Source organism: Helianthus annuus, chromosome 17, assembly GCF_002127325.2.
Source record: "Helianthus annuus cultivar XRQ/B chromosome 17, HanXRQr2.0-SUNRISE, whole genome shotgun sequence".
In the NCBI taxonomy this organism is placed as follows: domain Eukaryota; kingdom Viridiplantae; phylum Streptophyta; class Magnoliopsida; order Asterales; family Asteraceae; genus Helianthus; species Helianthus annuus.
In genome coordinates this window covers 23,641,807-23,713,895 of record NC_035449.2, presented here as the reverse complement: position 1 = coordinate 23,713,895, position 72,089 = coordinate 23,641,807, and the positions used below count along the sequence as shown (strand labels likewise).

The 72,089-nt window shown below is 38.6% G+C and overlaps 8 protein-coding genes and 1 pseudogene across 8 annotated transcripts; 1 reads left to right on the top strand and 8 right to left on the bottom strand.

The window, feature by feature from the left end:
• Positions 1–27,864: 27,864 nt before the first annotated feature.
• LOC110923130 lies at positions 27,865–28,377 on the bottom strand. Its single transcript, XM_022167307.2, has one exon. It carries the CDS (start codon positions 28,223–28,225, stop codon positions 27,974–27,976), a length of 252 nt encoding a protein of 83 aa, XP_022022999.1. The 5' UTR covers positions 28,226–28,377; the 3' UTR covers positions 27,865–27,973.
• Positions 28,378–29,024: 647 nt separating this feature from the next.
• On the top strand, positions 29,025–29,510 carry LOC110923853 (annotated as a pseudogene).
• Positions 29,511–41,266: 11,756 nt separating this feature from the next.
• Positions 41,267–41,839, bottom strand: LOC110921213. Its single transcript, XM_022165502.2, has one exon. It carries the CDS (start codon positions 41,639–41,641, stop codon positions 41,390–41,392), a length of 252 nt encoding a protein of 83 aa, XP_022021194.1. The 5' UTR covers positions 41,642–41,839; the 3' UTR covers positions 41,267–41,389.
• Positions 41,840–43,493: 1,654 nt separating this feature from the next.
• LOC110921012 lies at positions 43,494–43,873 on the bottom strand. Its single transcript, XM_022165274.2, has one exon. The coding sequence runs from the start codon at positions 43,854–43,856 to the stop codon at positions 43,593–43,595; it is 264 nt and encodes an 87-aa protein (XP_022020966.1). The 5' UTR covers positions 43,857–43,873; the 3' UTR covers positions 43,494–43,592.
• Positions 43,874–49,303: 5,430 nt separating this feature from the next.
• On the bottom strand, positions 49,304–49,782 carry LOC110921014. The gene has a single exon (XM_022165276.2). The coding sequence runs from the start codon at positions 49,661–49,663 to the stop codon at positions 49,412–49,414; it is 252 nt and encodes an 83-aa protein (XP_022020968.1). The 5' UTR covers positions 49,664–49,782; the 3' UTR covers positions 49,304–49,411.
• Positions 49,783–53,812: 4,030 nt separating this feature from the next.
• Positions 53,813–54,348, bottom strand: LOC110921013. Its single transcript, XM_022165275.2, has one exon. The coding sequence runs from the start codon at positions 54,197–54,199 to the stop codon at positions 53,945–53,947; it is 255 nt and encodes an 84-aa protein (XP_022020967.1). The 5' UTR covers positions 54,200–54,348; the 3' UTR covers positions 53,813–53,944.
• Positions 54,349–55,637: 1,289 nt separating this feature from the next.
• On the bottom strand, positions 55,638–56,178 carry LOC110921011. Its single transcript, XM_022165273.2, has one exon. The coding sequence runs from the start codon at positions 56,089–56,091 to the stop codon at positions 55,747–55,749; it is 345 nt and encodes a 114-aa protein (XP_022020965.1). The 5' UTR covers positions 56,092–56,178; the 3' UTR covers positions 55,638–55,746.
• Positions 56,179–61,357: 5,179 nt separating this feature from the next.
• Positions 61,358–61,926, bottom strand: LOC110921492. Its single transcript, XM_022165821.2, has one exon. It carries the CDS (start codon positions 61,716–61,718, stop codon positions 61,467–61,469), a length of 252 nt encoding a protein of 83 aa, XP_022021513.1. The 5' UTR covers positions 61,719–61,926; the 3' UTR covers positions 61,358–61,466.
• Positions 61,927–70,948: 9,022 nt separating this feature from the next.
• LOC110921211 lies at positions 70,949–71,357 on the bottom strand. Its single transcript, XM_022165499.2, has one exon. The coding sequence runs from the start codon at positions 71,347–71,349 to the stop codon at positions 71,020–71,022; it is 330 nt and encodes a 109-aa protein (XP_022021191.1). The 5' UTR covers positions 71,350–71,357; the 3' UTR covers positions 70,949–71,019.
• Positions 71,358–72,089: the final 732 nt, after the last annotated feature.

Below are 72,089 nucleotides of genomic sequence, written 5' to 3'. Positions count from 1 at the left end.
GACAGATTGGATTCAACCCTTGTGTCGATGCGTTCTCGCATGGGCACAAGTAGGTTGTTGGCTAGTGGGGGTTTTGATAAGGGTAATGGTCACTCGCGGTCGATGCTGACGCGAGATCTGGGATCATACCCCTTCAACGTGCCTCAACCAAAATCGTCAACGTTTTAGTGTGCTCTTTGTTGCAGTCAAGGAGTATTTTTCAAGACTCAAGATGATGAATACTTGAGTCTAGGATGCTATCAAGTGCGCGTGAAGGACCCACCAGAGATGCGGCTTGAATCAAGATTGGTATATATAATTATATTTATATTCTTTTATTTAGTTATTGCAACCGGTATTGTACAATGATATTTCTTACGAATAACGAGAGTCTCCTTATGATATATTTTGTAATTATATTTTACAAAAGGTGAACCTATTTTCTACAAACTTAAAACAGATTTTATGAGATTGTTGCTACAATCTTAAAACCTTATTTATAAGGATTTTAGGTTCACAAAAGGATTTAATATATATACATATATATATTGTAAATATTTTCTTTTGAGAAATATATATGTGGTACAACTTGTTGTGTTTGGATTTCTTGAGATTGAGATACAATCTTAAATCCTATACCGTGGTACAAAACGAATGGTTTTGGTTCAACCGTTTGGTTTTTAAACGATTTTGGGAATCGTTAATTTTTCTAACTTTTGTGTTAGATCGGGTTTATTAGTGTAAACCATACATTTTTTGTAAACGTTAAATTCTCTAACATGTGTGTTAGACCGGAATTATTGGTGTCAACCATACGTTTTTTGTAAACGTTAAATTCTCTAACATGTGTGTTAGACCGGAATTATTGGTGTAAACCATATGTTTTTGTAAACGTTAAACTCTCCTAAGTAGAGTTTTTTATTACTTTAAATAAGAGTTTTATGTTACTTGATTAGAGTTTTATGTCTCTAATTAAGTCTCTATTTAAAGTAGACTATTCATCCACCCATGGATTGATATGAACAAATAAGTCTTATAATGATTTTTGTAATCATTTGTCTTCTAACATGTGTGTTAGAAACGTTCATGAAACGCGTTAGTTTGAAGCAATTTTTTAATTATTTGGTTTCTAATGGTGTATTAGAAATGACTTATTTATTTGAACCATATATGTGTTTTAGTAAGTCGAATTAACATTTTGTGGAAATGTTAATATTTCTAACGTGCGCGTTAGAATTTCTTTCATTTTAACATGATTGTTAAAAATGGTTAAAATACAAATGCTTTGACATGTTTTATGTTGACATTTTATATAAGCAATTTGTTATAGCATTGTTTTAATGCTTTGTATGATTTAGAAATAAAATGTCATACATTGAAGTTAATGGTTGATTGGCTTCAAGGAATTAAATCACCACAAAGTGATGGTGTGGTAGTTATATGAATTTAATGAAATTAAAATCATTTACTAGACTCTTCATATGGAAGATAAACTCTTAAGGAGAGTTTCAAGTCAATTTATTAGTTTTTATTAGAGTTTATTTCTCTAATAAAATCTCTAATAAAGTGAGACTTTTACTAGAGTTTTAATGATGACATTTGATGAGTTTTATTAGAGTTTAAATTTATAATTATTGAGACTCTTAACTCTTCATATGGTGAAACTCTTGAGTAGAGTTTTAATGATGATATTTGATGAGTTTTATTAGAGTTTAAGTCTATAATTATTAAAACTCTTAACTCTTCGTATGGTGAAACTCTTTACTAGAGTTTTAATGATTACATTTGATGAGTTTTATTAGAGTTTAAGTATATAATTATTGAGACTCTTAACTCTTCATTTGGTGAAACTCTTGAGTAGAGTTTTAATGATGACATTTGATGAGTTTTAATGATGACATTTAATGCTCTAATTTGGTCATGTTTGGTATATATATAATGACTTAAATTTTCTAACACGTGTGTTAGAAAATGTGTATCACGAATACGAGGTTAGAGATTGTTCATAAGGAACAGAAATGTTTTATGTAAACATTTAATTGCCTATGTGAACATTAAAGATGATGAGAAACGGTTTATTTTATAAACTATATCTTTGGAAAACGTTTTATGTAAACGTTCGATTCTATAATGTGCTTGTTATAACGTTTTTTTTAAACATGCGTGTTAGAAAATGTTATTTGGTGAAAAACAACTTGGTGTTGTTGTGAACAAATTTAATTGTTCAAGTTTACTACTTAAATGTAGTATTTGTAACAACTTGGTGTTGTTTTGAGCATAATTGTCTAAGTTTAAAGTTTAAACACGAAATGGGGAACTTGTACTTACAAGTGCATGGAGTCTTATTGAGGGAGTACCTCAAGACATGCCATGGGACGATATTGTTGAGAAGATTTCGGTCAGATTATAAAGTGTTGAAGATAAAAGCACTTTGCTATTTGATGTCTACATATTGTCTATGCTTCCGTTTAAATTTCAAAAGTGATTGCCACTTATGATTTAGTTTCCAATGTATTTTATTGTTTTGTGTTCAATATCTTCGGATAACACATGCAATTTTTTACAAAGAAATAAATCACTAATGGTTGTGACGTATAAATTATTTTTGTGGAAAATAATTATAACGTCGGTTATACATTGTTTAAAAGAATATGATTTTAAACGGATAGCACATGAAAATACTTGGACATAAACAACTTGAGAGTTGTTACATTGACTAAAAGTCAAAGACGAAACATCAAATGTATAACCATATCATGAATGAGTAATGAAAGAACGTAGTGAGTGTATTGAGATGAAATACATTAACGACATTCATGTCGCATACTTCATTAGAAGTCATTGAAAAATTCACAAGTGTGAATTCTAATATATGATAGTAAAAGTACTATATGTTATTGTATACCTTTAATAAATCTTGCGAGATTTATAAGTAGATGCATCTACCACTTGATTATTGTTAGATCTATATGGAGATTTTACCTTCATTTGGGAGAGCATCCTAAATATACATATCTCCTAGTTAATAACAATAGATGTGTGCAAATCACTTATGGCAAAATTATGAATGCCATGTTGTTGAGTGTCGATCTAGTTGATTCTATCTCACACATAATAGTGAGTGTAGACAAGGAACATTCATCTTGTTGGTGATGAATGTGTTCACCAAGTGACTTGGATTAAGACTTATGTTTAAGTACTTATGAGTCAATGGTAGATTGTTGGAGATCAAAGGTAATCAAGTTATGTTCCTTAAATGAATGATGAAATTTAGCTATGTGTTATATATAATAATTTGTGAGACCTTCCTAAATATGATGTTTTAGGATTATGAATAAGTCTCATTATTTTGTCTTAACAAGGGATGAATGTTGCAAAGTGATATTATGATATCCTTAGGGCTGTGAAGAATCAGAATGATGCATCTTCTGTTCACATGCTAAAGTATTGTAGTCTAAAGCATGCTAGACTAGTACTTGGTTAATTATGGGTCTTGACGGAGACTAATTAACTCTAAACCAGGGGCGGATGGATGTTTGTTCCAGGAGGTGGTAAGGCACATCCTCAAAAGGTATATGATAAGTGTTAATTTTAAAAAATTATTATAGAATTTAAATTAAAACATATCTGGGACCCCATCATTTGTTTTAAAAGGGACCCTTTGACTTTGAAATTTTACAACACAGAAAGCCCAAACCCCAAAATCCAATTAACATTTTAATATTGAAGCCCCAAATTAGTAAATGGATAGATATGAAGCCCAATCAAATAACTACTTCAACAAGAATTGTGGAAAAGTTGAAAACACAAAGACGCAACCTAACGGCAATTGGCACGGCGGCAGGTTTTTTTCAAGTTCATCACAATTCACATCTCAAAATCAAAGGTTTGATTTTTTTATATAGTTAATTGAATGATTATTGGATAGTTATTAAAAAAATATCATATTTGCAGATTGAAACTTCCAAGAATAAGGAACAATGCAAAGGTTTGATTGTTTGAACTTTTATTCTTTGAAGTTTATTGATTACTGAATACATATTTATAAGACTATAAACCACTAAACTGGGATTTATTATTGACTGTTGCATTTAATTTACATTGTCTAATTGTTCTCTACTAGGTCTATGGAAGGGTTTCTTAAACGCAAAGAATCATCTTCAGGGCCTAATATGGTTGATTTAGATAAGCTTCCTTGGGATCCTGCCGATAGGATAAGAATTTTGGATTATCACCCTGATCAAAGAGATGAGATACGCAGAAAGTATTGGCTTAATGGACCTTGTCAACCGCGTGGTCATAACTTCCCAACAAAATTGATAGGGAAAAAAAAAGACGTTTTGTCAAGACTTGGTTTGATGATTATGGTAAATGGTTAGAGTACAGTGTAAAAGCTGATAGAGCATATTGTTTGTGTTGTTACTTATTCGCAGATTATGTTGGGAACCAAGGTGGGCGTGATGTATTTTCACAACAAGGGTGTCATTCTTGGAATAAGGCGATAGATACATTTGAGACACATGTTGGTGATGTCAATAGTGCTCATAATAAAGCACTTAAAAATGTGAGGATTTAATAAATCAGAATCAGTCTATTGCCACTAATTTTCATAAGCAAGATGATATTACGAAGAAAGCGAACCGAATTAGATTGAATGCTACAATTAATGATTGTAGACTTCTTTTGAAAAATGCATTATCATTTCGTGGGCATGATGAGAGCAAAAAGTCTCTTTGCAAAGGAAATTTCTTGGAGATAATGGACTTAATTATGCTTCATGACAAGGAACTCCGTGAATTACCAAAAGCGGCAGGTAATAATCAGTATTTATCTCCAAGTATTCAAAAAGATATTGCTAATTGTTTTGAAGAAGAAGTTGTAAGCTCCATTTTAAAAGAAATTCGTGATGATGTTTTTTCTTTATTGGTTGATGAATCTAGTGACGTGTCAAAAAAGGAACAAATGGCAATTGTTTTGCGATATGTAGATGCTCACGGACTTGTTAAAGAGAGATTTGTTGGTCTTGTTCATGTTATGGAGACATCCTCTTTAGCCCTTAAGTCTGCAATTGACACTTTTTTTTTGTTAAATATGGATTGAGTTTGAAAAGGCTAAGAGGTCAAGGATATGATGGAGCAAACAATATGCGTGGTGAGTTCAATGGTTTAAAAGCAAAGATCTTAGAAGAAAATAGCTCGGCATATTACGTACATTGTTTTGCTCACCAACTTCAATTGGTGGTTGTGACTGTTGCAAGAAAACATTTGGGCGTAGTGAATTTCTTTGACAACTTAAGCATTTTGATGAATATTGTATGCTCTTCTTGTAAACGAACAGACATTCTTCGCTATAACGAGAAAGAGAGAGTGGAAAAGGAAATTGGTAGTGGTATACTAGAAACAGGAAGTGGGTTAAACCAAGAGCTTTCTTTTATCCGACCGGGAGATACAAGATGGAATTCCCATTATAAAGCACTTATACGTTTGGTAGACATGTTTCCCTCTATCATTAGAGTGCTTGAATATGTTAAAAAGGAATGCAATAACTCTTCTACCCAAAATCAAGCATTCAAAATGATAGGGTTTTTAAGCTCATTTGAATTTGCTTTTTATCTGCATTTGATGTTACACATTTTAGGCCTTACAGATATATTATCACGAGCTCTTCAAAGAAAAGATCAAGACATTTTGGAAGCCGTTTTATTGGTGGAAACGACTAAAGGAAAGTTGCAAGAGTTTAGAGAAAGTGGATTTGATCCCCTTTTAGAGAAAATCCATTTGTTTTGTGAAAAACATAACATTGAAATCATGGACATGACAGAAAACTATATCAGTGGTGGAGGTCCTAGAGTCAAAAGACAAAGGTACGATATGACCAATCAACATTATTATAAGTTTGATTGTTTTAACACTGTTGTGGATATGGAAATTCAAGAGTTTGGTGATCGCTTTACTGAGGTTAACACAAAATTACTTCAAAACATGACGGCTTTCAACCCGTTTGACTCATTTTCCAAGTTTGATGCATCAATGTTAATGAGATTGTGTGAGTTTTATCCAGATGATTTTGATAATGGGGAGAAAGTTCTTCTTGCACATCAACTTGACTTGTACATTGATAGCGTGCGAAAAGATGAACAGTTTTCTAACTTGAGTGGGATTGCCGATCTTGCTAGAGTTATGGTGGAAACGAGAAAACATATATCATTTCCTTTAGTGTATCGGTTATTAAAACTAACATTGGTTTTACCTGTTGCAACCGCAACAGTTGAGAGATGTTTTTCAGCAGTGAAGATTGTAAAGACAAATTTGCGTAATCGAATAGGTGAAGATTTTCTGAATGCTTGTGTAGTTTGTGCAGTAGAAAAAGAAGCACTTGAAAGTGTTACAAAAGAAGTTGTAATTGATCGTTTCCAAAAGATGAAATCACGTAGAGGACAACTGTAAGAAAATTTTATTGACATTTATTGTTTAGAGTTTTATTGAAGTTTGTTTTACATGTGTTTTTTGTAAGAAAATTTTAACGACATTTGATGTTTGGAGTTTTATTGAAGCTTATTTTACATATTTTTTTTGCACCCCCTGAGGGAAAATCCTGGATCCGCCACTGCTCTAAACATTCAAATGTGTATGAACACAAAAAGAATTTGTGTATGGACAAAGTTGAGAGAGAATTTTCATTCATTATAAGGAAATGACATGTAACTTTTAAGAGTTTATTCGAAAAGCTAATGAGGAGAACTCATTGTCTAAGCTTATTCTAGATGCTAAATTAGAATTATTCTAAGTTGGTGACAAACTTATGACAATGGCATGTGTTGCTTTGGTCAGCTCGGTAGCTTGTGTAAGCTAATGCAATATGAGTTGAATTCACTGATACAATAAGGTTGGTCTTGTTCAATCATATGTGTATAAATGTCGCCATAAGTGGTGTTACGGAAATGTTGATCAAATGGCAAGAAATGTGGGGGAGGAACCATTTAAGAAACAACCCTATAAGGGTATGTAGAAATGGTTCTCATTAACACATCTAAATGTTATCCAGTAACACTTAAATGTGGGGGGTGTCTTGCATTTGTTTTTAGCAATAAGGATTTTGTAATCCAATCTAACATTGCAAATAGACGACTAAGTGGAGGACACAAAGGTCGTAGTGTATAATGGAGATGTGTTTGCCTTAAATGATACACATATCTTACGAAGACTTATGTTATAACCAGATTCAGATGGCCACTGAGGTTATAGTCTTAGAAGTTGACAATAGGCAAAATTAACTTACGAGTTAAGAACACATCATGACAACTGATCTCAAATACGCAAAGTTATTTGCTAATGTTATGGATCCAACAACCTGAGGGTTTATTAGAGATCAAGTTGTGGAATGGGACTGAAGCCCTTGAAAAATGAAGTTCATATGATGGAAACCTAACTCAGTAGACTGGAGATCCCAAGAATTGAGTTCAATAGGTAAACCTAATTGTATGAATAAGCGAGGTCACTGTGGGGGAATAACCCTACGCATTTAATAAGGTAGTTTATTATAAAGATTAATAAACTTCCTAGTCCATTCCTAAAAGTGACAAGTGTGAGGCTAAGCATAATATGTGGTAAATGATTTGGATAGATCATGATAACCACAATGCTTTTAATGATCTAAGGAGAATCACCTATGTTAGAGAGAAGTGGGGTCGCTTCGAATGGAATTGAGGGCACAATTCCTAGAGCTCTCGCAGAACCAGGAAAGTGTCCCACGACCATTATTGGACACGACTATGAGGAGATGACCCGGCTAGGGAGAGTCTTGTGTGAAGTGTATTGTCGTCTACACAAACGACAGACGAGTTCAAAGACATCGAGATCTACTCAGATCTAGTGGGCTAAGTGCATTTCATGAGCGAAGGTTCAAAGGGTAACACCTACCTATCGTATGCAAAACTCAACTGTCGAGGTTACATTGGAAATTTTAAGTGTTTTGAATGATCTCCATTCATGTGGGGGATTGTTGGAAATTTGGTGAATGGATATTAAATATATTTATAATTTAATGAAATTGTAAATATTAATTAGAGTATTCATGTGGTATATAAAATAGTAACTCTTGAGTATTTAATTAGTTTTATTAGAGTTTTAAGTCTCTAATTAAGTGACTAATTAAGTGAATAATTAAGTGAATCCTTTCACTAGTCTTGTTCAAATAGTAGGCTATGTGCCTTTCTTTTTGTTACAACATAAATAGGGTATTGCTTGATACATGAAGAATACTAGAAGTAGTATGAACACTTGAACACCAACTAGAGAGGTGAGTACTTTCTACTTGTTTCCACCACATGAGTTCAAACACTACAATTACCGGATGTAACCTTGAGCCGGTGAGCCATCTCCGGCAGTACAGACTGCTTCGGCTGTTGTACCCTGGGAGACAGACGCGTCATCTTTAGTAGAGGCGCGAAATCTGTTTTAAGGGAAGCGTGTTGAACACGTGCCTCAACCAAAATCGTCAACGTTTTAGTGTGCTCTTTGTTGCAGTCAAGGAGTATTTTTCAAGACTCAAGATGATGAATACTCGAGTCTAGGATGCTATCAAGTGCGCGTGAAAGACCCACCAGGGATGCGGCTTGAATCAAGATTGGTATATATAATTATATTTATATTCTTTTATTTAGTTATTGCAACCGGTATTGTACAATGATATTTCCTACGAATAACGAGAGTCTCCTTATGATATATTTTGTAATTATATTTTACAAAAGGTGAACCTATTTCCTACAGTTAATCCAAATATTAGTTTACGGTTTATTTCCCGTCTAAATAAGGTTAATTTTCTTCTGAACTCGATAAACAGCCACGTCAATCCTGCAAAACAATCAACACACCGTGATGTTCGTTATAAGGTGGAATATGGGGTTCTTCTTGTAACCACCTTCCGGCGTGAGAATACGAACTTGTTTTGAGGAATAAAGTGTGTGTATTAAGTGAGAGAGCAAAAGAGTGATTCTTAAACCTGGATGTGAAGTTCTCTGTTTATAGGCGAGGTGATTAATGAAGGAGATGGGCTGATGGGCCTTGGGCCTGAGGTCGACAACAAGGAATATCCATTCTGTCTCTTTTGTCACGATCGTTAGTGATTCCAGACGAGAGGGTAGTTGGTGCATGTTGAATGGATCCACGTGTCCTGACGATTGTCCTTGTTGTTTGGTCTGGCATCCGCAGTTATGTGGAGCTCATGGAGCAGTGGTCGGCGCACGCTGATTGGTGTCACGTATGTGTCCTTGTGTACTTCTTGTCCCGTGCACGATTGTTCATCGTGCAACATGATCTGACACAGCCCGTTGAACGCCTATTGGCCATTGCTCTGCCACTTATACCTTCTGTACTTGTCCGATGTTACTCTACGCTTCTTGGATATATCCCTTGCAGCTGGCGCAAGGTCAAGGGAGCCATGTCTTTTGTCAAAAGAACTAAGTGCCAGAAATGGTCTTATCCTGGTCATGACCTCGTGCGCGATTTGAGACACACCCTTGTAGTCGGCGCAGGGTCGGGAAAGTCAACATTTTAGGTTATGGTCTCATGCGCGACCCGAGGCTATCTCGTGTGGTCAGTGTAGGATTTGGGACTATACCCTTCAATGTATCAAAAAATAACATAGGAATAATATATGTTTTCTTGTCTTTTGTGTGTCTTTTTATCTTGGCATTATGATTTTTCATTTTGTAACAAAACTTTCGTTTTTATATTTTGTGTCACAAAGGTTAAATAATTTTAGTTTTTTTTTAAGTTTTTGTTTTATGTTTTTTTCTCGGATTTGTTCGTCGTTTGGTTGCTATTTGGTCCCTTGTTTTTTTTTCATTCGTATTTGGTGGTTACATTTGGTCTCTTAAGTTTTTTTACCCCCTCCGCTTTCTAATACGTATCGGTATAATTCGACTCCGTCTACATTTTACGTCACGTAAGTCACTTTGTGTTGAAAATTTGTGTTTTTTACGCTTTTCCCGGTTTTGTTCATATTTTCGGTTGTTACTTAGTATGGTTTTACGTTCCCATCTCCTCAACGTTGGTAGCTTGGTTTTATGCCCACTAGCCCACGATGCGTGTGGCTTAACACTAGTATGTATTAATCCATAACATATGAGGAATAGTGTCTATTTTGTCTTTTGTGGGTTTGTTGCCTTTTTTTGTGAATATTAATGTTTTTCATTTTTATTATAAAACTTTGGATTTTTATAACTTTCCACAAAAGTTAAAATGAGTTAAGTCTTTTTTATTAGTTTTTGTTTTAGGCTTTTTCTCCGATATGATCGACGTTCGTTGGCTACTTAGTACGGTGTTTAGTGATCACATTTGATCCGTCAGGTTTTTTACCCCATTCTAATATGTGTCGTATAAATTCGACTCCGTCTATGTGTCACACTACGTGAGTCACTTGGTGTTAGAATTCGTATTTTTATATTATGTTGATCGTCATTCGATTACTACTTAGCATTGTTTTATGCCCATCTCTCCGCAATACATATAGCATGGTTTTACACCATCTCCCCGCAACAACAGACTAGTTAAAAATAAATGATCAGTCATATATACAACTTAAAAAAGTGCTAACATGAACTCTAGAAATTTCTAGCAATTTATGGCCGAAGATCGTTACATGCGACAAGAACATAACTTTAAAATAATATTTAATTGTCTTGGAAAGTTTGGAAGAATGCTTAATATAATACATGCATCATGTATATCTGTATATTGAAGATTCAACTCTCCTTTCTTCTTGTAACTTATCTCATACGTTGTTGTAGAAAATGACTTTAATAAGAAAACAATGAAAACAATAAGCAACATATTAATCGTTGAAGTAGTAGTCTTGACTCATATGTGCAAGTGGATGATTGTGAAATGCAATATAAAATTGCATCCGTCTCTTTCAATAAACTACACCCATACTTTTATTTATTTATTTTTTTTTCTGATAACAAAAAATAGATAAAACCCTTATTCGTAAATTTCACCCATGGGCCATGATAACGTTGTTTGTGCTCTTTCACAGAAGCTTCATGAACCTTATCTTATATTTTTAATGCTTGAATAAGACTTTCGTATTATCCACAAAAAAGTAGATCAAATTAGTTAAGATAACGTTATTTACTCTTTTCTTTATTACGTGAACACAGTTGACTATACACAGTGTTTTTTAAAATGTTTTATGTTCTACAAACTAATATGAACATGTATAGCTTTTGCACATACAACATTTTAACTAGAATCATTGTTTTGGTGTTAAATAGAAACATATTGTTGAATTAAAAAAAATGTACATTGATTTAAATGTCCCTATTTTCGAATTTATTCTCTTGGTTACTGAAGAGGTATGGTCCCAATTCTCTGCCTACATGGCAGCGACCACACCACTTTTCAGCATAAATGGCGACCACATCAGCAAAGCAACCCAGAAGCTTCTAGAAACTTCTGGAAGATACGCAGGTGGCACCAAAGATGCCCTATCAGACAAAAAGGACAACACGTGTCACCACTCGCAGAACGCCACATAGGCCTGCGGCAAATCAGGGGGCAGAGCTGACAACACAGGTACGAGGTCTCCAGCATGGGCAAATGTAAGAGCGCCACGTGTATCACTACACCTGCCGTGACAGAGCAGACCAAGAGGATATTCCCCTTGGTCGGACAGCTGGCACGCGCCCACAGCTGGCACAGCTGCTCCTTCCTTCTTCACCCTCCGGCTATAAATAGGACCCTTCATCATTCAGGTTCGGGATCTTGGCTCTCTTCACTCACTCTATACACACACTGTTTTATTCTCTTAGAACAGTACTGATTCTCACGCCGGAGCCTGGTTAAGAGAGAAAACCCCCATCTCCCCCTCTTAACGAGACTAACGGTGTTACTGTTTTGCAGGATTCAGGCTGTTACCACGAGTAAGGAAAGAGGTTGAACCCACAGAAGAAATAACCCCACAGATTAACCTCAGTGTTAACCTGTGTTTCATCATTGGCGCCATCCGTGGGACTCGAACCCACGACCACGTGGTTAAAAGGCAGAGGCCAGTCATGGAAGACTTCCAGTCACAGAGAAAGAAGCCCACCAAGAGAAGATGCGCGACACACAATCAATCAGATAGCCCACCGAAAAGAAGTAAAAAGAGAAAACAGAGAGAAACAGTGGACGCCATTGACAAAGACCCCTTCAGAGGTCTTGGCCACTGAAAATCACCAATTCAAACCACCCCTGCAGATGCGCAACAAAAGGGGTCAAGATCCCAATCTCTACTGTGAATTCCACAAAGACACGGGTCACCTAACCGATGACTGTTTTAGTCTGAAGCAGGAAATTGAAAGAGCCCTGATAGATGGAAAGCTCACTCACCTAGTCAAAGGCGGAAAGCGCGACTACCGCCAAATCCAAAGACGAGAAGAAGGGCCAGATAACAAAAAACTCAGGAAGTTGGAAACCCACATGGTTCAGGGAGGTCCACGAAGACCAAGGAAAAACTACAACAAGCGCGCACAAGATAATTCATGGCGCGAGAAGCAAGTTATTTTCCCAGTTGTTAGAGGAGGCCCGAGGGAAAAGCGACCAATAGTTATTCCAGGCGTGATTGGTCACTATCAGACAGACTACATCTTCATCGATCCGGGGAGCACCGCAGACATCATATATGAACAATGCTTCAACCAATTTGATCAGGAGGACAAGGCGCGCTTGGAACCAGTTGACTACCCACTAACTGGTTTCTGCAACGAAGCCGTCTTTCCCCTGGGACAGATATCATTCCCGGTGTTACTTTCGGATGGAAGAAATTCAAGAACAGAAGAGGTCACATTCATGGTGTTACCCGCACACTCAAGACATGACATCCTCCTAGGAAGAGAATCCCAAAGAGACTTCAGTATGATATGCTCTGCACCACATTCAGCTGTTGGATTCCTAACAGAAACAGGCATTGCACTGATATACGCAAGCAAAGAAGTTTTAGCAACAGATGAGGTAAGGCCTACAAAAGCAAGTAAACCAGCGCCACGCGCAGAGGCAGAAAAATGGGTGTTGAACAGTGCATACCCAGAGCAAACAGTTACCCTAGGACCTGCGATGTCCGATCTAACGCGCGCAGCGCTCAAGAAGTTATTACACGAAAACATGGACGTGTTTGCCTGGACACCAGCTGATATGGTTGGTGTCCCACGAGACATAGCAGAACACCGTTTAAACGTCTCAGACGATGCAAAGCCAGTGGTACACGCCAAACGCCACCTGGGCGATATAAAGCATGACGCCATGAAAGAGCAAGTACTGGAGTTGCTAAATGCAGACATCATTAGAGAAGTCAGATACTAAACATGGGTGGCAAGCCCAGTAATGGTGAAAAAACCAAATGGCAGCTGGAGAATGTGTGTCGACTACAAAGATCTGAACAAGGCATGTCCGCGCGACTGCTACGCCTTACCGGACATAGATGAAAAAATCGATTCTCTGGCAACATTCAGGTGGAAATGCTTCCTCGACTGCTACAAGGGATACCACCAGGCCCAAATGGCCGTCCAAGACGAGGACAAAACCGCATTCCGCACGCCGACAGGGCTGTACTGTTACACCAAAATGCCTTTCGGCTTAAAGAATACGGGCGCGACCTACCAAAGATTGATGAACGAAACGTTCAGCGATGCCATCGGCAAGTACATAGAAGTGTATATGGACGATTTGGTGATTATGAGCAAGGAAGAAGGCACGATGCTAGCTAACATCCAAAAGACTTTCAACACGCTGCGCAGCGTAAGTATCAAATTGAATCCAGCAAAGTGCTCATTCGGTATGGAAGAAGGGAAATTCTTAGGCTTCATCGTCATAAAAGATGGTTTCAAGGTGAATCCAGAAAAAGTCCAAGCAATTGAAAGGATGCCTTCCCCATCAAATATAAAAGAATGCAAAAATTAGCAGGACGTTTAGCCGCGCTCAATCGTTTCCTAGCTAATCACGCTGCAAAATCCTTTTCGTTCATTAAGACATTGCGCAACTGCATGAAGAAAAGCCAGTTTCAATGGACTCCAGAAGCAGAGAGTGCATTCCGCGAGATGAAGGATTGCCTCATCAAGCTGCCAACATTAACCGCACCAAACAAAGGAGAACCCTTGGTACTATATCTATCCGCTTCTGATAGGGCAGTTGGAGCAGTGTTACTTGTCGATCGTCAAGGTACTCAAACACCAGTCTACTATGTGTCACGAACATTGACCGACCCAGAAACTCGATATGCCATCATGGAGAAACTAGTCCTCGCGCTGATTAATGCTTCAAGACGGCTGCGCAGGTACTTCGCCAATCACGTTATCCATGTGCTAACAAATTACAACATTGGCAACATCCTCGCAAGGCCAGAAATATCAGGAAGACTAGCCAAATGGGCGATAGAACTGGGAGGTCACAATGTGGTTTTCAGACCACGACCATCAATCAAAGGCCAAGTCTTGGCAGACTTTATGACGGAAGTTCCAGATGACAAAGATCGAGAATGTAAAGCAATGGAAAAAGCTAAGAAAAAGCAAGTAGAAGAGCCATGGTTGTTATACACAGACGGCGCGTCTAACGAAGACGGAGCAGGAGCAGGGCTTAGGCTGGTAAGCCCCGACAAACATGAATTCACGTATGCTATACGCCTGGATTTTAAAAGCACGAACAACGAGGCCGAGTATGAAGCTTTCCTGGCTGGCTTACGGTTGGCGATCAAAATGGGGGTCCGACACATCGAAGCACATGTGGACTCCATGCTAGTAGCGGGGCAAATCAACGACCAATACGAAGCCAAGGGTGATGTAATGGCACTCTACCTCAGCCAAGCAAAAACGTTGCTACAAACCTTCCACTCCTACAAGGTGCACCACATAAACAGAAGCGAGAACAAGCCAGCAGACGCGCTGAGTAAACTCGCATCAACAAGTTTTCAACACCTAGCAAAGGATGTGCGCATAGAAGTTTTGAGCAACCCATCCGTTCCACTCAGAGAAGTAAGCGTCATCCAGACAGGAACAACTTCTTGGATGACCCCAATAATCATGTACCTTCAGTCTGGGATCCTCCCGGAAAACAAAGTAGAGGAAAGAAAAATCCAATACAAGGCCGAGCACTATCAGATGGCCGACGGAATTTTATACATGAGGTCATACCAAGGCCCGTTGCTAAGATGCGTAGACGCCGAAGACGCAGACTACTTAATCCGGGAAGTTCACGAAGTAATTTGTGGTATTCATGTCGGGCCTCGAATGGTGGTGGCAAAAGTGATGAACGCCGAGTACTACTGGCCCGGGATGCATTTAGACGCTGTAAAAGAGTTGAGGAAGTGCAGTGGATGCCAGAGACACACGCCTAAGACCATGCGCCCAAAAAATGAACTAGTACCCGTCACAACCGCATGGCCCTTTCAACAATGGGGCATAGACATGGTAGGTCCTTTCCCGGAAGCACCAGGGGCGGTCAAATTCATAATAGTCGCAATCGACTATTTCACCAAGTGGGTAGAGGCGAAAGCACTTGCATCAACTACATCAACAGTCGTCAAGCGATTCATATGGGAACAAATCATATGCCGTTTTGGCCTACCTCTCAGAATCATCACCGATAACGGAACTAACTTCGCAGCAGACGACCTCGAACGATGGTTCAAAGAACTACACGTCGAACACACCTTCTCTTCGGTTGCACACCCGCAAGGGAACGGTCAAGTAGAGGCAGTCAACAAAAGTATCGTCGATGGTATCAAAGCAAGGCTAGGCGAGAAAAGAAGAGGGTGGGTAGATGAACTGCCCAGCATATTGTGGGCCCATAGGACTATGCCAAAGACAAGCAACGGTGAGACACCGTTCAGCTTATTCTATGGGTCTGAGGCAGTCATTCCAGCAGAAATCGGGCTGCCATCTCCACGAATGCTCTCCATGAACTTAATCAACAATGAAGAAGAAAGGAGGATGGATCTGGACCTCCTAGAAGACGGAGAGAGATGGCAGCAATCAATGAGGCTAAGTACAAAACGAAGCTGGAAAAATATTACAACTCCAGAGTCCGAGTCTGCACTTTCAATCCGGGAGACTACGTCCTAAGAGACAATGAAGCTTCCAACGCAGAAAAGCCCGGAAAACTGGCCCCCAAATGGGAAGGCCCGTATGTCATCGATGCAGTACTCGGCAAGGGAGCTTACAAATTGCGCACCATCAACGACAAAGAGGTTCCACGAACCTGGAACGCTCAGCAACTTAGAAAGTGCTACATGTAAAACAACTATGTAATCGCAAAGGCCGAATCGCCAACACATTTACTAAAATACAAGAAGTGTTTGGCTACTTTTATTTCATGCAAATTTCTTGTCACAACTGCATTTATTACTTTGGGCGTACACGAAAACATCAATGGCTCGACCATAGGAAACTTTGTAGACCTCCAAGGCTCGTCACAACCAAGTGCACAGCCGGGTCGGAAACACAACCAAAGCCTACAAAACGCCAAAACAAAACTTCGTGCCCACATAAACACGAAAATATCGATAGCAAGTTAATTAAACATTGTAATGCTCCCAAGGCTGACCACAGCTGAGCTCACACAATAACCTGCAACTCGATCACTTCGTAGTCACAAATCAACGTGCGCATAAAAACGACAGAATAAAACGTTGTAGTTAACACAACATCACCTGTCAGCGCCATCATTCATTCGTGACACCTAATCAAAGTAATTCCACATGCACATATTATGACGATAACAAAATTCGCATAAGCATAAAGACAACGCTAAAATATCCATCAACAAATGTGATCAAGTACCCACATGCATAACAGGTAAAACAAAACAAAATTGTCCAAAACAAACCATCAACATTACAGGGCCACTCAAAGCCATACGCGGCTCATAGGCCGGACCCCACCAGTCAAGTATGGCTGGTACCAGCACCTCCTGCCGCACCCGCGTCATCTCCAAGAGCTTTTTTAAGCAGAGCAACTCCATCCGGTTTCCGAGACAACTTCTGTGCAGCCCGAACGACAGCAAAGTCAAGGGTCGAAAACTCCTTGCGCTTGGCAGCATATGTGCCGTCACAATCTTCTTTATGCAACTCGAAATGGTAATCTTTCTCTTTGTTGATAACCGTAGCTTTGCCCTCAGCATAACCAAACTTCCGACCACTATTGTAACCCGCTCGACCCAACTCGAACATATACGTTGCACGTTCAATTGAGTTTAAATTACGGTCGGCAAGCTGCGTAAAGCAAGGCAATTAAGAAAAATCACAAAAATAAAAGAAGACGAAAGAGAGAGACAAAACACAAAGGAAATTACCAAGGGTACACCACGAGAAAGCAACCATTTACTATCAGCAGACGCCTCCTCAGATAGGAGTTCAGAAGCTCGACACTCGGCAGTCTTCTCATCAAGAAGGTGCTGTGCAGCCTCACACTCAGACACCTTCTGCTGCACAAGAACCTCCAACTTATCAATCCGGTCAACATATTCTTTCTCTTTCTTCTCGGCCGCAACGCCCGCCTGATGAGCCTCCTCAGCAAGTTCTGACTTTTCACCGGACAACCGAACAATCGCATCACACTGAGATTGCATCTCAGCATTGGTACGCTCACATGCGGCTTCCCAATCTTTTTGTTTTTGAACATTAACTTGTTTTTGTTCCTCAAGTTTCTGTTCAGCATCGGACACCCTCCACTGCAAACCTTTCTTCTCTGCATTAAACTTCTCCCTCTCTTCAGTAAACAACCTCTTTGCACCCTCAAACTCGGCAGTCTCTTCTCCTATCAGCCGCCATTCACGAAGAATTTCTTGAGAAGTGGCAAAGTAATTAACTCCGGCACGCACATGGTCGTCCAATAAAGCAAATCGATTACGGTTCTTCTGGAACATCCTCTCAGCGGGAGGCAGAGACATAGAAAAAAATTCATGACAGTTGTTCACATCATACATCCTAGAACCCTGAGTAAGGTTCCAGCGAGGAGCGTGTGGTAAGTCGTCACAAGCAGGATTCTGGGTTCCCCAAGAATCAGCAGGGATATTTCCAAATTGCAGGCTACGAACTGCACCAGAAGTAGCCCCACCAATATCTCGATACCCTTGCCCTTATCACCAACACCCTCCCTACCAGCACCTCCAGCATCACCACCACCTTCACCCACGTTTTCAGTAACCCCTTCACCCCCTTTCTTCTTCGCTTCAAGATCATCGCGGGGAGGGGTCAAGCCAACCGTCATCGACGGAGGGGAAGCAGGGGGCGTGATCTGAGAAATATCCAGCATCCGAGGTTTCTTGCCAGTTTTGACCACTGTCACAAAACAACAATTAAAAACAACTCGAAGAAACACGAAAGAAGTATACAACTAAAAGCCAATTACCAGCAGGAGGAGCAGACGCAGCATATATCTCCTCCAGAAGATTCCCACGACCCCCGCTAAAGACACCCAGATCAATCTCAGATTCGGAAGGCGCTGGAGGAGCCTCCTTACGAAGTTTCGCTTTTTTGGAAGCAAGAAGAGCTGCGGATTACTCATCAAGTTTGCGTTTATGATCCTCGAGGGCTTTCTTCCTCATATGCTCAGTTATGGTAGCACTGTCATCCGGATCCGACTCTCGAACTCTCTCACCAACTCCAAGACCAGACAACGTGTCAGAAACAACCACATAATCTAGACAAGGAAGAGTAGAGGGTCGCTTACGAGAAGTACCAGCAGCCTTGCCCTCCGCCTTTTCCTCTTTCCTCCCAGACTTATCAGTTTTCGCCTTTTTCCTTGTTTCCAACTGTGCAGAAGGATCAACAGACACCTCTGCATCATCACCAACGACCTCTTGAACGGGCTCGTCAACAGCAGCATGCGCAGCACCTGCACGCGCGGAATGGGACGTTAGACCCTCAAGGGAATTACCAGAACTACTACTCGACAAGACAACAACTTCCTCTCGGGTAAGACCAACAAAATCATCCTCATCATCTTCACCTAGGGCAACTGCAGCATACTTAGCAAAACTTTCGTCAGAGGGGTGCAAGAAACGACCACGAATTTGATCCAACCACGTTGGTTTTCCTTCTTCTTAAATCGCCTCAACCATGGCACCGGCAGCCTTCGGATCCAAAACATTTATCAAGCTATATCCAACTGCAAATGATAAAACTATAAGGAAACGCACAAATAAAAACATCAAGTTAATACAAAATCCTTTAAAAGGGTCACATACATTTGCCCTGGTGGCTATAAACAGGTACACCCAAAGGATTGTTGGGTACCCACAACAAACTCATTCCCGCACCAACTAGAGCCATTTCCTCCAACTGAGCAATAGCAGTCGCTTTGTGTGTTATCTTCTTGTACCAATCTTGAGAAGCATAATCCACCAGTACATCCACCCTCGGAATCCCCTCACTCACCGACCGGTAGTGCATATCTATAGGAATCACACCACGACGAATATAGAAAAATTTCTGTTTCCAGTCGTGCAGGCTCTTTAGGGGAACAGAACAAACCAGAGATACACCTGACCGGGCACTAAAAGAGTAGAAGCCACTCGTGTAAGTAACACTATAAAAAACGTTGAAGATCTCGAACGTCGGCTCAACCCGGCAAGCTCTGCAAACATACTCAAAGTGAGTAATGCGAGGGAGCCCAATCACACTAATCTGAGAGATATGCAGCCCATTGTTCCTCAAGACGGTGGCAGTGAACTTGGTAATAGGCAACCTAAAGTTACATTCCCGAAAGAAGGCAGCATACAGAGGCATGTAACCGGGAGGAGCGTCCACGGCGGTGGAACCAGCAGTAGGGTACTGAGCCCCCCACTCAGGGCGGAAACCCATACCTCGAACAAGGTTCTGAAACTCCTCTTCCTTCCATCCAATAACGGCTTGGTCAGGACCAGGAGGAACCCTCCCCTTGTGTTTCTTCTTCTTTTGGGATGGATTTGTACCAGACATGATATAGATAAAGAGAAGTCGGAAGTAAGAACTCAAGCAAAATATTCGAACAAAGGAAAGTGAACGGAGAAGATAGAAGAAAGGCACACTTCAAATTTGAAAAAGTGGAGAGAAAGAAGTAACCGCCTCCTATTTATACCCATCACATTTAATGCGATGGGTAGTGGACCGTCAGAATACAGGAAAAGCAAGCAATAAGGGAGTAACACGTCAGAAGAGAGAGAAGACGCCACCTCTTTTTTCGGGAAGCATGGGTAACAGGGCCTGACGACATGACAGAAAGTAACTGAAAAGGCGCCTGTTCACCTCCGATAAGACAGGGACATCAGACAGTCACATCAAAGCCTTCCCCAAGTCCACAAACTTCCACCAGAAGGAAACAATAAGGGCCAAAATCCATGCGCCATGCATCCATTTGGCTCACTTTTTCACAAGGGCCAAAACCCATGCGCCATGCGTCCATTTGGCTCACTTTTTCACAAGGGCCAAAACCCATGCGCCATGCGTCCATTTGGCTCATTTTTTCACAAAAGGCCAGAACCCATGCGCCATGCGTCCATTTGGCTCACTTTTCACAAAGGCCAGAACCCATGCGCCATGCGTCCATTTGGCTCACTTTTTACAAAAGGTCAAAACCCATGCGCCATGCGTTCATTTGGCTCACTTTTCACAAAGGGCCAAAACCCATGCGCCATGCGTCCATTTAGCTCACTTTTTATAAAAATCACCAAACTCCACGCGACATAAAAACCACCACTCTCATAAGTCCAGAATCCCTCCTAGACGATCAACTCAACTAGAAGGCACACTGGACTAGGGGGACTTGAAGAGGTATGGTCCCAATTCCCTGCCTACATGGCAGGGACCACACCACTTTTCAGCATAAATGGTGACCACATCAGCAAAGCAACCCAGAAGCTTCTAGAAACTTCTGGAAGATATGCAGGTGGCACCAAAGATGCTCTATCAGACAAAAAGGACAACACGTGTCACCACTCGCAGAACGCCACATAGGCCTGCGGCAAATCAGAGGCAGAGCTGACAACACCGGTACGAGGTCTTCAGCATGGGCAAATGTAAGAGCGCCACGTGTATCACTACACCTGCCGTGACAGAGCAAACCAAGAGGATATTCCCCTTGGTCGGACAGCTGGCACAGCTGCTCCTTCCTTCTTCACCCTCCGGCTATAAATAGGACCCTTCATCATTCAGGTTCGGGATCTTGGCTCTCTTCACTCACTCTATACACACACTGTTTTATTCTCTCAGAACAGTACTGATTCTCACGCCGGAGCCTGGTTAAGAGGGAAAACCCCCATCTCCCCCTCTTAACGAGACTAACGGTGTTACTGTTTTGCAGGATTCAGGCTGTTACCACGAGTAAGGAAAGAGGTTGAACCCACAGAAGAAATAACCCCACAGATTAACCTCAGTGTTAACCTGTGTTTCATCAGTTACATGTTCCGGTTCATACAAATTACACAACAAAATGACATATTTGTTCTCGCTCTCAAGTATGAGTTGTATCCGATTAGATTTTTCGAAAGAATCACCGAAATAAATCGATCTGAAAGTGATCACACACGCCGCTCAGAAAATCCTTTGCAAATCTCTATTTTCCCCAACATGAGAGTGCAACCATATGTTTTATTTAAGATGATTCATTATGTGCAAAGTACACAACGTTATTCGTTACCTCACTACTAGAGCAATCATAATCAAAGATGGGAACACCGTTCATTGTCTAGATGCATTCACTGAATAGTTTTGTTTTAAAGTTGTAAGATGCTGGAGTAAGTAAAGTGATAGATTTTGGAATGTGAATATGTATGTATACGAATACGACTTTTGCTAAAACAATCTACATGTGGTCAGATATAAATATTCCCATCTCTTGTTGGTATTAAAGATTATGCTCTTATCATCATCATTATCATTATCAATACTAATATACGCATATAATTGACTAATCGCGTAACATGTAAAAGCAAAGCAAAGTAAAACGATTAGCGAACGATGATAAGATTATAAACATGTGGTATGTGGATAATACCATAATATAAACACGTACAAGATACTTTCATATAACTTATCAAAATTTAAAAGCAATATAAATGTAAAGTATTACATATAAAAACATTTTGAAAAGAGAAAAATGCCCGGATAGTTTATGTGGTTTTGCCTTTTTTCACCTATAGTCCCTAACTTTCTAAAACTACCTGAATAGTCCCCAAGTTTTTATTTTTTGTTTCCGGATAGTCCCTGGGTCTAACTTCAGTTACTTTTCTATGTTAAAATGATGTGAAATGACAAAAATACCCTTTCCTTAAAAGGCCAAACCATAGGGACTATCCGGGCATCTTCTTCATTTTTATTTATAAAACTCTACCACCACACTCCATCTTCAACCTCCACCCACCATCACTCTCTTCCACCCTCCACCATCACCGCGCCACAGTCAATCTACTCAAAGTCCTGCATCTCATTTTGAAAACCCTAGAACTAAAACACATACACAGTGCCCTATCTACTCTCCTTCTATCTTTATCACTCCCTTTTGTTTTTAGAACACTAATTCTCATATGTACAGACATAATTCAGCCAACACCCTCATCATCTCTCCCTCACCCTCACTTACTGGCGACGGTCGGCAATCCGACGACCCCTCCGGTCACCGTCAAACATACCACGACCCAACCTCCTGCTCGTCTTAAACCACCACGCAACACCCCTATATTTCACGATTTGTGCGACCAGCCACCACTCTAGTGGTGGTGCACAGTGGAGAAAAGGAGAGCGAGAGAAGAGAGAGGCACCGGCGGTGCGACCACGTGAACAGAGACGGAGAACGACAGTGCACGACGGCGTGGGATCTTTTCGGCAGTGACGAAATCAGAAATAAAGAGAGGGAACTGGAGAGAGGAGAGAACCGGCGGAGCCGACGCCGTCTCCGACGACGGTGGAGCCGTTCCATTTTGACATTTCCTCGACATAACATCGTGGTGGTGCTCGACGGAGCTCCGGCACAGGTGCAGGTAAGATTGGTTCAGTCGGTTCAGGTTTCACCTAGGTTCGATTCACTCTCGATTCAGATCAGTTATGAGATCGGTTCAACAAATCAAAACAACAGGCAACAGGTTTTGTTTGGATTGAATTCAGTTTGCGGGTTGGGTCGGGTCAACTTTGAGTTCACTTCAGATTCAGATTCGGTTCAGTCAACACGGGTCAACCAAAGGGAGTGATAAAGATAGAAGGAGTTGCAGAGTGACTGTGGCGGTGATGGTGGAGGGTGGAGGAGAGTGATGGTGGGTGAGGTTGAAGATGAAGTGTGGTGGTGGAGTTTTATAAAATAAAAATGAAGAAGATGCCCGGATAGTCCCTATGGTTTGGCCTTTTAAAGAAAGGGTATTTTTGTCATTTCACATCATTTTAACAGAGAAAAGTAACTGAAGTTAGACCCAGGGACTATCCGGGAACAAAAAAAGAAAACTTGGGGACTATTCAGGTAGTTTTAGAAAGTTGGGGACTATAGGTGAAAAAAGACGAAACCACAAGGACTATCCGGGCATTTTTCTCTTTTGAAAATAATGGCTCAAGTATTGATTCTTACCTTTAAAATTTAAATTAAGAATTGGGGTTGTAGGATGATGGCGAAATGCTATATGAAAGCGTGTCCATCTTTCTTGTAAAAGTTTTGAAGATATTGTTCTTTGTGTTTTTTTTTTAATTGGCATCTTATGTACTTTTTGTGTCACTAAATACCTGTAATTCTAAGGTTACTTAAGTTCTCTTTGCATGGTAGTGTTGTGTTTAAAAATATAACGAAAGAAAAGAAATTAAAGAGGGTCAAAGTGGAAGATAAAAGTAGCCGAGGACCTTTCCTGTCATAATTACAAAAGTCCTTAGGTGCAAATGTAAACCTCTTTACACATTTCATTTTCTTTTTGTCTTTTCCAATACAGACAAGCATGAGGTTAATTATAATAAAGCAATATGCCAAACCAATAAATTAAAAAAATTGAGAGGTAAACTAGCAACAATCTGTGTCTTAACCTTTCTTTTGAATTGAAAAACCGATCCTATACAAATTATTTTTCAAGTGTCGTCGTCATGTAAATCCCACCAATAGCAAAGCTAAAGTAGGGCCTAAGGAGGGTAAAATATAGACAACCTTCCCTCTATCCCGTAAGAATAGAGAGACTGTTTCCAGTGATACCCCCGGCTCGATAGTAGTTTTGCATCAAGCCTTGGACATAAGACACATAACACTTAACAAAAGGTCGATTAGTGCATGTATCCCCTTTCCTTTCAGTTATCAACGCTACCACATGATGCATGATTAATTGTCCCTCACATTTTTACATTATTTTCACGAAATTAATAAAATAACGTTAAAATTATTTATCAAGTGTAATCAATATCATCATACTCAGTAAATCCCACCAATAGCAAAGCTTAGGTAAGGTTTGAGTAGGGTAAGATGTAGACAACCTTACCTCTACCCCGTAGGAATAGAGATGCTACTTCTGGTGAGAGTGAGACCCCCCGACTCGATAGTATTTTTGCATCAAACTTGACATAAGACACATAACACTCAACAATCGGGACAAAAGCCGATTAGTGCATGTACCCTTTTGTCTTTTGGCTATCAATGTCACCACATGATACATGATTAACCGTCTGCCGCTTTTAACGTTACACGGAATTAGTAAAATAACGTTAAAATTAGTGCAATTTCACTTTTGCCCCCATGGGATTATATGTGCACACCGAAAGCAGAGCGTAAAATTATTTATCAAGTGTAATCAATATAAAGGTAAACTTAATAACTCACTAAATTACCCTACGTGTATCACGCATGAACTGCTATTCTAGACAATGACACGTTGTGTCAATCCAATGATCATTTATATAACAGGTTTCATAATTTATAAATAGGAACAAATGAACAATCCGTGCAAATGTTTTCTTGTATTAAAGGTGTATGGGCACCATATGTTGAATTTTAAATAACTTATGTTAATTTTTAGACCTCTAAATCGTTTTTAAGAACAAATTAACCGTTACAAGTAGTGTAGGAAACTTTGTAATCATACACCATTTAGTTAGAACTTAAAACATTAGACCACATCTACATGACAACATGAATCTGGTTTATTTGGAAAGTATATAGTAATCACTTGAAATTTGTAACTTTAGTTATTGATCAAAGCAAATAGTTCACGAAAAATGGGATAATTTTATGGATACACTTGATAATGTGGAACAAATTTTCAGCACCAGTCTTGTGTAACTTTAGTTGGGTCCCCAGCAGCTTAGGTACATAACTTGCCGGAAAGAATCATCGGATTGCGTCTTCAACTCGCCAGCGTGCACATTGGATCCCCGGAATCCAGAAAAAGGGCGGAGACCGGAGGGATCAGCACCGGTCGAAGAAGTAAACGCCTTTTTGTTCTGACGGAAGGATTTGACAAGTGATTTAAGTTTACAAACGTGATCAGTGTGTCCATTGACAACGGCCACACCGGCAGCTATGCAAACACGGGTTAAAGAACTCATGTTGTGATCAGTTATGTCGTAGATAAACAGAAGGGGTATTTATAGAGGACAGTGGGGAGGTATGTAACAAGGAAAGTCTCCATGCATGAATGGTTTTGCTTTTAAGATGTTGGATACCAACTAATGTGTGTATAGGAAGAAAATTACGATTTTCGCCTCTGTGGTTATATCACTTTTACCCTAATTTTTTTTTAACATCTAAGTCCCCAACGTCTTTTTTTCTAACCCTTTTGGCCCCTAACACTAACCCCATCCATTAAATGTTAGGGGTCAAAAGGGTTAGAAAAAAAGACGTTAGGATCCAAAATGGTTAGAAAAAAAGATGTTGGGGCTCAGATGTTAAAAAAAAAAATTAGGCTAAAAAGTTAAAAGTGATATAACTACAGGGGCCAAAATTGTAATTTACTCTAAATTAAAATATCATTTGTTAGGAGTGTTTTGGTTTGCTTTGAGCTAAAAACCAACTCAGACAGACCCAAACTATTAAGAGTAGGGTGTAATTAATATTTTTTTGGTGTAGAACTTTATAATAAAACGTGTTTCATTGAAAACAATTTCAGGATTTGTGATCTCTTTTGACATCCCCGGCGTGACAAACAAATTTGTTAGTCTTTTTTAGTAACAATCAAAGAAAAAAAAAGGGTCCTAAAATTTCATTTCACTTTGGGCCTTCAAAAATCTTGTAACGGCCCTGGTTAATATGAAGATCACATGTACGTATCCATCATCGATGTTTAGAACATTATTAACATGTAAGATCACATGTACGTATTCATCTTGACATCATCGATACTTATAACATTATTAACATGTAACTTGACTAATCGGCAAAGATCTATAAGAAAAACAAAACGATTAAGGATGATAATTGATAAGAGCAGTTATACGTGGATAATATAAAAAAATAGATATACTTTCATATAACTTATCAAAATTCAAAAAGAAATCTAAATAAAACATCTAAATTTAAAAGTTAAGAAAAGTAATCTACTAATTGATTGCCCACGTAAAGTGCAAGTATTGATTCTTACCTTTAAAATTGAAGTGGCCGTGTAGGATGATGGTGAAATGCAATATGAAAGGGGATCCATCTTTCATCTTTGATATTTCGCAAAAAAGTTTCAAAATAATGCATTTTGTATTTCATTCAAAAATTAATATCCAACACCTTTATTCTTTGGTTAAATATTCTAATTCTAAAAGTTATATATTTTTAAATAATGAAAATATAAAAAAAAACAACACCTGTAATCTTGGCTTTGATGGATATACTCCCAAAATGTTTTAATATCTTATCACAAATTACTTGGTATCTAACATTTTATCACTATATATTATTGTGTGTTCATCAGTTCTGATTTAGACATAATAAAAAAAACATGAAACATACCTTTGATTGCAGCAGACAGGTCAGCAGAGAATCCAGATAAAGCTGTAACAATAGAGTTTGACATGATTGTCAGAGTGATATGGTTCCTCCTTAGGGTGTAATCTAATGATGATGATGAGAAAACCGATAAAGGGTAATCGGTTATGGAGATGAGGCGATTTGATGTTATGAGTAATTAGGTTGTCTTGAAGTCTAACCTTGTAACCTCTATATATTAGTCTCCTTATATATGCACCCAATAAAAAACCATAATTAGTTAATAAAGGTAATATGACCATCAACAATTACCAACTAATTATTTAATAGGTTATTATGTATTTTAATCTATATAATATACATGATTATAATGACTACTAGATTAAATACAACATAATATATATTTAATCTTAGGGAAAATGTCATAGAAATGTAACCAAGTTTGTCACCTGTTTCAATTAAGTCACTGAAACCTTTTTTGTTTCTCTAAAATAACTAAACTTAAATTTGGTGTTTTTTAATGTAACCTGACACGTTATCACTAATGACCTGGTAACCTGATAATTACATAGTATTATAATAACAAATAAAACTTCAATCACTAGTGACCTGGTAACCTGATAATTACATAGTATTATAATAACAAATAAAACTTCAATGACTTTAGAGAGACAAAATTTCAGTGACTTAATTAAAACAGTTTGCAAACTTGATTACATTTCTATAAAGTTACCCCTTAATCTTACAGTATGCCCTACGTGTACAAAGATCGACTAAACATTTTAAAGCGGGATGAAAGTGGAAGAAAGAAGTAATCGAGGACCTTTCCTGCCACATTGACAAAAGTCATGAAAAATGGATTTTGGTAAAGGAGATAGATACGCGATCTTAACTGAAAATGAGATGTTAGTCCTTGTAAAAAAGTGGTCAAAAGAAATTTGATCGGAAAAACGAAAGATCCGACCACTCAATGCCACGATGGTGGTCCAACCAATCGTTCATAAATCTTGTTGATAATCAAAATTATTGCTTTTGATTAATAAGAAGGTTGTACATCATGTGTATCAATAGTATAATTTACATATACACCTAACCTCATATAAAACAAAAGCAAAATAATCAATTGGGACCCCAACAACTTAAGTACATGACTTTTCTTAACGACTCTTCTGATTGTTCAATGCCTTTGCTTGAAGCCATGGCAGCCGGCGAAGACAACTTCTTTGTTTGGGTGACTGACCGGAGATTGGACTTAGCGTGGTGGTGTAGGGCTCTGATGGTGTAGTTCCACCGTGCGAACCCTTGATCTTTTAGTGCCTCCACCAATCCAACGGTACCGGCTACTAACCATGCTTTTGATGTTGAACTCATGATAAGATATCCTTAAAATAAAGCGGTGTGTGTTTTTTTTGTTGAAATCAGGTAAAATGTGTTTGATGAAGCAGAACAAGATAGAGATCGGATATATATAGACGCAAAGGGTAGAGATTGGTATCACAGAACCAAGTTTTTTGGGGAAAAACGGTAGGCTGGTAGTTGAAATGCCAGTGGTTTTATGGTAGTAAATTGTCAAGAATGCCCTTGGGTTTCACTATATTTTCTTTTTTATTTGTTTTTAGTAGATTTATATTATTATTAACACCACAGTATGAGTCATCAATTTTATCTTATATGGCTGGCACGCAGCTCCATGTATGTTAGTTTTGTAAAGGGGAAATGGACTGTATCACCCTCAACTAAGCAAAATTGGCCAATACCACGCCCAATTTTCAAGTTGGCTCCCACCACCCCCAACTGGACAGTTGGGTTGCTATGTCACCCCGTCGTTAACTAAGCACTAACTCAGTTAGTGTTTTTGCTGACGTGGCCAATTTATCCAATGTGGCATGGTGACGTGGATCTGGAACATATTTTATAAATAAAAAAACTTTAAAAATTTATATGGTTTATAGATATATATTACATACAAAATTCAATTTATAAAAATTTCACCTCTCTCTCTCTTAACACCACCACCATCCACCACACACACCCCACACCACAATCCTGCCATCCGCCCCACCACCATCCTCTGCAGCCATCCACCCCACCCACCACCAGAGATTTGTTAGGACAAGTTTCCGAAACAATCACCCTCACTCCTACCTTTGAATCTGAGACATGATTGAACCACACGCTTCTAGTAGTCCGCGAAGTCTCCGTCTTCAAAATACCACCGCGATCCACCAGCGGCGGTTACAAGTGCGGCGGTTACAAGTAGTGTCTCCAATCGGACAAGATCTGGTCCGGCAGGCTCCGCGTCATTTCCTGCAACAACCGTTGCGAGATCCGGTTAGAAGATCCGAATTCCGGCGATCTGTTCGCCGCTTGTTTCGTTAATCCTGGGCAGAGAGAGACCGCGGTCGAACCGGTGCTTGATTCGTCCAGGTATTTCGTGTTGAAGATCGAAGATGGAACCGGAAAACACGCGTTCGTAGGGCTAGGGTTTACGGAACGGAATGAGGCGTTTGATTTCAATGTTGCCTTGTCGGATCATGAGAAGTATGTGAAACGAGAGAGTAAGAAGGATGACAGTGGAGCTAGTGATGAGAGTTGCATTAATACTCATCCTGCTGTTAATCATAGATTGAAGGTAATGTTGCTTACAATACATTAGACTATCTAGCTCAGATTTTAAGTTAGTGATTTTAATTTGCTGAAGTTATGGTGGTTGGTGGTGATTGTGGGAATGGTTAGTGGTGGTGACGAAGGTGATTGTGGGAATGGTTTGTGTTTGGGTTGAACTGATAAGTGATTTAGGGTTTTTATTTATGTTTGCAGAGATAGATGATGATGAGTCCACGTAGCCTGTCCACCTCACAAGTTCCTTGCCACATAGGATTAAAACACTAACTGAGTTAGTGCCTAGTTAACGACGGGGTGACATAGCAACCCAACTGTCCAGTTGGGGGTGGTGGGAGCCAACTTGAAAGTTGGGCGTGATATTGGCCAATTTTGCTTAGTTGAGGGTGATACAGTCCATTTCCCCTTTGTAAAAAGGGGGGTGCACCCATAATGTACCCACACGTGCATTGCTATATACATACAAAACGACATACAAGAACACGTAATTAAAACCGACCTACGGTTATGGTACTTCTTTTTTACAGCAGAATCAATTTCATTTCACCAAAAGGTTACGGTACAATTTCAACATCTCTTTTCTCCGTCTATGTCACTTAAAATAATATTTAACATATAATCAATATAATAATAACACATCTAACAATACACAACAAAAGTTGTATATTAAAATAAAATTACTTTTCTTTAAAACATGCTATTTTTAATCACTATTTGGTCGGCTAATCCAAACCCTATGGATACACCATTGAACCAAACACAAAGTAGATGACAGTATATTAACTGAATGTAAATTGTTATGTAAAATAGTAACTGTTATGATATACCTGGTCTACAAAATGTTTGGTACAATTTCATCTAAAGAATGTCGAATCATGTGGCAAACTATAGAGTTGATGTACCTCCTTCCTAACACTAAATCTCGCAATTGTATGTTGCTTTCCAAGTGGCAACATTGGGTTAAAGAAACATGACGACGGGCCAGCGGGGAAGCCTACTTTACCCGCTTTGGGCCTTTTTCTTTGGGAGCCCAACTACTTAAAAGCCCACCAGACAGAATAACCTTGTTCACTAAGGTTTCTCCTTCGTTTGCAATGAGCGGGAAACAGCTAAGAGAAGCAGGCTCATTAAATGCTTGATAAGAAGAGTATCCGGTCTAAATCACTGTACTTATCCGGCAGAACATTAATGGAGAAGGATATCCACCGTTGGGGGTCAGACACGTGTCTGACCTTCCCGAGAATCTCCAGAAACCGTCGGATAACATGTGGGGAAGTCCTCGATAAGATAATGGTTTGCTATTATATAAGAAAGGGGAAGAAAGGGCTAATGCAGGTATGATCTCCGGCACTCTCACATTTACTATCCCTCATTAACTCTTCCCTCATTAAATCCAGACCAACATTCCTCACATTTACTACACACATTCATTAAATAGATTTACACCAAAGAATGATCCTTCCGGTGAATATTCTCATCGGAAGATACTCTTTCTACTTCCCGGCAAGTTTACTTACTCTCACGCCGGAGCTTGGTCACGGATCCCCTTCCCGGGGTCCCCCGTGGCGAGGCTAACGGTTTATTCTTTTGTAGCAAACAAGGACAGAAGCTCTTGACGTCACCGAAGATCCAGCTAACGTCAGCCGGAGGTTGGGTATTCGACATTGGCGCCATCCGTGGGACATCAGCTTGCCCGGTGTTCACACACCAACACTCGACGTCCAGAGAGCAACCTATCCTGCCAGAAACAGCATGACAACTCCACATAACTCACGTGTCACTCAGACGGCACAGAACGATTTGGATAAGGTCACCGTAGAGGATATTACTCATGAAGAAGGTAACGAGAACCAAGTGGAAAATCCAGGAGAAACGGGGCACATCACTCCTGACTTCGTGGCCATGCACAGGGAAAAGTTAACTAAGTATCTTGAAGATCTAAAGAGACAAGAAAAGCTCGACAGCCTCAGGGCCAGGCTTTCTTTTGACACACCCTCCAACCAGGAAGGAACAAACCTTCAGAATAAGAACAACAGTGGTGACCAACTGGAAACGTTCATGTCTGCCCTGAGGCAGATGTCCTCTGAAGAAAGGGAAGATCTAATCACAGGCCAGAAACCTAAGGAGAAAGAGAAAGAGAAGGACAACTTTGGTGACGGTGGTTTGGACCAACCATACCTACCAAGGGACTTAGCCGAGGTCTCAAAGTTTACAAGGAGAATCTCAGAGGCACCTATGCCTCCCAAGACAAAGCTGCCCCCTGAGGATGAAGAAAGGGAGCTACTAAAATGGGAGGCCTTGGAGGAGGAAGAGAGAAAAAGGGAAGACGAGGCTGTGTGGAAGTTGTTCACTGATAGAGCATCCAGCGAGGAAGGAAGCGGTGCAGGTATCACGCTGGTGAGCCCCGAGGGGGTCGAGCTGACATATGCTATAAGACTGGATTTCGAGAACACCAACAATACCGCGGAATATGAGGCCCTCTTAGCAGGGATGAGGCTGGCACATAAGATGAAAGCGAAACACGTGGAGGCTAGCACCAACTCACAGTTGGTAGTAAAACAGTACCAAGGAGAATATGAAGCCAAGGATAGCACCATGGCTCGATACGTGGAGAGAGTTAAAGAGACGGCTAAGGCATTCAAAACTTTCAAACTGGAGTACATCCCTCGCGGAAGGAACAGGAAATCCGATGCACTTAGCAAATTAGCCTCGGTGGCATTCGACCATCTCGCGAAAGAAGTCAAAGTGGAGGTCCTGACATCATTCTCCCTTAACACAGCCGAAGTTGCCACGGTCGAAGGCCCTCAAGAAACATGGATGACCCCAATCATCAGATTCCTACGGGATGGAATTCTACCCGAGGGGGAATGGGCGGCCCGAAAGATAAGAGTCAGGGCCCTACAGTATGAACTGATCGAAGGGGAGCTGTACCGAAGGTCATATCTGGGCCCGTCCCTGAAATGCATTGACATGGAAGAATCCGAATATGTGGTTAAGGAGATGCACGAGGGGATTTGCGGAATGCACTCGGGACCAAGAACAATAGTAAGGAAGGCAATGAATGCAGGGTTTTATTGGCCACGAATGTACGAAACGGCATCTGAAGAAATCAAGAAGTGTGACAACTGCCAAGTGCATGCACCGATGACCCATCGACACAAACACCCCATGGTACCAGTCTCAACATCGTGGCCATTCCAGAAATGGGCCATCGACATAATCGGGCCTTTCCCGGAGGGTCCGGGAGGAGTCAAATACGTGGTGGTAGCCATTGATTACTTCACTAAGTGGACTGAAGCGAAGCCCCTGGCAAATATTACTGGAGACCAAATGAGAAGGTTCGTGCTGGATAACATTGTATGTAGATATGGGGTTCCGAAAGAGTTGGTGAGTGACAACGGGGTCCAATTTGCTGGAAGACCCTTCAAACCATGGTGCGAACAGATGCGGATTCACCAAGTGTTTACTTCCGTTACCCACGCCCAGAGTAACGGGTTGGTGGAGAGAGCCAACCAAAGCGTTATTAAATGAATGAAGGGTAGGCTTGGAAGGAAACAGAAGGGCTGGCTGGAAGAACTTCCATTCGTGTTGTTGGCATACAGAACCACCCCCAAAAGTTGCAACGGGGAGACCCCGTTCAGCCTTACCTATGGGACGGTGGCTGTCATCCCTGCTGAAATCGTATCCTCAACTGCCCGGATGAAGCTTCGGGATGAGGAGAACGAGCAGGATCTCAGAATGAACCTAAACTTGTTGGAGGAAAGAAGGGAGATAGCAGCAGTTATGGAAGCCCAATACAAAAAGCTCCTGGAAAATTACTACAACACCAGGATGAAGAAACTCAACGTTGTCCCAGGGGATCTGGTTCTTAGAGCCAACGAGGCCAGTCTGTAAGAAAACACCGGGAAGTTAGGCCCCAACTGGAAGGGACCCTACAGAGTCACGTGGGCGAATGGCAAAGGGACTTGCAAGTTGGAGACGCTGGAAGGCAAGGAGGTCCTCAGGACCTGGAACCTCATGCAGCTCAGGAAGTATTACATGTAAGGGGTGTACCCCCAAGGAAAACGGCCAAGGGCCACTTTTGTAATAGGTAACTATATGTACGGGGACTTTCCCCCAAGAAAGTGAACCTTTTTGTAAACAATCTATGACGGGAAGTATAAACCCCCCGAAGATTAAATGAAAGACGGACGAAAACGTCCCATTTTGAAAAAAACAATGGGCAACCACACCTGGGCAGACGTGCCTAAGAACACCATTAAATCTAAACTAGAACAAACAAACACACGTGTACGAGGCATTCAAAGCATGCCAAAAGCCCGGCCGTGGGGCTAATAAAGGTCTAGCTAACCTAAAACGGACAAAGCAAGTTAAAAAACATAACACCGCATTATAAACTTGTCCACGATTGGCCTCGAACAGACAATCACAGTTTAATGAAACAAACAAAGAACAAATAATGCAAACACACCCGTGTATACAAAACTACGAAAGGGAATCTGCTTTATATAATGCAAAATACATATACAAAGAAAAGCCCCAATAACTTGGGCAAGAATTAGCAGTGTACAAGATTACAAACACAGCAAAGTAAAACGAAAACATAGCTCCTCGCTAAAACAGTCTGAAAATCCCCAGGAAATCACCAAGCTAGCCTCCGGTAAGAACCCCTGCAAAACAAAACAGACAAGACAAGAAACATGCAACAAAGCAAAGGGGCTATACATAACCATAGGCCATACGATTAAAGGTCAAAGTGGTCCCCAACACAAAGGACCACCCAAGACAGTCAAGCAAAACGCAGAAGTATCCTAAAGTAAGTCAGAGTTATTACAACCATATCGAACTGTATTAAATGTTTGGAATTCACTAGGGATCACCCCCGGAAAGAGACGGTGGAGACGAAGGACCGGCAGAGGAGAACAGGGTTTTCAGTTCATCAATAGAGATCAGGGGATGCTCCAGGATTTTGGCAAGAATGGCCGGGGTTTTACGCCCAAACTCCTCGTTCAGTTTGGACAACCTCTTTTTTGCCTTAGAGTTATAAAGAGGAGTCTCTTTTCTGCCCAAGCCTTGGGCAGAATAAGCATAGCCATCCTTCAATCCCGCCTGATAGCTAACATCCCTATACGCCCTGTAAACCTCCTCCAAGCCACTTTTAAAGTCCTCCGATTGAGCGACAGCAGCGAGGAAAGCCCCAAAACCCTCAGTAATGAACTAGTGCTTCTCCCTCGCCAATCGTTGATTATCATCGGAAGTTATCCCATAGTCTGCGTACATGGTATTGAGCTGCTCCTGGGAAACGGAGCCAACTTCCTTCACATGCTTCAGCTCAGCAGCAAGCCCCTCCTTCTCTTCAACCAACGATGCCATCTCCCGCTCCCAAGCTTGTTCCTTCCTCTCAAGCATAGCGTCGGCCCCCTAGACAAAGGATCAGTAAGTATGTATGTATACATATCAAAAAAAGGGGGGAGAAGACTATGCACCTTCTCCTCCTGCAATCTCCTCTCGGCATCAACCACCTGGCCTCTAAGCCCAGCAGCAACCGACTGGGAAGCTTTAAGCTCAGCCTTGAGTCCTTCGTTTGCCTTCCTCAGATCATCAATCCTTTGCAGCATCCCAACACCCCTAAAAAAGCTCTCACACAGAGACATGCTATATTGATCTTCAAAGAGATCACCCCTCAGAGCAGAGTTTACAAATTTATGTGAGGGAGGGACAACATGGTACAGAAAGTCCCTAGCAGCTTCAGGAGTCCCTATCACGGAAGAACTAGTCACCTTCCATTTAGGGACATAAGTAGGGGGGATGGCATCGGCAAACAAAGGGGCAAGAGGGGATCGATGTGCAAGGCCCTCGAGGAAAGTGAGTTTGCTGGTCCCAGTGGCACGTGAAGGAGAAAGCTCAAAAGCTGAGGAAAAACGAGCCACTCCTACTTCAGAGGCCTTATCCCGGACACGGGAAGGAGAGGGACCAGTTGGAATTTCTATAGGCTCCCTGGAACTCCCCTAAGAAACAAAAAAAAAAGAACAATCAGAAACAACACAGAAAGACAAAGAAAAAACAGGAGAAAAGGAAGCTTACCAACAAAGGAGCGCTCACTAAGCTTGAGGACCTCAAATGTTTAGACAGGGAACCTTTGACCCCAGCAGGAGGAAGGTCAGAAGCAGCTTAGAGGAAGGGGGAAGCTTCTGACCACTGGCACTACGAAGCCTCTGACGGATGTTACGGGGTGCAGGAGCCGGTTGGGGACTGGCAGATCTCCTCTTACGAACTAACTGTATCTCCACGTCTTCGTCATCACTTTGGCCGGAGGGATGAACGGGGGGAAAGTCGGGGGAACTCTCTTCCTCACCAGAAGAATCCTCCTCACCACCACCCAGGGCAGTAGAACCTCCTGCCTGGACGGACCCCCCTGTAACCTGTGCTTCTGTGTTCAACCTAGGATCAACCTCATTATCAATCACATATTTTACATCCTTGGAGTCACCCTGGAGAAGCCTCCACAAAGTTATCTCTACACAAAAAGAAGACACTAAAGATGACTACGGGGTCCCCAAAAGACATAAAAAAGAGAATGGCTATAAGAAGCAAGCCAGGAACAAAGAGATACCTTTCTTGCCGAAAAAAGCTCTTGGACGGATTGGATAAGAGGGACTCAGCCCCCCCATAGCAAGCATCCCTTCAGAAAAAGTAAATGCCCTCGTTGGGTTGTCACACATCCTTTTCCACTGAATGGTCTCGGCCGCAGAAAGGGTAGGGATAGTGTCTTCAATAGCAGCGTCAAGATCCTTTGGCAAAGGGGACTCCGGCAGCATAGCGGCAGAAACAAAAATGAATCTACACTTCCAGTCTTTCGGATAGGTAGAGGTGGGCATGAAACTGTAGCAAGGCCTCGAAACATTATTCTGTCATTTAGCAAAGGTGAACCAATCTCCGTCGGAGATAAGCCGGTAAAACATGCAGAACAGAGGAACAGAGGGCTCCCCTGAGATCGCCGCACAGGACAGTTCAAAATGAACCACCCTCATGAACCCCAAAAGGTGAATTTGTGAGAAATGGACGCCAAAATGACGAAGCAGAGAAACCTTGAAAGCAGACAGGGGGAATCGGACCCCACAGGAAGAAAAGGCAAGAGTGTAAATGGGTATCTTGTCCGGCGTACATTCTGCCGACTCACAAGGGCCGGGCAAGGAAGGAGAAAACCGATCCGGGATGTTGTATGCCTCAACGAAGGATTCCAGGTCTTTCGCCGTCAGTATAGACCTTATCGAAGACCGGCCACCACGACTCATGGTTAAAGAAAACTGTGATTTAGGGAGACGGTTGCAAGGAAGAAAAGAGAGTTGGAAAATTTGAATGAGAAATCGGAGAGGCCAAAAAGGGTATTTAAAGAGATGTTGCTGACATGCAAGTAACCGTCACATCAGCAGTCTCTTCAAAATTCAAAAATGGGCACGTGCTACTAGGGGATTAACTCTCGCTACAGTCGATTCGGCGATGCCATGATTAATGGGAACGACAGGCAGTAACTGACCCGGAGTGGGCCCACCAAAAGAAAAACCACCTCTCTTAAGCGGTTGTGACTCAGCCCCGGATCATGAGCCTCGGGCCTCAGAACCAGGGACTAAAGATGACTTGACGGGCCAGTGGGGAAGCCCACTTTACCCGCTTTGGGCCTTTTTCTTTGGGAGCCCAACTACTTAAGGTTTCTCCTTCATTTGCAATGAGCGGGAAACAGCTAAGAGAAGCAGGCTCATTAAATGCTTGATAAGAAGAGTATCCGGTCAAAATCACTGTACTTATCCGGCAGAACATTAATGGAGAAGGATATCCACCGTTGGGGGTCAGACACGTGTCTGACCTTCCCGAGAATCTCCAGAAACCGTCGGATAACATGTGGGGAAGTCCTCGATAAGATAAGGGTTTGCTATTATATAAGAAAGGGGAAGAAAGGGCTAAGGCAGGTATGATCTCCGGCACTCTCACATTTACTATCCCTCATTAACTCTTCCCTCATTAAATCCAGACCAACATTCCTCACATTTACTACACACATTCATTAAATAGATTCACACCAAAGAAGGATCCTTCCGGTGAATATTCTCATCGGAAGATACTCTTTCTACTTCCCGGCAAGTTTACTTACTCTCACGCCGGAGCTTGGTCACGGATCCCCCTCCCGGGGTCCCCCGTGGCGAGGCTAACGGTTTATTCTTTTGTAGCAAACAAGGACAGAAGCTCTTGACGTCACCGAAGATCCAGCTAACGTCAGCCGGAGGTTGGGTATTCGACAAAACACATAATAGACAATAGTAGATAGGTGATCATTAGTGGACGTCCCAGCCCAATATGCATCGGCATAAACATGAATAACAAAACTAGAACGTCTGTGAATAATCAACCCATGAGTGACATTACATTTTAGGTACTAAAGAATATGTTTGATAACAATCTAGTGGAGGTCAACAGATTAATGAAAAAATTGACAACCCATAACCACATAAACAATGCGTGGACGAGTCAAAGTGTACTAAAGTTCACAAATAGTGTTGTGATCTAAGTATAACAAAGGATGAGCATGTATAGGCACTCTAAATTACTATGATAGCTAACGTTCACTAGCTACCATAGTATACGCTGCCATAGTATACAAAGGCCTAGAGTAATAAGGCGCGCGCTAGTATGATATAAGAGATCTAGTGAATATCGTAACTGTGAGAGGTGAACTCATTATTGGTAAATATGACATTAATCCTCAAAAAATAGCTTAGCTAGAGAAGAAAGGTTAATAGAAGGCATTAGAACCCCGAACATCACTCATGTGGCAAAGGCTAGCGAAGAAGGGTTAATACAAGGCGTTAGAACCCCGAATAATGGCCCGAACATCATTAAGCTTCTCTACGCGGATGACGCCATTATTCTAGATGATTGGTATTTTGATAATATTATGAACATGATGAGGATCCTCCGGGTTTTCTACATGTGTTACGGGCTAAAACTCAATTTATCAAAGTCTAATCTTTTTGGCATTAGCGTGAATAACCTGGAAGTGGAATCAAAGGTTGTTTTAGTGGGATGTAAAGCGAAGAATCTTTTGTTTACGTATTTGGGGATCACGATCGAGGAAAATATGAACTACATCAATAATTGGAAGCCGGTTTATGACGTGTTTGAAGCTCGTCTTTCCAAGTGGAATGTCACTTGTCTTTCAACTAGTGGTGGTATGACGCTGATCAAAGTCGTTCTTGAGAGTCTCCCAACATATTATTTCTCCATTTATAAAGCTCCAAGCAAAGTTACTAAAGATTTAGGGGGTGTTTGGGAGTGCTTATTTTAGTGACTTATTAGCTTATTGACTTTTTGAAAAGTTAAAAAGTGTTTGGGTGAAACTATTTTGTGAGGGGAAAAGTTAATACGTTACTCCATTGTAACTTATTAACTTTTCCAAAAAGTTATAAGTTGTGTTTGAAAAGCTAAACCAAACATGGCCTTAGAAAAGATGATAAAACGTTTCTTGTGGGGTGGGACAATTGAAGCCCAAAACATACATTGGGTTGCTTGGGACGTGTTGCTATAGCTAAAAGTGACAGGGGGCTTGGTATTAGTAGACTCAAAAACATCAATGTTGCGCTCTTAGTTAAATGGGAGTGGCGTACAAGGTGGAAACAAATAATTTGTGGAGAAAGGTGGTTGAGGCTTTCCAAACGAACAGTAGGAATTGGGATTTTATTCCAGCTTGTAACACTTTATGAGGGGCTTAGCATTATATTCTGAAAGTAATATCGAAGATTAGCCAATCCGAAGTTTTTTCAAAGGTGTTCCAAGTGACGAGGAAGATATTTCTTTGTAGTTAGACCCTTGGGTCACACAAGAACCGCTGAAGGATGTTTTACAACTTCTTTTTCAGCTTGATAATGAAAAAAGATGAAGAGTTAAAAATAGATGTTGGGCTAAAGGTGGGGGCACGTTTCAGAATTGGAGCTGGAAACGGGCTTTGTTGATGTACCGGAAATGGAACAACTGGGCCAGCTAAGTCAATTGATGGATTCGGTTGAGTAGGGCAAGGGTAAGGATAAATAGGTATGGATTGGAGGCGAGTAAAAAAAATTCAGTGTTGGAGTGGTCAAGCAACTTCTAGCAAAAGGCATCGATCACAATAACAATTAGTAAAAATTTTGTCCTCAACTGGTGCAAATGGATTCTTGCCAAATGCAATGTTTTTGCATGGCGGGCAGAGATGGATCGGATTCCAATGGCTATTGCTTTGAGGACCAGGAATATAAATGTCAAAAATGTAGAGTGTCCATTTTGTAATGACGATGAAGAAACAATTTATCATCACTTCACCGCCTATAGAACGACTTCTATTGTTTGGCAGTTTATGAGTAAATGGTACCGCCTGCCAAATATCTGCGTTTTCTTTCAGAGATTTGCTTGATCTTTACAACCACACGAGTTTAAAGGAGCTGGAAAAAATGATTTTCCATGGCATTGTGATAATAGGCTGCTGGAGTATGTGGAGGGCTAAGAACGAGTTGAGGTTCGCAAACAAGCCGGTCCGGATTGAGAACATTATTCGCAAGATGAAGACTGTTGGGTGCTTATGGGTTAGAAGTAGATCGAAGTTTAAAACTAATTCTTGAGAGAAGTGATGTAAATTTGTAATTATGTAAGTTTTTTTGTTGTTTTGGCCACCTGGTTTTCGGGTTGGTTGGTTTTATTGAAGTTGGTGTTTAAAAGAAAAGAGACTTAAGTCCTTGAGTGCAAACTAAGATGTTGTTCCTACAATTTTGAGGGCCCAAAGCGTATTAAAAATTCGAGGCCCTTTTTAATTTTTTAGGCTCGTAATTTTGGTTCGTATCTGACATGAAATATATTAGGAAGAAACTTATAAAGTACTTGAGTATTATATAAACTAGATGATTTCCCTAATCAAATAATGTTGGGATCCAATACATAATTCAAATCTAAGTTGGTTAAAAGAGTTTAACCTAACGAATAACAACTTACATTATGTGTGAAAGGAATTAAAACATGCTACTTATTTTAAGTATGCTATTGTTACTAGTTAGAAACGATTTTTTTTAAATAAAACTTTACATTGATGTATCATGTTAAAAATTGTGTGAACAAAATATTTGAGTTTATTAAATTAAGAGAAGTGATTAAAAAAGATACATTTATAACCCTTTATTAAAAGAGTGAGTGAGGTGATTAATAATTTTAAAAATGGGTAGCAGGTGGGACTCGAACCCAGCCCTCTACAAAAAACAAATTTTGTTTTTACCACCAAACTACACTTGTATTAATGTTAATAAATATCATCATAAATATAATATTCTTTTTTTATTAATATAGATTTATTTTTTTTTTAATTTTGGAGGCCCTATTTTTTCGAAGGCCCTAAGCCGTCGCCTAGCCCAACTACACTAACGGACCGGCCCTAAGAATGTAAATATTCTATCATAATTACCAAAGACCTCTGGGTGATGATGGTCATCAACATAAACAAAGATGTAGCAAATTGCTACTTTAATACCATGACACTTAAAAATAAATTAAAGGCAGGCGGTAATTGTTTGCAACAGGTATGTTTTGCATGTGACTACTAACAAGTTTTTCTATGTTTTGCATACTAACAAGTTTTTCTCAATATGTAAAGTAACAACATACAAAGTAACCTACATAGTATATATATAGTACCACGATGATGGTCAAATGCCGCAATGTATTGGTCCAATCGATAAAACAAAGAAACGAGACTGATTTACTTCGTTGGACTAGTCATCAATAATAAGACGATATTGTTTTGTTCAGATCGTCCCAAAATCTTTTAGATGATAATCAAAATTGGATTTGATTAATAAAAAGATGTACATCGATATAGATAACCTAAAAACTACTAATCAATTAATTGGGACCCCAACAACTCAAGTACATGACTTTTCTCAACGACTCTTCTGATTGGTCAATGGCTTTGCTTGAAGCCATGGGAGCCGGCGAGCACAACTTCTTTGTTTGGGTGACCGACCGGAGATTAGACTTGGCGTGATGGTGGATGGCTCTGATGGTGTAGTTCCATCGTGCAAACCCTTGATCTTTTAGTGCCTCCACCAGTCCAACGGTACCGGCCACCAACCATGCTCTTGATGTCGAACTCATCGTATCTTGAAAATTGTTACTCTTGAAAGTGCTTAAAACGAAGGGAGTTGTGTTGTGTTGTGTTGTTAGTCAAACGTGTGTAAGATTTGTTTGATGAAGCAGCAGAAAATGGGAATAAGGTATATATAGATACTTTTTGGGGGCAAAACCGGTAGGCTGGCTGTTGGAAACGCATATGGTTTTCTGGGGACAAAAATGGTTTTTAAGATGAGATATTAAATTTTATCAATGTATTGGCTGGCACACACCTCCATCTCCTACTTTTTAGTAAACAGGGGGTGCACTACACAAAACGACATACAAGCCCGTACTCTTTTGGCTTTTCTCCTTTATCCTCTTGTCGAATATAATTATGAATTTCAGGAATACTTTGTTTTCTAGTATTGGTCTCCCATCATGCATTTAAAATTTACAAAATTAGTCCGACGTAGTGGGGCGGCATAATTGGGCGGTATGCCCTCATAGCGCCGGTATAGCGCCGGCACACCGCCACAAGGGGCGCCATCAATCGAATTTTTGGGGGTGGCGCGATAATTTTCGCGACGCCATGCATTTGGTTTGTGTTCTCTCCACTCTCACAGAGATATATACATACATATATATGTATAATTTAAGGGTTTATTAAATAATTGGGTAATGATGAGGTAGGGGCGTTATAACTACGGGCTTAAATGCATAAGGCCCCATAACGCCCACACGCTGACGTGGCGTGCCACATGTCGCATAACGCCCCTTTGAGGGCTTTATGACTACACATGCCCTTAAGAATCATCATTGGAAATTAGTCTACAACTAGTTGGATTTTCTGGGCTAAATATCATTAATGGGGTGGTGGTTAATTGATAAAAGCAAAATCTTTATATATTTTGGGTGAAAAGGAGAGGTTTTGGGTTCAAGTCCGACAGAAATAAAAGAAACTTGCCGTTCAAAAAAAAAAAAAAAAACTAGTTGGATTTTCTGGGTGTGCTTGCAGAATTTTGCTCGGCATTAGTTCGTTACGGAACTAGTATAATACCAGCACTTCGTATAGCAATTGATATTGTTTTATATCAATTAAGAACCATAAATATAAATAATGGTATCGGTAATGATGTTATTAGGTTTGTATCGGTTCGGTTTGTCAAGGTACCAATACAGTGCCGACACTCGATATAACTTACATTACAAAAAAAAAAAAAAATACTCAATTTCAATATGTTTATTAGTTTTGTTCGTCACGATATATATAATTTTTTTTTTGTTTTAACCACGTTGGTTAATTACCTTTTAATTTTTCATGCCATTTGACAATATAATATTAACATATCGCAATACATGTTAATAACAACTACCAAAGAATGAAAGCATAATATCTTATTCAATAATTGAAGACATCAATTGTTATGAATCTATTTTCTGTATGATTTTTTTTTTCTTTTCCTTTTATGATAAGTACTTGAAAAGTTCTATATTATAATCATGATGGGGATATAAACAATTAATCGAGTGAACAAATTTAAATACATTAAATAATTTCACTTTATATTTGAACTAAATATTACTTCTTTTAAAACGACCTCCCAACCACTGGAAGATAATTTTTCTTGAGTGTAACTTCAAATATGAAGTTTAGGATATGGAGATGGAGATGCGCTTAAAATTATATATTGCATTTAAAAGGCATGGCTCACTAATTGTTAAGATTTTGTTATAAGGGATGTACACATCTCATGGTAGAGATCTAATTCCAATGGTGTATATCTTCAAACTGACCTTGTTAGTAGCTGGATTTTTAAGCACAACATGTCACTTAAGAGCCCAATCTGATTCACATTTTCTTTTTAATTATGGACTTCTCAAGATTATTAAACTGAAAACATAACAAAGTCTTTGCAGAATTCTGATATGAGAAAATCTTTTATAACATCATGTACAATCAAATTATCCTATAATTAAACAAAAGGTTATTTATTTAATTAGGACCCCAACAACTCAAGTACACGACTTTTCTCAACGACCCTTCTGATTGTTTAGCCTTTTCTTCTTTCCAACCCGTTGAAGCCATGGCTGCCGGAGAAGAAAGGTGCTTGGTGTGGGTGACTGACCGGAGATTGGACTTAGCGTGGTGGTGGATGGTCCTGATGGTGTAGTTCCACCGTGCAAAACCTTGATCTTTGAGTGCTTCAACCAACCCAACTGTTCCGGCTACCATCCATGCCCTGCTTGTTGAACTCATGCTATATACTATAGGGTTGAGATCCTGTACAAACAGTGCTAATTATAAGAACCGTAAGAACAGATCTGAACCATTGTTAATTTAAATCAAGGGTTGATATTGATTATAAATAAAACTCTTATAATTAAAAATTACTACTAACAAATTAGAGGTAATTTTGTAAAATTGCTAGTCATTTGACCATTTTCTATTAAATACAAATTCCACCAAGGTTTTTTAAACTAAAATAACTTTTATATACTTCATTATTTTTTTTAAAAATATATACCATAAAATCAAGTATTTTTTTATCTTTAATATGAGTACCATATTGCTATACCTTTTTGTATTTATAAAAGTGTTTTTTAAAAAAAGTTAACAAAAGGTGTTTTATATTTGTGCTAATAAGGTGCTGATTATGTGTTAATTACAAAATAATACAAACAAACACCAAAAGTAGATATAATCAGCACATCTGGTGTGCTAATAATGGAGAACGATTGAAGATGTTGTGCTAATGTCGTTTATGTTGATAATGGAGAACGATTCGAGGACGATGTGCTGATAATGAAGAACGATTAATGATGTTGTGCTAATTATATAGTGTTGTGCTGATTATATTTTTTGTAATTATTTTTAATTAGTTATAAATAAATATGGTCAAAAAGTCTAAATTACCCCTAAACTAATTTTTTATTGATGGACACTTGTCAATTATGTATTGGTTCTTATGGTTCTTACAAACTTAAGTGTTTGTATTTGATCCCATTCCATATACTATATGTTTGAGATGCCTGAATGAATGATGAGATGTTTGTGTTTGCAAAGTTTTTGATGAAAGCATCTAGAGTGGAGTGTGGGTATAAATAGATGGACACTTGACATTGCACACAACCAAATTATTGAAAGAACAAAACAACAGGAAATGCCAATGGTTTTAGAGAATCTAGTTTCTCAATAATACCCCTGCACTTTTATAGCCACATGGCTATATTATTGTAATGTAACACACTGTTACATTTTTAAATGAATACGTTTTTAAGAAGCAATATATGCTAGTTTTTAAGCAAAAGTATAAAACCACCCGTAGTCGTTCAGATTTGGGCGTTTTTACAGTGGCGGACATACAGTGTAAGTAGGGGCAACCTCCGCTATGGCTTGGCGCTCCGGCGGTAGTATAAAATCAGTGTAAATTTTGGAAAAATCTGACGTTTTTTCGATTTCGTTACCGCTTATTTATAAAACGTTACGGCTTGGCGGATTTTCTAGATCCGCCACTGGTTTTTATGCCCAACCACGCCTAAGCCCGCCCCCCCTGGGCGTTTTTTGGCGAAAACAAAGCATGGGGCGTCCAATATTCCACGCCCTTGCTCTCATTTGTTTATCCAATCACCCATCATCTTCCTATTCTTTGTCCAATCAATTTTTTTCATGTTTTTTTATTTATTTAATTCTTTACACTCCTATTAACATAATACCCACATCCTCACTACACCCATTTTAGAAAAAACGCACCTTTTCTGACTCGGACGATACGTGACGGACAACGCCCAAGGGTGGAGCATTATTCACCCCAACCACTACGCATGGTCTAATCGGGTTTTATTACATTAAAGTTATGTTCAATGAATTTTAAAAACTTGTAGAGTTGTAGTTAACCTGTTTTCAATTCAACTCTTAACGTTTTGAAATGGTAACTAGAAGAATTCTCTCGCGCATTGCCGCGAGAATTTAGTCAGTATCAGTTTGGTTCATTATATATCAATGCAGTATCGACACTCAATATAACAATAAAAAAAGAGAAAAACGAATCCTAGTGCCGGTACCAAGATAACTCAAAATATCGCTTATGATACAAAAAAAGATACCCTATTACGGATACAACTCCGTCTTAAAAGGAATTTATACTGGAAACCATATAGAAATGTACTGGTGTTGGAACCAAAGTTGTTCTGACTGATTTGACCAGTCCTATTTTGAAAAGAAAAAACTTTTTATCGAAACAAAGATAAACATAAACATATCGCAACGGTATATTCAATATTTTATAAAATATTACATTATATTATTAGAATAACGAAAGATGGTTAATGGCGTCATTTTATAAAAAAATACAAAACTTTATGTAGCTATGATAACATTTATGCTTATGCTTCGATACTTGTACATTACGACTAACAACTTGATTTCGAATAAAAGTTTATATCGGGATATAGACATTGAATAGACACGTCACAACATAACAAAAAATAATAGATGACGTCATTTTACAAAAAAAAAAAAAGGTAGCTTTGATAGAATTTACGTTTGTGCTTAGATTACTTGTACACTACTACTCACAACTCGGTTCTCAAAAAGTTTATATTGAGACGTAGATAAAAATAAGTATGTCTTAATGATATACTTGGAGTTCTATAAAATATTCTATCTTAAAATTTATAAAAGAAAAACAAAATATTATCTAAGTTAATTATATTAATGCAATAATAAAAAAAATTAACTTATGAAATTGGATACATGTTTCTATTGGTGAAATTAAAAAGAAATACTAACTATTGTGATCAACGCATTTTTATATGTTTATCTTCTAATATTGATGTATTATTCTTAATACTTATATTATAATCTTTTTGTTAATAATGTACATTCTATTTCTATAAGCGGACATCTATAAAAGGCTCATGGTGGTTGTTATCACACTCCTATACCCCATATGAACATGACTCATGACATTAATTTTTCTTTGCAACATGGAATCTTATTAATAAATATACCACGGTCATGGAAATGGGGAAAATAGTCAGTGACTAAACTCATTTGTTTTTGGATCAATGGGATTTATACATTGTTGGGAGGAAAAAGTTACATATAAATGAAACTAGAAGTGAACTCGCATCATCGATTCCTCATTCATCGAGACAACTCCTAGCTAGCCAAACCAGACCATTATTCGATCAGCTCTGACCCCAGCAGTTGAAGTACATGACTTGACGTAGAGAATCATCAGACTGGACTTGTTCAATCTTCTTGTTTCCGCCATCATTGACGTGGTTGGAATATTGTAGAATGTTGGAAAATGGACGGAGGTTAATGCAGGCAGAGGAATGACTTACGGAGTTGATGAGTGATCTGAGTTTGTAACCTTGATCTGTATGCCCGTTCACAACAGCGACGCAGGCGGCCAACGATACACGGGTTAGAGAAGTCATGATTGTTGCTATATGGTGCTTGTGCTTGTGTTTGTTTATGTTATGTTTCGAGATGATGAGTGAAGGGGGTGTATTTATAGGAACAAGTTAGTGAGGTAGGTGCATGCATCACGTGGAGATGATAAATAGTCGTGAGATGGTAACCAATAGGGATCCGACAGGTTTGTCATGGATATCCAATCCATGCAGTCTACATACTCCCCATATGTCCTTTAAAGTATGGGTATTGAAGCAAAGGATATACAAAGTGAGCATCAACACGTGATCCCACGTGCACCAGTTTCTTCCTATTTCTCAAGTGTCTAATTTTTTATACTTCTATTTCTAGATACATCGTGTAAGCAATAAGTTTCTATACTTTTACAATATCCGATAACATATTTGTACTTGTTATACCCATAGAGTTAGAACTTAGAACATTAGCCCACATCAATGGTTTTGCTTTTATGATGTGATGTTGTACCTATAATGATGTTGGATTCCAACTGGAGTGTGTAAAGTGGAAATCGCAATGTTCATAGACTGGTTTGAAGATTTTGAAACAAAGAAACTGATAATAAAATGATTATTAATATTTGTTTATCGATAATACCTGTTAATTAGGTAAATCAAATATTAGACGGTGTGGTATACTCTAACATGTGGGGTGTTAACCGAGACTGTAAATCACTCCCTCCTTGTGTTAAGGGGCATTAAATGGGTTGTATGTTAACATTTTAACCAGATGTTAAGAGACTAAATTAATTATTCTTTTATTTTTAAAACAAAAAACCACTAAAACGTAGGGTTAGATTAAACCGTTTCCTTGAAGTAAGGTAAAATTTAATGGGGAAGAAAGATTGATGTGGCACTTCGGTGTGGCATTAGGCTATGAGGTGTGGGATAAAGCCCCTAGAGACTTTATCACGCCACGTCAGATTCACGTCAGTCAGAGGACTTTATCATGTCTTCCTTTAACTTGGAGGGTGTGGGATAAAGCCCCCTCAATGCCTATAGCGCCCCCTTAGGCCTTATCGCTTCCCTTTAACAATTCTCGATCAACTCCGTTAACACATGGCGAGACTCCCATGGCGCCCCGACTTAGATGTTGAGGTGGCAGCGGTGACGCCTCCACACACTTCGGCCTTAGTGCTATTTTGCATAGTTTTACGCGCCGCCACAACACTAAGAGCTTAATTCTAATTAAAGCAAATGATCATCAACACGACGCTGTTTCATTACCAAAATATCTCTAAGAGTTAAATGCTTGGTTGGTCCCTGTGGTTTGCAGAAATTTCATACTTGGTCCTAGTGGTTTAATAATTACACGCGTGGTCCCAAAAGTTGTCAAAAATGAACTCGGTTGGTCCCCTGACCTAACCTCTGTTAAATTTATCAGTTAACTATGTGTGAAATGACTATATTACCCTTGAACAATTAAAAACCTCAAACCAATAATTAAAAGACCCACCACAACCTGCATCATCTTCATCACCATCATCATCTTCATCTTCAATGTCACCTGCAACTTCTTCGGTTTCTTCGGTTTCTAATCTCCGTTCATCATCATTAAAGTATGCAGGGACCAACCAAGCATTTAACTGTCATAACGTAACTAAACAAACAAAAAAGACAACCTAAAATAGTTTTTTTTCTGTACCAGATGGGAATCTTCATAATCAAAACTCATCCAAGTGCCATTAGGCAACACATGCTGCATTTGATGCACCCCAAGTTCACTCACGGTGCTGCCACATTACAACTTCAGATCATCACATATCTATAGTTCAGAAGTCGAACGTACAATTATATAATCTCTATAAGAACCTTGCATATACAAGAAGTGGCCCCAACAGGAAAGAATTTTCAATTGTTCTTAATTGGGGATCTTTGGGATCTGCAAAATATTTATGAAGTTTAAGCAACGCAAAGTCAAAATTAAACTCTAACAAACGGAATGTAGCATTAACGCATACCAACAAAAAAAAGCAGGCGTTGCCAAAGATGATGGCTGATGGTGCTCGGGGTGTTGAAGAAGATGATGAGAGTAGGCTGAAAAAGAGGGGTTGTTGACCAAGCATTTAACTTTTTTTTTTTATTTCTTCCAAGGGTAATACAGTCATTTCACACATAGTTAACTGAGAAATTTAACAAAGGTTAGGTCAGGGGACCAACCGAGTTATTTTTGACAATTTTTGGGACCACGCATGTAATTAGTAAACCACTAAGACCAAGTATGAAATTTTTACAAACCACAGGGACCAACAAAGCATTTAACTCTATCTCTAATGATAATCAAAATTGTATTTGATTAATAAGAAGGTAGTACATCATGCATAATTACATGTACCATATATACCTAACCTAAAAACAAAAGAAACTGATCACTTAGTTGGGACCCCAACAACTCAAGTACATAACTTTTCTCAAAGACTCTTCTGATTGGTCAATGCCTTTGCTTGAAGCCAAGGCAGCCGGAGAAGACAACTTCTTTGTCTGGGTGACTGACCGGAGATTGGACTTAGCGTGGTGGTGGATGGCTCTGATGGTGTAGTTCCATCGTGCAAACCCTTGATCTTTTAGTGCCTCCACCAATCCAACGGTACCGGCCACTAACCATGCTCTCGATGTTGAACTCATGATAAGATATCCTTAAAATAAAGTGGGTTGTGTTTTTAGTTGAACTTGGGTGAATAACTGAATTGTGTTTGATGAAGCAGAAGAAGATAGAGGGAGGATATATATAGACGCAAAGGGTAGATAGATGATAAAACAGCACCAAGTTTTTTGGGGGGCAAAAACGGTAGGCTGGTAGTTGAAATGCTGATGGTTTTGGAGCAGTGAATTGTCGAGATTGCCCTTGATTTCGCCTTTATCTTCTTTTTATTTTTGTTTTTTAGTAAATTTAATAATGTTATTTTCACCACATTATGAGTCATCCATTTTATCTTTTTGGCTGGCACACATCTCTGTGTATTACCTTTAGTAAAGAGGGGGTGCACCGGATCTAAGTTACTACGTACCCGCCACCCGGCACGAACAAATAAAAACATACGACACATCATTTGGTACTGTACGGCTTTTGTTTCTTGTCTGTTTCTAAATTTTTTTTTTTGGTAAATTACATTTTTCATCTTTTATGTTTGTAGTGGGTTGTAATGGATGACTTTTAACTTCAATAATTACAGTCACAATCCTTTATTTGAAAAATTCACTACACCTTTCGTCCTTTAATACTAACCAAGTTAAAAATTTAAGTTAAATTCATTCACTTAAGGGTATCATGATTTCATGCTTTTATTTAAATTTTTCTTAATAAATACAACAAAAAATTACATATATAACATATCTCCCCCAATTCCTAACCCTAATCACTCACCATCTCTTTGTTTCTTTCTCCCCCAATTCCTAACCCTAATCACCAACCTCCACCACCACTAATAAATTCAACCAACGAAAATGATCTGATATGGAGGATTTATTTCGAAATTTAGAGCAAGGGTCTTTTTACTGGTTCAAGTAATTATAATATCGGATGCTACGCATTCATGGAATGATGCTTGGGTTGCCAAAGATGAACAAAAGTGGTTAGTTCTACTGTTATAGAGCTACTATTTCTTCATAGATATTTTTTTACTGAAATGGTAAATTGACGAACAGGTCAAGGCTGCTTGGTAGTCTTTCTTCGTTTCTAATATATTTCTTATGTATACTTTCAGGTTTGTTGCTTTACTTGTACTGTCGGTTACTTGTTATATCGTTGCATTCACAATCTCAGGGCTGCTGTTAATCTGGTTCAATCCATCTGGCAATGACTGTGGTCTAAATGTCTTCTTTCTTGTGATGGCAATTATTATCGCATTTTCATTTGCTGTTATTGCACTGTAATTTTGTAATTTTTCACCGCCGGAAAACACGACGAAATCATTGAATAATGATGTGATCGGACCAGATCTGAAGGAAGATGTGATACCTAGGGTTTGCCGTTGCTGACTTTTTTCTCCGGCCAAAGGTCAGTTGCAAGGCGTAGGCTTCCGGCTTTGATGCCGGACCTACTGATAGTCTCCGGCGATTTCTCCGGCGTTGTAGATCTATCTCATTCCAACGATTTGGGGGCTAGGGTTTGATGAAGACGATGTTGATGGTAGTGTGCTTCAGAAACCGCCGACGGTGGTAAGAAAGAAGGGGTTGAGAGTGGTGGTGAGATTCTTCAATTTTGAACCAAAAGAGAAGAAGCACAGTGTGTGTGTGTGTGTGTGCTGAGAGAGAGTGTGTGTTACAAAAAGAGGAAGAGAGTGAGTTTTTGTTTTAAATGTATATATGAGTAAAATTACAGAAATACCCTCATGTGCGTTGCACATATTATATTTAACTGAAATTTTTAACGTGGTTAGTGCTAAAGGACGTAGGGTGTAACGTGTTTTACAAATAAATGATTGTGACTGTAATTATTAAAGTTAAAGGTCTTCCATTGCAATCCGATACAAACATAAAGGACGAAAAATGTAATTTACCCAATTTTTTTTAAACCGCCAACAGAATTAATCCCGAGTACTCTCGAGACAACCGCTGAACCAAACGGAGTACTCCGAGAGACCGAGAGTAACCCGAGTCCACCACCAATTCCGGGAAAACCCGGTAACCAACCCGCCCGTAGGCACGACGGTGAAATTACTAGTAAAACTCGTTTGGATTAAAGATCAAACCTATGTTTCCCTGGGTCTCCTATTATTATGCACCAAGGATCAAACTCATGTTTCCCTCGAATCATTAGCGTCAAGAGAAGCATTATTTTAACCCCAATTACTTTGTCATCTAAAACCCCCTTCCACCCCAATGTGTTTAGTTAATTAGTATTCATTTAAATGATTGTCATTATATGTGGATATGATACAAAACAAGTTACAAAGTAATCTAGAATATATAGAACTGAGTGTAAACTAATATGTGGTATAGTAACTACTCTAAGAGCATCCCCAATAAGAAACATAAAAAACACCTAAAAACATGTCTAGTCAGCGCCATATCATAAAAACATCCATTCTTAAAAAACACTCAAAAATCACTTAATAACAAAACCTTAAAAACACCTAAACATAATGCCACATCATCACCATTTTTAAATAATTTTTTTAATACTATACCCAACCCTCCCACCCGGACCCACCAACTGACACCATCCCCCACCTTTTATTCATTTTTTGTAGTTTGTCTACAAAAATGAGTCTAAAAAATGAAAGCTAAAAACGAGCCCCCCAATAGCTAAAAACAGATTCATTGCCACATCAGCCTCAAAAAATGGGTAAAAATTCCCTATTGGGGATGCTCTCATATTCATTATTCATCTTGTATTTAAAAATGCAAAAATAGCTTTCGTTGGGCTGGGAGAGGTGTGTCTCTCAGATCATAACACATGACGCCTGCTCCTTAGTCCTTACTCCTTACCCCAAGTTCGAATCCGTTCAAGTGGTGCTCGCCTAATATTTACAGATGCACACAGATGCACACATTGTAGGGATTAAACCGAGAGACTTCCAAAAAAAAAAAAAAAACACTTAGTGAAAAACCTCCTGATCATCCGAGCTAGTTCGTGATGCCATTTTTATCAGATCACAATATTTAATTAGTAACAATTACCAAAAGATTAAAGGAAAATATCCAACTCAACAATCAAAGACATCGACTAGAATTCTAAATCTATTTTTTATGAGAAAAATATATAAATTTTTTACCGAACAATTAAAATGTTGTATAATATAACCAAATAAAAAAATAAATACCAAATCTAAAAAAAATATTATCATTCACATTGTCATAACTTAGACCATGTGTAGTGGAGACGCTAAATTTGGCACGTCACTTCGTCAATAGTCCAAACCAACGCCAAACTGCGCCGGCTCACCAATTGGGGTCACCAAAACTGGGGAATAACGAGCACGAAGCCCATGAGAGAGAGAGAGAGAGAGAGAGAGAGAGAGAGAGAGAGAGAGGAGTTGAGGTCCACTGGCAATCGAACAATCATATTTTTTTGTTTTATTCAACTTTTAGTTTAACCGCCTTCCCTTTGTGTAGGTGTAATTAAGTTATGCGCAATTTGTAATTTAGTTCGATTTAATTCAAATTCACCATAAATAATAAATTATTTTATTTTTATTTTTAAAACTACTATAAACTAACCGGGCTTTTAGAGTTTGCCCCAAACCAAATCCAAAGCTTGATAATCGAATTTAAATCGAGCCTTATTTAATTTCGAATTGAATTCTGAACACCCTTAGAGTGTAGTGTAGGATGATAGTGAAATGCCTAATTAAAGAGGGGTGAAAATAGAAGAAAGATATAAGTAGTCGAGGACCTTTCTTGCAGATTTTTTGTGGTTTTTTCGCAGATTTTTTTGTAGAATTTTTGCATATTTTTTTTCAATATTTGTAGAAATTTTTTATTTTTTTACAAAAAATAATTACTCATATTTTTGCTGATTCTAATTCTGTGAGTAATCTAATTTAACTTTAGGTAGAAAAATAAAAAGAAATGTATAAATTAGGTAAAAAATTAAAGAGATATAAAAAAGTACCCAAATAGGTAAATATTTTTCAAAGTAGCCAAATAGGTAAATACTTTTTGTATCTACACTAGTTTGGGAAAAAACTCAAGAGAAATGCCAGCTAATATGGTCAACGAGATATAACCACAAAGTGACTCTAAGAATCTAAGATCAGTGATTTCAACCACTCATCGCCATGAATCTTGAATCTTGTCATCAAGATGTTTGATTGAAATCGTCCCAAATTCTTTTTAATAACAATAATCAAAATTCTTTTTGATTAATAAAAAAGTCGTACATCATGCATAATTACATGTACATCGGATATAGTTTTTACTATTACTAACATAGCTAACCTAAAACAAACGAAAAAATAATGATCAATTGGGACCCCAACAACTCAAGTACATGACTTTTCTTAACGAGTCTTCTGATTGGTCAATGCCTTTGCTTGAAGCCATGGCAGCCGGCGAAGACAACTTCTTTGTTTGGGTGACAGACCGCAGATTGGACTTAGTGTGCTGGTGGAGGGCTCTGATGGTGTAGTTCCACCGTGCGAACCCTTGATCTTTTAGTGCCTCCACTAGTCCAACAGTACTACCGGCCACCAACCATGCTCTCGATGTTGAACTCATCGTATCTTGAAGATTTTTACTCTTAAAATATGTTTAAAACAAAGCAAGTTATGTTGTTTGTGAAACGTATGTAAGATTTGTTTGATGAAGCAGCACAAGATAGGAATCGGGTATATATAGACGCCACTAGGTAGAATTGTAGAATAGCACCAAGTTTTTTGGAAGCAGAAAACGGTAGGCTTATAGTTGATGGTTTTTTGGGGGCAAAAATGGTTTTAGTTGTTAAGGATATGATGTATAAATGAGACAGGCTTGCACACCACATTATGAGTCAAATCATATTTTATCTTGAACACAGGGGGGATGCACAACCAATTGGAAAACGACATACAAAGCACAAGCATTTGAAACCCTACTCTTTTGGCCTTTTCGAAAACAAATGTTTATAGAGTATAAATTTCAAAAATATTTTGTTCTTTATTATTTATCTCCAATAATCCATTCAAAAGTTTCATTGGAAATTTGTTTATACAGTATGCTAATATAATTAGATTCTTCTATGTATATAACTGAAATAACAAAATTTTATTTCAACTAAATTTTAAATACACTTTGTATGCTAGATGTATAATATTTAACTTGGAGTTAATTACACAGACATATGTTGTAATCTATCCAAAATAACACCTTTACTTACTAAAGTTTTTTAGATTTTATGGTTTCAATTTTTATAACCCCTTTTAAGTAGTAAAGCCATCTAAGTTAAAATTAATATTACATGGACCATACATGTAAACAATACAGACCAAAAAGATAGACTTATTTAAGATTTCTACAATCAACTTTTTTTATATTCTCTGTCACACTCATATTAGGTTGTAACCACTTTTTCTTTTTTTATCTTTGTTGTGAAATGTGTTATTAAATTGTTTTTACCATTTTACTATACAACAATCTTACCTAGTATAATCTCACTTATAGCCAAGCTATTGGTAAAGTTTGGGAAGGTTATGATGTAGGCAAACCTTACTTCTATCTACTGCTTCCAATGAGACTTTCAGCTCCAAAACCATAACCATAACCAGGACATAAGATTCTAGAGAACATACATAAGCACACAACAACGAAAAAAAGGTAATAATAAAAATAAACACATAAATATATAGGTATTTCTTAGTAAAACTACAACACCGGAAATAAGTGAAAACCTATAAAAAGCGATATAACACCTCATAGAACTAAACTTAGTTGCCTGAGGAACCCCTTGGCCGTCAATGGTGATTTGACTGTCGTGCTCATTGCCTGATCCACTGAAATCACAGTAAAGATACTCAGTCTTAGAGCGACTAATCCTCAAACCTGTGCATTCTAAGGCTACTCGCTATTCTTCTAACCTCGCATTCTCCGGTTTCATTATATTTTCATGCTTTATGACTATAGCGTATAGTGTTAATAGAACATCATACATCTTGATAACAATTCCTATTCAATAATTAAAGACATCAACGAAGAATCTTTTAAAATTTTATTTTCTGTATAGCAAGTAGTTGTAGAATTCTGGTAACTGATGTACAATCAAAGTATCCTATAATTAAAAAAAAGGGTATTTAATTAGGACCCCAACAACTCAAGTACATGACTTTTCTCAACGACTCTTCTGATTGTTTAGCCTTTTCTTCTTTCCAACCCGTTGAAGCCATGGCTGCCGGAGAAGAAAGGTGTTTGGTGTGGGAGAGTGACCGGAGGTTGGACTTGGCGTGGTGGTGGATGGTCCTGATGGTGTAGTTCCACCGTGCAAAACCTTGATCTTTGAGTGCTTCCACCAACCCAACTGTTCCGGCTACCATCCATGCCCTGCTTGTTGAACTCATGCTATATATCTTTACTATATATTTGAGATGCCTGAATGAATGATGAGATGTTTGTGTTTGTAATGTTTTTGATGAAAGCATGTAGAGTGGAGTGTGGGTATAAATAGATGGACACTTGACACAACACACAACCAAATTATTGAAAGAACAAAACAGCAGGAAATGCCAATGGTTTTAGAGAATCTAGTTTCTCAATCATACCCCTGCACTTTTATAGTCACATGGCTAATTATTGTAATGTAACATACTTTTTTAAAATAACTACGCAATGTTAAATTTTTAAGACGCAATAATGGTAGCTTTTGAGCAAATGTATAATCGGGTTTTATTACAAAAATAGTAATTGAACAAAATCATTTTCAGATTTGACCATCTTATGAGTTCTTGGAGCGATGTATCGTGCACGGGATGAGTCTTTAACCACCTCAAACGTCCTTGGTACCTCATGCGTCCTTCAGGCGTCTCTGGCAATTTTTCAGACATCTCCGGCGAATCTCCATAGTTGCCGCCGAGAATTCGAACTTAAACAACTTAAAAAAAATCTAATCTTTCTCAACAATCCCACACCGTCTCTAGCGAACCTCCATAGTTTCTAGCATCAACATCAACTCTAAAAAACCAAATATTCCTCAACAATCCCCCATCAACATCACACCTTCTGTTTTGAAAGTATCCGGCGAAGATCCATACTTTCTGGCGAATCTTAAAGTTTCCGGTGCTTGATGCGTTTGTGACCCCACTTGCAAGTTATGAAAATGCCACGTGTCCATTTTTTTATTGGCCATTAGTGAAGGGATTCCAAAGACTCATCCCGTGCATGATGCGTCGCTCTAAGGACTCATAAGATGGCTAAATCTGAAAATGGTTTTGGTCAATGACCATTTTTGTAATTTTCCCTTAAAGTTATGTTCAATGAGATTTCAAAACTAGGAGAATTCCCCCGCGTATTGTCGCGGGAATTCGGTTAGTATCAGTTTGCTTCATTATGTATCAATATGGTACCGACACTCAGTATAGCGATCAAAAAAGAAATTAAGAAATATAATTTACTTTCCATAATATGGTAACAATATTAGGTAATGATTTTGAGACCCTTTGTCACTCCATGAGGACTAGGGCTGTAAACGAACCGAACGTTCAGCGAACAGTTCGTGAACCGTTCGGCGAGAAGTTCGTTTATGTTCATTCGATTAGCTTAACGAACGAACACGAACAAAAAATCGTTCGGTTAGCTTAGCGAACGAACACGAACACATGTCTCGTTCGTTCGACTTCGTTCGTGAACATTTGGTAATATGTTTGTTTGATTATATTAAAAAATAATAAATAATAAACCTTTTATCTAAACATATTGAAACCTTGAAACCTTAGTTTTTCAAAGTTAGTTAAAATTTGGATATTCTAAGACATTTTTGGTGATAATTATGTTTATGTTAGTTAAACTTTATTTATCGTATGGTGGTGTGGTAGACTTCTTGTGTTTTGATTTATCATTTGATGATTGTATTTAACTACTTATATCCAATGTTTAAGGATAACAATGTTTTCATTTTTTTATTTCCAAGTTAAATGTTAGTTCAGTTCGTTTAGAGCCTTAATGAGGACCTCTAGAGTTGCTATTTCCTGCCAAAACCACCATCCTTATTTTTTTAACACCCAAATTTTCTAGGTTGGGTTTTATATTCATAACACGCTAAGCTTTCGCTAAATTGATTCTTCAACCTACATTTTGTCAATACAATAGCAAACCTTACATGCTCTCATCGTCGCCATTTCTATTTCTTCTGGTTTAAATAATTATGAACAAGATTTGGGAATAAACTATACATTCATTAAATCATATTCCAAGGAATCAATTTTCATTTGAAACCTTGACTTGTCCGACATATATATACATATGAATCAGTGGGATTGAGACGACGTGATTCTTTTGAATCATCGCATGCCTTAATACACCGATTATACATTTGAGAGTTTGCATACTTGACCCTTCAACTAATCTAAAATACATATATGACTTAAATTATGTGTGTAAAGTTTTTATAATATTAAAAGTATAAAAAGTGGTTGTGAGTGGAGGAGAGAGAAAATGTTACTGTTCATCTGTATATTTGGGGGAACACTGTTCACCCCCTATAATTTTTTAATATATTTTGAAAGTGGTTGTGAGCAGAGGAGAGATAAAAGGTAATGATAAAGGTATAAAAATATTATTTAATTGTAAAGGAGAGAGAAAATGTAGTGTTTTTTAGTGTAATTTAAGGTGAAAATATGGTGGAATGGATGTGAATGCTCTTAAACTACACTTCTAACTATTTACACTTTGACCCGTTTAACTTTCATTCAATCTTGGTAACAATTAAAGTCAAACAAGGAGGGTGGTAATTGTTTTGTAACGAGTTTGTTTTGCATGACTCCTAAGAGCATTCACATTCTATCCACCATTATATACCCTATAAATACACTAAAAACAACTACATCTTCTCTTTCCTTTCAATTAAATAATAATATTTTATACCTTTATTATTACCTTTTCTCTCTCCTCTACTCACAACCACTTTCAAAATATATTAAAAAATTATACAGGGTGAACAGTGTCCCCCTAAATATACAAATGAACAGTAACATTTTCTCTCTCCTCCACTCACAACTACTTAAACCACTTTTTTATAATTTAAAAACCTCTCTCTCAAGATTTGGTGGATAGAATGTGAATGCTCTAACATGTACATGTTCTTCTCAATATGTAAAGTAACAAAATACAAAGTAACCAACATAGTATATACTATAATATACCAAGGGGAAAATACATAGTATATACTATAATGTAGTATCCAACTTAGATGCGAAACTATCAAAACTATATATTTTTGATTAAATATAAGTATAAAATTATTTTAATCCTAATTATTCTCTTACCCTCAATCAATTTCGCATTCCCTACTTTCACCATCTTATATCACTTTAATCCTAATTATTCTCTTAGAGCATCCACAATAAGAACCATTAAAAACACCTAAAAACATGTCCAGTCAGCTGCCATATCAGAAAAACACTCACCCTTCAAAAACATCAAAAACTCACCCAATAAGAAAGCACAAAAACATTTAAAAACATTGTCACATCATCACCACCTTTTACATTTAATTTTAATTACCTACTAGTAATAAGCCCCGTGCGCGTTGCGGCGCGGGTACTTCGCAAACGTCAAATGAATTAGTCCAAGCGTTATGCGTATGATTGAACTCAGTTTAACCTATATAAGCATCACGATTGGATCAAAACGTAAAGTAGATTGAATTTATACCATACAATCATAAGATATTATATGCGACCCGATTAACTCGAATACCGTCAAGTCAAAATGAATATGCGACTTGGATCATACGTAGGAAATGTACAAAATAAACCACGAAAGTGTACACTAAGTTAATGTTGAAACATAGACACACTCGAACTTATAGGAAAACGTATACGAAATTTGTGTCGAAATGTAGACAAACTCGAATATTGTACCGACTATGCGGCGTGATTATATATAGATTATTAGCGACCCTTTACGTTAAAAGGTAGACCAAATCGAATTTAATCGACGAATCGAAATGTATTGTATTTGACCCGATTGTTTTAAACAAATGACACGTACATAGAAAGTATGCTCGAAAACGTATTATAATTGAAAACAAAATTTACTTCGAAACTTAGACCAATTTGAATTTATATTGTCAAATCAAGACGTATTATATTTGACATGAATAGTTTCTGAACAAAACTGACATCGAAACATACATAAAAAAGTAAGCACAAAAATGTATTATATTTTATCTGACTTGTTTTCAAACAATTTTTTTCATTGAAACGTACACCAACACATTTTTATACCAACACGTACATAAAAATAAGCACACAACAATTTTTTTTAAGTTAACAATCGAATGTATTAAGAAAAAAACAGAATATATATACTCTCGATGGGGTCAAAGTAACATTTTATAAAGTTTACAAAAAGTTAAAAGGTTGAAAATTACATTGCCTAAACTAAAGGGCCTAAAAAGGGATGAAAATGAAAGTTGAAAAACCTGGATGTCAAAAAGGAATGTCTAAGGAGTAAAAATGAACTTTGAAAAAACTTGAGGGCTTAAAAGAGGAATGTCCACCGACATTCCTCTTTAAGATTATATAAATTTATATATATGTGTATAGAGAGAGAGAGAGAGAGAGAAAGACACCCAACCCCATTTAGCCTCACCCACTCTCACTTTCTTCCATTTTTTCTTGTATGTGAAGAAGAATGCATGATAAAAAATGGAAGTCACAAACACAACCCACAATAGTAAAAATGGATATAAATGCCACATCACCCTCTAAAAACAAGAAAAAATTAGCTATTGGTGAGGTGATCCATAGTGGGGCGCTATGCCCAGAGATGGCGCCGGAAAAATGCCCCAAACACAAAAACTCTCGGCGCTATGAATGCAATTTAGGGGGAGGGCGCGAGATATATAGCGGCGGTATGAGGGAGGTTTTTAAAGCTTGGATCAATCACAAAAAAACAAGGTTTTTATAATTAATTAATAAAATTGAAAATTAAGAATTAGGTAATGATGGGTAGGGGCTTTATGACTACGGGCTCTAGTGATATAACGCCCCATAAAGCCCCCGTGTGACGTGACACGACACGTGTCGCATAACGCCCCACAAGGGGCTTTATGACTACGGATGGCCTGATGCTTTTACCCTATCAATTTCGCATCCCCTAGTTTCACCATCTTATATCACGGTTTGCACCAGACATTATCTTCTCCATTCCTCCCCTAATTTAATCTCTCACCGAACATCATCTTCTCTAATCCTCCATCACTAATTAGATCTATTATTATATTCTTTTTTATTTATGTTTACTTTTCATTCATGAGGATTATTGAAGAATACACATGGTGCATATTGTGAAAGATGATGATGATTAATTGGGGATGCAAAATTAATGGAGGGTAAGAGAATAGTTAGGATGAAAATAATTTATAATTAGATTTAACCAAAACTACTTCGTATTGATAGTTTCGCTAAAACTCGATCCCGGGTATACATATTCTCATGAGTATCCAAACCCGAACCTGGGTTTTTTCGTACATGAAAATAGGGTATTTTAATACCCGGTTATAGAAGACCTGAACCGGTGTATGGATTTCCTGGCCAGACCCGAACCCGACCCGAGTATTAGCAATACCCGAAAATTCAAAACCCGGTCATGGGTATGTACCCAAACCCGAGTATTAAAAATACTCGATTTGTGCACCTCTAGTTACGACTTACGACTATATATGTTTGTTCCAATCGTTCCAAAATCTTTTAGAAGATAATTCAAAATTGTATTTGATTAACAAAAAGATTGTACATCATGCATAATTACATGTACATCAGATATAGCTATAACCTAAGTAAAAACTAGTGATCAATTAATTGGGACCCCAACAGCTCAAGTACATGACTTTTCTCAAAGACTCTTCTGATTGGTCAATGCCTTTGCTTGAAGCCAAGACAGCTGGCGAAGACAACTTCTTTGTTTGGGTGACTGACCGGAGATTAGATTTAGCGTGGTGGTGGATGGTTCTGATGGTGTAGTTCCACCGTGCGAAGCCTTGATCTTTTAGTGCCTCCACCAATCCAACGGTACCGGCAACCAACCATGCTCTTGATGTCGAACTCATCGTATCTTGAAAATTGTTACTCTTGAAAGTGCTTAAAACGATGGGAGTTGTGTTCTTAGTGAAACTTATGTAAGATTTGTTTGATGAAGCAACAGAAAATGAGAATCAGGTATATATAGATGCCACCAGGTAGAATGTAGAAGAATAGCACCACGTTTTTTGGGGGCAAAACCGGTAGGGCTGGCTGGCAGTTGGAAACGCATATGGTTTTTTGGGGACAAAAATGGTTTTTAAGATGAGTATTAAATATTAAATTTTATCTATGTATTGGCTGGCACACACCTCTATCTCCTACTTTTTAGTAAACAGTGGGTGCAGTGCACTACACAAAATGACATACATACAAACCCGTACTCTTTTTGCTTTTCTCCTTTATCCTCTTGTCGAATATAATTATGAATCAGAACTACTTTGTTTCTTAGATCACTCGTAGTGGTTAAGAAAAATAATGTATCCACCATGGGGCATTATCCAACACGTGTTATCCCAGTCAGCATGAGACGTTATTGCAAAAGTGGCGTAGTGAGAATAGTGCCTAATAATACCCCTTCCAATCATTAAAAAAAAACAAAAAAAAAAAACCAATCTAATCTCTCATTGGCCAGTCAAACCAAAGTCAAGCCATCACAATCCCATTTTGGCGTTTTAATAAACACGCCGGTAACATTTTTTTTCAAAAATAACGCCGGATAACGCCTACCGTAATGGGGGTGGGGGCGTTTCCGGGCGTTTTTTTCAATTTAAAAAAAAAAAAACGCCCCACTACGGGTGGTCTTAGGATTTATCTCTAATCATGCATTTAACATTTGCAAAATTAAGCTTTATCATTGGAAATTAGTCTACAACTAGTTGGATTTCGTGAGCGTGGTGGCAGGTTTTTTGTTAGTATTAGTTCGTTATAGTATTGGTACGATAGCGGCATTTTATATAACAATTGATATATGTTTTATGACGATTAATAACTATAAAAGCAAATAATGATATCGTTAATTATGTTAGAACTGTATGAGTCTATTTATCAAGACACTAATACAGTACCGACACTCGATATAACTTACAATAAAAATACTTTATTTTAGTTCGGCTCATCATGTTATATATATAATTTTCTATATGCTTTTACTCTCGTTTGTTATTTACCTTTTATTTTTTCATGCCATTTGACTTTGATCCATTATATTATCTCTAATGCAAGATTAAAATTATTACAAAAAAATTTGTTACATCATCTGTCTATTAACTTTTTTTTTTCTTCTCTTTTCTTCATTTAAGATCTCACTACTTTCAAACTTCATTATCTCTCTACAAATACAAATGCATGCATTTATCCAACAAAATTTTTATCCATTCTTAAGTCTCTCTTCTCCAATTCATCATCCATAACAAATGAACCTCAAATGCATTGCATTGGGTTTAGTTTAATATTAACATATCGTAATACATGTTAATAACAACTACCAAAGAATGAAAGAATAATATCGTATTTAATAATTGAAGACATCAGTTGTTATGAATCTATTTTCTTGATATTTTTTTCTTCTTTTAATGATACGTATTTGAAAAGTTATATATTATAATCATGATGGGGATATAAACAATAAATCGAGTTATATATTATAATCATGATGGGATAGAAGCAATAAATCGAGTAAACAAATATAAAATGGATCATGCTAATTACACACGGCCAAAATAATTTTCATACCCCTAAGCGCCGCGCTATGACCAAAGCGGGGCGCTTAGGGCGACAAAAGTTGATACGAGGTTTCGAATGACTGACTGACTGACAGACTGACAGACATAAAGGTGATACGAGGCTTCAGTCGCCCCGTGAACCCTAAGCGCCGCGCTTTGGCCATAGCGCAGCGCTTCGACCCCAAATGCTGCCTTTAAATCCCTGGACAGACTCGACATTCATAATTCGGATTGTTTTTTGTCGGTCTTCTTTGCTCTATTAGTTACATGTTTTGAAAAAACGATGTCGTGGTTAAGTAATTATCTTTTCGGTCAATATTCTGACGAGTCAGTTGTTCCTGATTCTTACGAGGGGACAGCTATTTCTGACTCGTTTGAGAAACCGGTGTCGTCCAACTTGAGGGAGACAGAGGTTGTATCTGGCATTCATTATCGTGATAACACGGTGCAGCTGGATTTGAATACCCCTGTGGAGGACCCTTACGCACAACAAGGTTATTCGAATTTCGGTTACGGTGGCGACTATAGCTTTGTACAGCAGGAGTGTTATCCAAACGACAGTTACGGTTGTCAACAGAGCTTACAAGGTTATTCGAATTTCGGTTACGGTGGCGAGCAAAGCTTTGTACAGCAGGAGTGTTATCCAAACCAGAGTTACGGTTGTGAACAGAGCTTTGAACATCAAGTCTATTCGAACCTCGGTGACGATGGTGAGCCGGAGGATGTGTCTGTTGACGAGGAAGGTTGTTACCCGTTTACATTTTCGTTTGATACAACGCAAACCTTTTCGTCACGTAAAGAGTTGGTGCGTTGGGTACAAGACACGGCAAAAGACAATGGTTACCTCATTGTGACTAAGAGGTCGAATAAAAGAGGAGAGAATTACAAGATTTGGTTTCAATGTACTTTTGGTGGGGAGCATAAGAGTGTAGCTACACAGAGGAAAACGGGTAGCAAGAAAATAGGCTGCCCGTTCGAGATGATCGGGTTTTCGGAATCATCCGGAAGTGTTTGGAGGATCGAGGTGACGAAGGCGAAGCATAACCACACTCCTATTGAAAACTTCGAGGGTCACGCGTATGCGAGAAGGCTTTCTTCGGAGGACAAAAAACTGGTTAAGGAGTTGGCAGAGCAAGATATTCCCAACCAAAGTATCTGGCGAACGCTGACAAAAAACAATCCGGCTAGAAAGCTTATTCCGAAAGATATACACAACGTTGTTCAGAAGATCAACGCCGAAAAAAATGTCGGTAAGTCTCCGATGCAAAAACTTGAAAACATTCTTATCGAAAAAAATTACACTTATTACATGCGCACGAATGAGATATCGAACGAAGTTGAAGACGTCTTCTTTGTTCACGAAAAATCATTCACTATGTGGTGTGCCTTCCCGCATGTGCTATTGATTCACGCCACATACAAAACGAACATGTACAACCTGCCATTTGTTCAGGTCGTAGGCTTGACGTCGACAAACAAATCGTTTACGGCTGCTTGTGCGGTAATTTCCGCTGAGAAGTCAGAGAACTACCTATGGGTGTTGCAGAGGATCAAGTCTATGCTGGCAGGATGTATGGAACCGCGCGTGATTTTAACAGACAGGGATTTTGCGCTAATGAACGCGTGTGAACAAGTTTTTCCAAAAGCGCATAAGTATCTTTGTCGGTTCCATATTCAACAAAATATTAATAAGAACAACAAGAAGAAATTCTCTGACAAGGAGTGGAAAGAATTCGTACGTACATTTTGGACATTGTGCGAGTCTACGACCGAGGAAATATACAGTTATAACTTGGAAAACCTTGAAGCACAGTTGAAAGAAGCTGACCGTGAACGTGAGTATTTCTTACATAATTATGTTCAAATTTTATATAATAACAAAAACTGACTATTTACGTTTTTTAATTGTAGAGGTTTTTTATTATTTGAAGAAATCCTGGTTGGATCCGTACCGTGAAAAGTTTGTATCTTGCTGGATTAACCAAACTATCAACTTTCACCAAACTACGACCAACAGGGTTGAGGGCATGCATGCAACATTAAAAAGTCACTTTCCAAGTCATCGCAACACACTGGATAAACTTGTACTGTATGTTGATCATGTTGTTGATAGACAATACGCCGAGATTAGAAGTAGCTTTGAAATAAGCCTCCGAAAAGTGATGACGCACCACAAGAAGCAACCCATGCTTGCATATATTCTCAGAAAGGTTTCAATATATGCGATTGAGCTTTTGAGTATGGAACTAAAACGTAAGGAAGACGGGTTGAGAGCCTACGGTGCAAGCTGTGGTTGCCAACTTTTTACCAGTTGTGGTTTGCCATGTGCCTGTCGTTTGGAAAAGTTGGAAAATAAAGGTAATTAATATTTTTGACCTTTCTCGTTATGATTTTGCCACCTAATTTGTTTTCATCCACAGGTCAGCAAATCCGGATCACACACATAGACGTGTTTTGGAAGAAGCTTGACTTCAAGCCTGCAAGGAATAACATAGAGGATAACGATGTAGACGCGGAATTTGAAAAATTGAAAAAACAGATCGATCCAACACCCCCTCAAGTGAAAAGGAGCTTCTTTGAAAAGTTTCAACAAATCCTCAATCCAGGGAACAATAACAAAAAACCTCCTGCTGTGCTGAAGAAAACTCGTGGTCGCCCGACATTGAAAACGCAGGAAGAAAAAAAGGTTGAAACCGCTAGACAAAGCTCTTACATTCCGTCAGAAGAAACTTGGGTCGATGCCTCAGACGATCTTCCCCGTCACAGCTCGTACATATCAGCTGAAGATTCTAGAAGAGAAAAGAATACCAAACCGCTCAACCTACACCCTGATTTCCCGAATATCAAGCTCGGTCCTAAGACGGATATAGCGATCCGCAACTACGCATCTCAGATTCCCAAAGTGATCCATCCATACATCGTTAGAATAAAGGACGTGAAACCAGATGGTCATTGTGGATTTCGGATTTCGATCGGTGGCTGTTGGGTTAGGAGTGAAACAAAATTCATATTTGAAGATCCTGGAACAACTTCTAAAGGAGTTACGTATGAACGAATCGCTTTGGAGGCAGGTTTTCGATCCGGAAAACATAGGACATTATGATGCGCTGGTTAAACGGATCGATTTCAAGTGGGTGGGATGAGCAGGTATCGAAAATTACATGTCGATGCCTGAGACGGGGTTTCTTATTGCCCAACGATACGGTGTGATTGTTCACACCTTCGACATTCGTGGGAGCGATACAATTTTCCCTCTGTTGGGCGGGCCAAACGAAGCTGAGGAACCTCACCTGGTAGTTGCGGTTGTGTTCGTCGACAATGGGCATTTCATACATGTAGAGCTTGGAGGTTGTTGTCCAATGCCTCCCCCAAACCTACTCTGGACAGCGAACAGAACAGAGCGCGCAGCAGCCTGGCATACATTATACAGGGATCAGATCAACACGTACGAAATGCTTACGTATCGTGCCCCTGACCTTAATGTAACCCCATATGTTCACGATGTATCTTAAATGTGTTTAATAATAATCACGTTTGTGTTTGTTCAATATACGCGTTACATCACGTTAAAAACTGAATGTCACCGACACAACCCAACCAGGTTCAATACGCACTTGTACGACCCGAAATGACAATATACATCATAATACTACAATTAATGAAAAAATACGTCATGTTCATGTACGGTAGGCGGCTGATACACATAAAACTTCTCACAGGAGTACTTGTGCTTTTAAACCTAAATGATACGAGATAACGGAATAAGACATCACACGTAACCGATTTGATCCGGAACTTACAGTATAGTCCATATATATTAAAAAAATGATGTATAATGGAAAAAACGAAAAATTTAGACTATTTATCGACGCGTTTTTGAATTAAAAACAATTTTAAAAAATTTAAAAAATGCCCAAAACGCGCCGCTATGGTCATAACGCAGCGTTTTGGGTCCAAAGCGTCGCGCTATGGCCATAGCGGGGCGCTTTGGTCCCTCGTTATACACTGAAGAGGGGCATCCTCCCCCCCACTTCACCCAAACACCAAAAACACACACATAGGTGCGATCCTCACACACTCGAGCCGGATTCGAAGATATTTCGAGCTTTCAACCGCTAACAGGTGCGTTCTAAAACCCTTAATCGTTTCCTGGTTCGTTACATGTCGATTGTGATTTGTTGGTTCGTTACATGTGATCAGATCCTGGATCTGTTCTTCAGCTTGAAGAACCAAAGCGCCGCGCCGAGGCCAAAGCGGGGCGCTTTGGTTCATGTTTATTATTTTTTTTTTTGTTATTTGTTTAATATTATTTGTTTAATTATTATTTGTTTATTAACATTTGTTTAATATTATTTGTTTAATTATTATTTGTTTAATATTATTTGTTTAATTATTATTTGTTTATTAATATTTGTTTAATATTATTTGTTTAATTATTATTTGTTTATTAACATTTGTTTAATATTATTTGTTTAATTATTATTTGTTTAATATTATTTGTTTAATTATTATTTGTTTATTATCATTTGTTTAATATTATTTGTTTAATTATTATTTGTTTAATATTATTTGTTTAATTATTATTTGTTTATTAATATTTGTTTAATATTATTTGTTTAATTATTATTTGTTTATTAACATTTGTTTAATATTATTTGTTTAATTATTATTTGTTTAATATTATTTGTTTAATTATTATTTGTTTATTAATATTTGTTTAATATTATTTGTTTAATTATTATTTGTTTAATATTATTTGTTTAATTATTATTTGTTTAATATTATTTGTTTAATTATTATTTGTTTAATTATTATTTGTTTAATATTATTTGTTTAATTATTTTTTGTTTATTAATATTTGTTTAATACTATTTGTTTAATATTATTTGTTTAATTATTATTTGTTTAATTATTATTATTTATTTAATATTATTTATTTAATATTATTATTTATTTAATATTATTTGTTTAATTAATATTATTATTTGATCAACGTGCAGGGATGGATTTATCCGATGAGGAGATTGAGCATATGGAGGCTGAGGGAGTGGTGGGGGACGAGGAGGAGCCGGCATGTCCGTATCTTCAGTTTCCGATGGGGTCACGGGCGAGGGGGAGATGCGCTAGGTTGCGCACCATAGAGATTGGGGAGCATGTAGGCATAGACTGGGAGCTGCTGACTACCCTGGGAGAGGTCGAGCGGATGCGTGAGATAGTTGGGCTACATACTCCATGGTCGCGCCTATTTGAGTTAGCGATGGAGGACTCGTACCCTGAGCTTACGGTCGAGTTTTGCTCTACGTTTACATACGCGCCGCATCCGGCGGATTACGTGGAGGACCCTGATTTTCCAGTCCACGAGGTTACATTCCGTGTCGCCGGTCAACAGTTTGAGATGAGTGTGCGGGAGTTTACTGTCCACACAGGTTTGTACATTGAGCCTGAGCTTGATACTGATTTATATACGCAGGCGGTTACGATGATGGACAGGCAGGCGCTTATCAGTTTCTGGAGGGTCATTTCCAGGGTTCCCTTTGGGAAATCCTGGCAAAAGGCCACCACCATTAGAGACCCCTTTTAACGATACCTGCACCATGTTATCGCGTCGACTATCGTGCCGCGGGGTTCCAGCAAGGAGAAGGTCAACCTCAGTGACCTTTTCTTTCTATACTGCCTACTACGCCGCCAGCCCTGCGATCTAGCAGTCAGCCTGGCAGAGTACTTTTCTACTGCATACCACCGGCAGCTCCGCGGGTTTCTTCACACTGGCTCATTTATCACCACCATTGCACCCTCGCTAGGGATCGTGCCAGAGCATGATCCGCTGCTGTCCGATCCGGTCCCGTCATCGAGGTTGGGCCGCGCGTCAGTAGCCGCTATGCAGATCACCCGTACCTTTGTTGTCGGTCTGAGGTTCAGGGGTGCTGACGGGCTGATTTGGCAGCCGAGGGTGTTGCCAGAGGTCATCCCGGTTGTTATTGAGGCGAGGCCTGGAGTGTTAGCCCCTCCTGATGTTCAGCGGGCCGCTCGGCGGGCTCAGCTACAGGCTCTGGGCATCGATGAGCCTTAGGCTCAGCCTGAGGCTCAGGCTCAGGCTCAGGCTCAGGAGGATCCGGCGCAGGAGGAGCGGGTCGAGGAGGTCCCTGTACCACCAGTTCAGCCAGCTCCTGAGCCGCCACAGTACCCGCAGCACGTTTACGCTGACCTGCCTCCGGCAGCGCGTGAGGTGGCTCGGGACTTCGACCGGCGCCTCAGACGTCAGGGCGCACGCATTGACTGGATCGTCCAGACGCTCTTTGATCTACGAGAGCTCGCTGGGTTGCCTCCACTTCCCCTCCCACCGTCCCCACCGCACGAGGATTAGTACATTACTTTGTTTGTTTAGTGTTTTGTTATGTATTATGTACTTAGCTGTACCTTTTTGTTGTGTATTGTATGTACAAACTGATATATATATATATATATATATATATATATATATATATATATATATATATATATATATATATTGCAGTTAATCTTCTATTTACATCACGTTGGTTCTGGATTGTTTACGTTTAATTCTTATGGCTTTCTGTACATTTTATTTAACGTGTTCGTTTTAATTTAACAAAATAAACAACGTTAAGAACTTATATTATACACATTCTATAAAAATAATGACGTAATTATAAAACAACGTTAATTTAACAAAATAAACAACGTTTTAATTCAAAAAGGCAACATTCAATCATTCAAAAACAAATTCCCATTCACAACGGCAACTCTCACATAAAAATAAACAACGTTAATTTAACAAAATAAACAACGTTTTAATTCAAAAAGGCAACATTCAATCATTCAAAAACAAATTCCCATTCACAACGGCAACTCTCACATAAAAATTTTTTCCTCCAAAAATCCCTACCAAACTAATTCAACCAAAAATTCCTACCAAACTAACCCACATCAACCCCAAATCAACCCCAACCAATCTGTTTAAAAATGCACATTTAAAGCGCCTCGCTATGGCCAAAGCGGTGCGCTTTGGCTTGGTCAACAGACAAGGACTGACTTCTGTCAGTCCGTCCTTGTCTGTTGACCAAAGCCAAAGCGCCCCGCTTTGGCCATAGCGAGGCGCTTTGGATGTGCAAAAAGACATCAGCCGTGTGCGAATAGACCAAACCATATAAAATACATTAAAAACTAATAATTTCCCTTTATATTTGAACTGAATATTACTTCTTTAGTTTTCTTCTAAAACAACCTCCCAACCACTGAAGATAATTTTTCTTCGGTTTCAAATATGAAGTTTAGGATATGGAGATGGAGATGTTATTAAAATTATATAAATTATGTATTGCATTTTTAAAAGGCATGGCTCACTAGTTAATAATATTTTGTTATAAGGTAAGTACACGTCTCATGGTAGAGATCTAATTCCAATGGTGTATAGATTATATCAGCTAATTATCTGATTCACAACTTTTTTTTTTTAATCTGGACTTCTCAAGATTTTGTTAAACTAAAAACATAATAAAGTCTTTGTAGAATTCTGATATGAGAAAATCATTTATATCATCATGTACAGTCAAATTATCCTATAATTAAAAAAAAGGTTATTTAATTAATTAGGACCCCAACAACTCAAGTACATGACTTTTCTCAAGGACTCTTCTGATTGTTTAGCCTTCTCTTCTTTCCCACCCGTTGAAGCCATGGCTGCCGGAGAAGAAAGGTGTTTGGTGTGGGAGAGTGACCGGAGGTTGGACTTGGCGTGGTGGTGGATGGTCCTGATGGTGTAGTTCCACCGTGCAAAACCTTGATCTTTGAGTGCTTCAACCAACCCAACTGTTCCGGCTACCATCCATGCCCTGCTTGATGAACTCATGCTATATAGTATATGTTTGAGATAATGATGAGATGTTTCTGTTTGCAATATTTTTGATGAAAGCATGTAGAGTGGAGTGCGGGTATAAATAGATGGTCAAAACCAAATTATTGAGGGAACAAAACAGTAGGAAATGCCAATGGTTTTAGGGAAATCTGTTTCTCAATAATACCCCTACACTTCAATAGTCACATGGCTATATTATTGTAATGTAACAGCTTTTTTAAATAAATGCGCAATGTTAAATTTTTAAGGGGATGTTTGGTAGCCTCTAAACGGTCATTAAGAAACTACCTCTTAATATAATCATTAAGAATTTTACCAATGAGAAGGTAGAAGAATGTGACATGTGATGATTTACCATTCAGAGGTTACCTCTTAACCATTCAGACTTGAGGTTACCTTTTATTCATTCAGACGTATTAAACCATTAAGAGATAGCATCTAAATGGTCATTAAGAGCCTACCAAACAGCCCCTAAGACGCAATAATGGTAGCTTTTAAGCAAAAGTATAATCAGGTTTTATTACAAAAATAGTCATTGCCCAAAATTATTTTTAGATTTGGTCATCTTATGAGTTCTTGGAGCGACGTATCGTGCACAAGATGAGTCTTTGGCCAATTCAGGCGTCCTTGGTATCTCATGCGTGTTACATCCCGAAAATATTAAACTATATATGTGTGTATACATGTATCTATAATACATTATTAAGAGAACTGGGTTTTCTACCATTAAACCATTATAAAGAAGTAACTTTTTCATGCATGACCACTTGTACATCTTGCTTTGGGTGGTTTTCAAAATT

Bases quoted from the DNA above. Each gene is read 5' to 3' on its own strand.
- LOC110921213 (XM_022165502.2), bottom strand. From the start codon at position 41,641: ATGAGTTCGACATCAAGAGCATGGTTGGTGGCCGGTACCGTTGGACTG.
- LOC110921011 (XM_022165273.2), bottom strand. From the start codon at position 56,091: ATGCTTTCATCAAAAACATTACAAACACAAACATCTCATCATTCATTC.
- LOC110921013 (XM_022165275.2), bottom strand. From the start codon at position 54,199: ATGAGTTCAACATCGAGAGCATGGTTGGTGGCCGGTAGTACTGTTGGA.
- LOC110921012 (XM_022165274.2), bottom strand. From the start codon at position 43,856: ATGAGTTCAACAAGCAGGGCATGGATGGTAGCCGGAACAGTTGGGTTG.
- LOC110921014 (XM_022165276.2), bottom strand. From the start codon at position 49,663: ATGAGTTCAACATCGAGAGCATGGTTAGTGGCCGGTACCGTTGGATTG.
- LOC110923130 (XM_022167307.2), bottom strand. From the start codon at position 28,225: ATGAGTTCAACATCAAAAGCATGGTTAGTAGCCGGTACCGTTGGATTG.
- LOC110921492 (XM_022165821.2), bottom strand. From the start codon at position 61,718: ATGAGTTCGACATCAAGAGCATGGTTGGTTGCCGGTACCGTTGGATTG.
- LOC110921211 (XM_022165499.2), bottom strand. From the start codon at position 71,349: ATGCTTTCATCAAAAATATTGCAAACAGAAACATCTCATCATTATCTC.